General features: G+C 37.7%; 1 protein-coding gene across 1 annotated transcript; it reads left to right on the top strand.

The window, feature by feature from the left end:
* The first annotated feature begins 7,942 nt into the window (after positions 1 to 7,942).
* On the top strand, positions 7,943 to 53,080 carry PPP4R3A (protein phosphatase 4 regulatory subunit 3A). Its single transcript, XM_009689842.2, has 15 exons — positions 7,943 to 8,706; positions 17,309 to 17,364; positions 27,497 to 27,595; positions 29,517 to 30,134; positions 39,039 to 39,116; positions 39,222 to 39,338; positions 39,736 to 39,852; positions 41,633 to 41,764; positions 41,864 to 41,966; positions 42,638 to 42,796; positions 44,147 to 44,316; positions 46,133 to 46,275; positions 48,967 to 49,157; positions 49,617 to 49,843; positions 52,217 to 53,080. Exons 1-15 carry the CDS (start codon positions 8,565 to 8,567, stop codon positions 52,328 to 52,330), a joined length of 2,466 nt encoding a protein of 821 aa, XP_009688137.2. The 5' UTR covers positions 7,943 to 8,564; the 3' UTR covers positions 52,331 to 53,080.
* The last annotated feature ends 4,142 nt before the right edge of the window (positions 53,081 to 57,222 follow it).

Below are 57,222 nucleotides of genomic sequence, written 5' to 3'. Positions count from 1 at the left end.
TGTGCATTTAAATTCCAGTCCTATTGGCATGCCTCAATGATAGCCACATTCTGGATGCCTTAGGGCCCTCTGGCATGTATCACTGTGTTCACACTACACTTCAACGGTAGCTCACTGGGGCGTGAAAGCTGCCATACACCCTTTGTACCTCACCGATACAGACCTTGCTAGCACGCGCACCATTCCCAACCTTCTTCCTCCTGCACATCTGCTGATAATCCCCACATGCCACTAATGCTTTTGCTGGTTAGTCACAGAAGGTCTCTCACTAGGAGATCTGCTTTGAGGCCATCCATATTCTCTACAAGGGAGCCTGGTAGTAGACTAGTACGTTGTTAATCCTTAACATCAGGGAAATTGTAGCTAACCCAGATGGCAGGCTGCCTAATGCCTTTTCTCATGATTATGGATGGGCTATGGCCAGCGCCAGTGAACCCTGCATCATCTTGTTCCCTATCTATAAACCATGTGTGGGCAGAGGCCTGTGACCATATCAACAGCAAGAAATATCGCTTGCTTATTCTGCAACTTTTCAACAACCGCAGAAGCTGCTTCGTGGATACCATGACCAGGTACACTGAGTATATGAGGCATATACGTTTGAAAGTCCACTTTCCTTGAATGGAGATAGGCCACCTGAAGGATTGTATAGGCTTTATGGGAGAACTGGACAAGCTCTCAGAAGAGCAAGAACAATCTAGTACTTTTCAGAGTACCAGAGGGAAATACTGGTAGTAGCAGAGTATCTGCCTATGCTGTAATTGATACTACATATCCATAGCAGAATGAACCATGGGACTCTCCCATGTGAAGCACAGGCTACACAGGAGTTCAGTCAGGTGTTGAAACCTTTCTGGTGACTGTGAGATGGCACATCCTAATGGCTAGGCTCGACTTCAGCATCCATGCCACCTCGCAGCAGAGCTTTCTGTAACTTCTTTCAATGATGTACGAAGAAAGACCTACTTTTGTTTGTTTTGACCATGCCACCACTAGCTGGACCTCTTGCTCCTCAGTTCTTATATTACAAAAGAGAGTAAACAACTAAATCTTGATGACCTGCTTCATGCAATTCAAAATGTTATAGATGTTTACCACATCCTGTCTCAATCATCCCTACTCCAGGCAGAAGAATCCCAGCTCACTTGGTCATCCATTGTATGGAAGTCATTCCCTGGCTTTTAATCAACCTAATTGCCTTTTTCTGAATCTCTTCCGGTTTTACTCTGTTCTTCATCTTCTTGAACTGAAGAAACACTGCTTCTCAGTGCAGTGGAATATGACCTGTGCCATCTCGGTGACTACAGTTTTAAGTCGCTCTTAGGAAATGTTTCTTTTTTTCAGAACTGTGATTCTGGGCAGGCTTCCTGCAAATATTCACCAATATCTGAGTTTTATCTTGTGTAAATAACCTCTGAGTACCCTTAGTGGTGGCAGAATGTGAGGCAAGAGGGTTGTCTCGTAGATAGAGATGGCTTTCCATAAAGTAGAGCATTGGGTGAAGGGTTGGAATGAGGGACCTGAAGAAAGCCAGGATGTGTCTAGAGGGCTATAAGCAAGCATAGAGGAATCAGATCTGGCATCCACGACAAGTAGGGGACAGTCAAGAGAGTGCTAGCCTCTCGCCAGTGCTTGATTTTCCTTAGAAGAGTAGCCATTGGCATGAGCAGTAATGGAGCCAGCTTACAGACAGTATGGAAAATCAGGGTGCCAGGGTGGGAACGAATAGTCAGGAGAATTTCAGTGTGACTATTTAGGCATGCCCATTCTAAAATGGTTGGGAATGGTATTTCTAGGTACAAAGTGATGACAGGAGAAAAAGCTCTTGATTTTGCATTTTGTCTGCTTTAGCTTCACTTTTGGCTAGAGAAGAGATGTGATATGAAGACAGTAGGCATTGCCCTCCCTAAATGCCTAGCCTATGCTATTGCAGAGCTTACCCATAGAGGCAGATATTAGAGAGCCTGGATGTCAAGTTCTCACCTCTGCTTGGGACTATATAAGATATAGTCCCAAAATGTAAGATACTAGAGCAGACTTAGATAATCAGTAATCTCTTGAGTAGTTGGATGTGCCTGCTATTCACATTACCTAGTCACAACTTGTACTACAATTGTTCCTGCTCTGTGCAAGTCTTGAATTACTTGCATTTTTAAGGCCACCATTGTCACGAACACTGAAGTGACTCATAACTTTTAAAACAGAAAAAAACAAGCCCACATTTGAGTTGCTGTCAGTGCAATGGCTGATTCTAAAATGCTTCCTTCAGAAAGCTCATCTAAATTTCTTGTTCTTTTTTTTCTAGAACATTTTTTAAGGTTTCTGGTATTTTGTTACTTTTGCTTACAAAAGTATTGTTAGGTTCACCAGCTTTCATCCAGGAACTTGAGCATTTTTACTTTAAACTTTGGACTCTTCAGGACTCAGAAATTCCTACAAATTCCTACAAATTTTCTCAGATCCAGTACAGTCTCAATTGACTGCTCTAATTGGTATCAACCTGCTAATAGTTTGGGTATATTGATGGGGGGGGGGATTATCTGCATCTATGTGCCTCTGTCTTGACAGTGTCCCTTCTCCTCCCCTTTTGATCTTTCCTCCTTTTGGCTCCAAATCCACCTGTACATTTCATATTAACACAAAATGGAAACAGCTTTTACAGTTCCCAGTCTCATCCCAGGAGGAGCAAGAGGCAATAAGGAAGTTATTATAAATAAGAGACTATGGCATCAGTTACTGATTTTTGGTTTTTAGGTGATTAGGTAGCTACATAATAGGAAATGGGTGATAGCTTTTTCCCTGCTTGATATCTGGTAGACTTTCAAAGCTGTGAGAAAGATTATGATCTGAGTCTTATACTTCCTGCCTCTCTGTCCTCCACTTTCTCAAGGACCACCAACTGCACGGGTCTGAGAGAAGCCTGTTGCAGTCTCAGTTACAGATTAAGTACTGGACATCTTGTACAAGAGGAAAAAAAGGATACATGGGAGCAAAAGTTAGCGATAGGTAGTCTGTCATAAGAAAAGGAATAATGTATGCAATGATATCTTACCAATCAATTTTAGAAACATAGCAGACAAGCACAATAATAAACGTAACAAATACCAATATGCATTGCATAGGGACAGCTAGCATAATTCAGACCTCTAAGAGTTCCTTTCTCAGAAAAAAAAGGGAATTTTTGGTACTGAATGAATAAATGACCCAGACATGCCCTCTACATTCAACAGCTTCAGCAGTGCATTGAAATTCTTCACTCTTGGATGATGATGATGAGGCCTACAAATTTAGATAAAATGAGGCATTTTCAGAGAAGCATGCAGGAATCCAAAACAAATACAGCCTTTGCATGACTATGCAGTTGCGCAGATTTCTCAATAGGAAGACTCTCAATAGGGGTTTTCCAGCACTGTGAGAATAAGATAACAGTATGGGTTGAAAGAAAATAGATGACCTTTCTGTTGAAGGGATTCATACGCACACTACGTAGGAGGAAGAGTCACAGAACTTTAACTGCTGACACAAGTTCAGGTTTGTGGTTCAGGTATAAAAACAGGGCTACTGTTTCTAGGGGGATCTGTGGCAGGATGTGAAAACTGAGCAACAGCATCTGAGACATGATTCATAGGGTATGTGTGCAAAACTGTGCATACAGCAGGAATTTGAGATGCTGAAGTGAGCCAACCCTCGATCTGCAAAATATACAGTCATTAAGGGGAATCCTTTCTGCCCCATTTCAGTTTCTCAAAATCTTTAAACAATGACACCAGAGTTATAAAAACATTGCATTAAAGCTATAGTCCTGATGTTGAATTCTTCCACAGCTTGCTGGCTTACAATGCACCCAAAAGGTATTAGCCCTTTTAGACTCATGTAAGAAGTTAGTATTGAATTGCTTGTTCGCTATGCAGCCCAGCCTCTTCCAGAGGTGCTTTAACTTTTATAGGTGTTGTCTTGTATTGTGCTATATCTCAATGGTCCCACTCAAGAGGTCTAAGTTAGAGCACGACCAGGACATCCCCAGCTGCCCACCCTGCCTTCTTCTCTGGATGTCAGAGCTGCTTATCCATCAGCTCCTCAATCAACCCAGTTTACAGCTCAAAGTTTAAGGAAAAGCGTCACTGTTTGCCTTAAAAACGCTGTCACAATTTGGGAGGTGCTTCGTGAGCTCACAGACATTTGTACAGCCAGAATAGGCCAGAAGCAGCTGCCAGTAACCTTCGCAGCTGTCCCAGGCTAAGCCATCCCTTCTCGTCAGTCAGGGCTTTCAGTAAGTGAACCAAGCTGTTCCTGACCACTCTGTCCTCAGCAATATTTATAACTCTTCCAGTCTCTCTCTGCCATACACAATTTTCATTCAGAGATTTTATATTAACTTTCTAATTATTACTACAAATCCTAAACAGCATCAGTCCCACTCTTGATTTCTGCACGATTATCTGGAGTCACCTCCACTGAATAATGGTTCTGAGCTATGCCTGTCTCTCAGCATCTGACCCATGTGGCGTGGGCTTTCTTGATAGCATACAATGCCGACTTTCCAGAAAAATACCTGAGAACTATCCAAGTATATTATATCTGCACCATTACTCTTACAAGCAACTTTGTAATCTAACAAGAGATTAAACAATTTTGAAAGTCTTTTTTCCATAAAGCCACATCAGCTGCTATCGCTATGTTCTAATCTTATAATTCTTACCGATACTGTGTATCGGTATTTATTGTTGGTCTGTGATTGTTGTCAGATAAATCAGTCCATTATTATCTATCTGTTCCAACATGTCCTATTTGAATTCTTACAAAGTGTCATGTCTTGCAGAATTTCTGCAATACTTGCAGCTTCTTAAAAAATTAGCATGTTTTCATACCTCACATATGCAAACTTCTTTAGGACTCCCAAATTCCAATTTTTTAGGACTTGCATATTTTCAAATGTTTATCTCTAAGATAAGTTATTTAGTGTGCTTCTTAGTAATGAACAGGGAGGCACTTAGTCATCTTCATATGATATAAATACATCAAAATTCTTTCCAAGTATAGAAAAAAATGTTAAACAGTTCTACTTTTTGTATCAATATCAAAAATTTTTTAGTTGTGATATCATAGGCCTGGGATACCGTTAAGATTTGGAAAACTTGAGCTGTTCCTAAAACTACCAGCCATACATATTCTGATGTCCTCATCCATTTTTCTATGCTTTCTAGCTTTATTGCGCAGATTGCTAGAATTGTCATTTTTCTACTTGTTGTTTATGTTTATTTCTAACTGTTGTGTTCACCTCCCCATTGAACTAGAAATGTATTTTTCTGAATTTGCTGTCTGAGTTATGTCCCGCTTAATTTCTTCTGGACAGACACCCCCTACTTTGCTACAATTTTTCTATATAATGTTTCTTCTCAGTCACTCATTTTCCACAGTTTTTTGGATATAAGCCCTCTAGACAGCCAGTTCTCTGTGCTCTATTTAGTATGGATTTTAACCTTGTTTTCACATACAGAATGTAACCATATCAAACTCAGGCAAGCAGAGACTTTGATTTTAATAATTTTTTCATCTTTATCATAATAAAGTCTGAAGTTGTTAATTTCTCTAATATGATTTTTTTTTGTCAGAAAATCATTAGCTATGTTTTTAGGAGCTCTAATCATGCTTTAGTGCATACCTTCAAGATATATGTCTGCAATGGAGTTCCTCCTAACAATGTAATTTTCTTTCCCAAAGCTGTGAGCAGATATTGAAGGAAAAAAGTCATCTTCCTTAGTTCTGACTGCTGTGCAGGAGGCCCTCAGTAGTAAACCCCTTCTAGGCTTTATTCATTAGTATATTGATCCATATGCATTTATATATCTAAGGATATGAAAGGTTTAAAACTGTGTTCAATACTCCATTTCCTTATTTATTACTCAGTTCCAGGTGGGCCAAAACTACTGCCAGGACAAGGTGCTGGGTTATTTACAGGAACTAAGTGAGCCTAAGCTTTTGGTTCAGTTAAGGATGACCTCTCAATATCAGGAGAATCCCTGAAGATATTTCCTTTGGGACACACAATACTTCATACCTCTGGAAATGGAGAAGGAATTGAGATGTCACGTGGCAAATTTTGTCTTCTAAATCATGACTCTGAGAAAAATAAACTGAGTGTTTTCTTCTTTGGCATCTGCTTTCCATCATGGGAGGATGCCGTCAATGCCCAGCCTTTCTTCTGGCATCACTGCGGTGGAAAGTTTCGAAAAAAATGACATCCCCCACCAAATACAATGAGAATTGAGATAAAACCTGACAGCGGGCATACTGTAGGACTGAGCATTGTTCAGATTGATATTAAGATAATACAAAGAAAATTAAGAAAAGCTGAACCCCAAATGTGCACAAAGCTAACTTTCTATGCCAACTAAAATCTGATTGAGCTTTTTTTGAATTCACCAAAAAAAATAAAAAACCAAAAGAATAGTCTATTGTTAATCCCACGGCCACCAGAGGGTACAATTTGTAAATGAGTGCAGCTGTCCCACAGAGGTTTCTGTAGGTGACGTTGGCCTGTTTTGAAGTCACAAAAATCCATCTCCAGAATTGCCCAAGATAAACGCGTGAGCAGCACCTCCCCAGGTATGGCCACCCGGGGGCTTCCTCGGTCACCAAGACGGGGGCGCTGAGCGCCTTTTTGTGCCCGTGCTGCTGGAGGGCCTCCCTTCAACAGGGCCCATAACCTACGGTTCTCAGAAAACCAAGTCCTTCCAAGCCAGTAATTATATCAGCCCCAACATAACTCACTTTCATAAACAAATATGGAATACTTTGAAAAATAAGCCAATCTAAGTATATAAATTGCAGTGAGCTCCCATGTACGTAGCATGTCCAGACCATGTTCTGAAATGGACTCGCTTGCGTGGCGATATGTCTGTGGGCTCCAAAAGGCACTAGTGGTTTTTGCCTGTGGTTTTTTTTTTTGTTATTTAATATTGATCCATCCTTAAAAGGGGAATCTGTCAAACATATGTTCAGATGTTGGCAGCAGCGGCAAAAGCAGAGGCTCAACAGCTTCGGCTTGTTACTGCAATTGTTAGAGGTCGCGCAGACCCAAGAGCCGCTCGACCAGAAGCCGTTTAACTTTTGGATCACTCAGCAGGGGGCGACGGGGGGAAAAAAAACAACCAAAAAAAGATCCGATTCCCCCCCCCGCCCCATGAAACCACTCTTTGGCAAGAGGACGGCTCCAGACGCGCGCAACAAAACAGCCGCGACAACCCCACGGTCTGCTCCCCCTGGCGGCACCCCCGCCCGGCCTCACGGCGCCCACGGCCGCGCGGGGCCACGTGTGTGCTGCCCGGCAGGGACGGCAGAGGCAGCGTGCTGCGTGACGGGGGCTGCGCGGTGCCAGGCGGCGAGGCGTGGGCGCTGCGGCCACGCGTGGGCGCGGAAGGAAGCGCGGGGCCGGCGCCGGACCCCGGCCGCAGCGGGGCGGCTGGCCCTTTAAGCGCTGGCGGGCGGCCCGTGCCGCCGCTGGCTGGGAGACCCCGCGCCTCCAGTGAGAGGTGAAACCAAGATGGCGGCCGCGCAGTGACTGAGGCGGAGACAGAGGCGGTGGGAGCCGGGCTGGACGGGCCGCGCCACGCCGCCGCCGCTCGCCCCTTCGGCTGGGCAGAGCTCCCGCCTGCCGGCTGCGCCGCTGAGTGCCTGGAGTGCGGCCACGCCGCAGGGCGCGCTGAGGAGCCGCGAGTGAGCCGCCGCCGCCGCAGCACCGGCAGGAGGAGGAGGAGGAGGAGGAGGAAGAAGAATATGGCGGCGGAGTCGGGCTGGGAGTGATCCGCCGCCCGCGACGGGAGCCCATGGGGGAGACGGGGCGCTGAGCCCGGCCGCGCGCTCCGCCCCGCCGCGGGACAGGCGGTGCCCGCCGGCCCCACGCGAGCCCCGCCGGGGAAGGAGGGCGGTTCCTGGGAGCCCCGCGCTGACGGACGGCGAGCCAGGGGCTTCGGGCCTGGGCAGCTGCCGCACAATAGAGCCGCGCTCGGGCCGGGGCGAGCGGCCCCGCTCCCGCCTGCCTCCCGCCGCCTGCTTGCTCCTGCCGGCCGCGCCGAGCCCGTCGCCAGGGCCCCGGCCTGCCGGGTCGCCCGCTCCTGTCAGCCCGGGCCGGTCGGTCGGCCGGCCGCCGCCGCCCGTGCCTTCGGCTGGCCCCTCCAGCCCTGTGGAGCCGCTTCTCCTCCGGGACCCCTTCCTGGCCGCCGCTTCTGCCTGCCCTTCGCCCCGCAAGGAGCCTCTCCGCGGCTCTCCCCAGCTTAGGCTTGGTCGCCTCTTGTGCAGCACCTAACTGTCCCTGGAACAGCTCGCCTTTCACCGCCTCGGCCCCCCTTCCTGCCCCCCCCCCCCCAATCCTCTGTTACTGCCGATAATGAAGATCGTGTTGGAGCACTGAAGAGGACTAAGAAGAGCTCTCCTGGCGTGCCCGTGTGGGGCTGCTACCCTCCTTCCCGCTCCCCTCCTTTGAGGGGGGCCGAGCCCCCCGCCAACCTCCCGCTTCTTCAGGTCTTGCAAGCCAGGGTGGTGGCAGTGGTGTGGCAGGCGGCAGGATGACTGACACCCGGCGGAGGGTGAAGGTGTACACGCTAAATGAAGACCGCCAGTGGGACGATCGAGGCACAGGGCATGTGTCCTCTTGCTACGTGGAGAGGCTGAAGGGCATGTCCCTGCTAGTCAGGGCAGAGAGTGATGGTAAGTGTGTATATGTGAAGCTGTTAGAGCCTTTCCTCGTCCTACTCCAAAAAGGAGTAGGAGTTGGCTTTATATGTATGTCTCTTGCCTTAACGTTTTGCTGCATAATTCGAATGTAATTCCTGAAAGCAAGTAGGCATCAGCCATAGTTCATTCTTGTTAGGCCAAGTGAAAGGAATGGACGATTGCCATCAAGTGCAAACATTGTAGTAGGCACTTGGTTCGTAGTGAATACAGTACTGCATGCCAAATACAATGAAGTCTAATTGCAAGTCTTGTGCAAGATTGGGTATCTGATGATACCTAGTCTACTCCAGACCCAAAACTGATCATTGTGAATGCTTCCTTGGATGTTTCTGGAAGCAACCCCCTCATGAAGGGAGTTGCTTAAAACTTAGACCATACTTTTGGAGGGATTTAAAAAAAAAAAAGTCATTGGATGATTAGATGGCTAACATCCTTTATTTTTCTTTCTTTTTTCACCCTGTTTTCTTTGGTAGTAAGATTTTACAGGGCACTAGCAGCTAACAATAATTATCAATGTGCAGTTGTAGTAGTAAAGACAACACAATGGACAGAATAGCATTTTCAGAGATGCTTTATTTTTTTTCTTGAAATAGTATTTTTCAATCCTTCAGCAGTTTTAGATCTGCCTGTAAATAAACTTAAGATGATGCATAATCCTTCACGATTTTTGGCAAAACCTACTACAGTTTAAGTGGTAGTAATATTTACCCCTGTAGCTACATGTTTGGACTAGTCTTGGTTATTGGATGAGTGATTTCCTGACTGCTGCGGTCCGAACAGATTTTAAACAGCGTATCTTGCAATACCTCGTGTGTACTATTTTGCTAGTAAAGTCTGTCAATGCGTGACTGACTTTTTCATTAAATATATAGCCACTCTATCTAGTGACTTAAAGATCTAGTTGTGACTTGTGCCTGGCAATAGGCGTTTTATTTTTATTATTGTTATTTTATCTGGCCTTTTCATTATAGAAACTTGGATGAGAGGCAGCTCCAGAATCATCTCATGTCTGAGAAAGTTCTGACAAACTGTACAGCAGTCTCTACAATAAAGAGATAATACGCAGATATGGAGGAGTCAAATTTGCATCTGAGCAGGATTTTGATCATTAAGTTTCTGATAAGCATGAATCTCAGATTTTTGTAGTTTATTAATTATTCTTTAAAGTCTTGTGTTTAAGACAAGATGTCTTTAAGACTTGTTTGTCTTCAAGACTTGTTTTTTAGTTTTCTTTTACTAAAGAAGCTATGGTCTTTATTTTGGTTTGACCAGCTTCCTAGTGTATGACAAAACATTCAAAATGGAAGTAGACTTAGTTTAGTTTCGACATGAGTGAGGGAGGTTAAAAGAGAAGGAAGGTCATCACTCAACTTTTAAACTAATCCTGTGTTCCAGTATATTTTACTGTAGATATAGTCCTTGCTGTCTACATGGCTGCTGTACTCAGGAGACTCTCTTAGCTAATGTTTAAATACTGTCATGTCCTGTTTTTATACTCTAATGATTAAAGTTTCTGATTTTTTTTTCCTTTTCTTAACAGAAGAAAGCAAAAGTACTGCAGTTGGTAACTTGATTTCAAGTAATTGTCCATTCAAACTAAAATACCATTTTAGCAACTTTAGGTGGGATATGTATGTTTAAAACTGATTTGTACCTGAGTTCAACTGCTGTTGCCAGCTTACTTATTGTAAATGAACTTCTGTAAAAAGGAAAATATAAACTGGTGTGAGTGATCTCAGAGGAAATGTGGAGTCATTACTTTCAGTGCTACACAGTTCAGACACTAAAATAGTTAAAGAAGGAGTTGTTCAAACTTATGCTTCTGTGCATTAGCTGCAGTTATTTAATACACACATTGGACTTTTCTCAAACAGCATATACTTTAACAGTATTGAATAATATACAGAGCTAAAGTTCTTAATTTAGTAGGTAGGATCAGTCCTGGTCAAATGTGCAGTCTATTAATAGGCTTAGTTTTTCTAGCTTGCTTGCGCAAACACCTCCTAAAATTTGATTTATATTTTGTTTACCCTGGTAATTGGTTTGTAAGCTAATTTTGAAGGCAGATGCAGTCACTTATAAATGCAGGCAAATGATTTGAAAAAAGGTGATGCCAGACTTATGTTTTAGATACTATGAAATTTGTTGTATTCCATAGCTCTTGTTTTTCTCCTAACTAGAAAAATCATGGTCAACCACTTCATTTATCAAAAACATAGCAGTACTAGGAACCTGACCTATATATCACTTGCTTCCTTGTTCCCATTTCATTCTGATGTTTTCTTTGTCAAGTTCCTCCTCTTTCCACAACGACACTTCTTCCTTCCTCCTTTTCTAACCAGCTTTTCCTAGAGTTTGAGCTGAGATTCATCCTGTGCTTATTGGCACGTTCTTACTGATTTACTCCAGGAAGCTGAATAAAAACTTTGGGAGCTGACTGGAGTTCAGGCTCTTGTTTCCTGAGTGGGGGAAGTTAAGGGGGATGTTAGTAGTAGTTCCCATCTGCGTATTGGAAATTCTCACTCCTGTTACAGGGCCAGTTCAGCTGTGCACAAAGCAGCAGCAGAACTGCTACAGTTTGTTTGGCTTACTGTGTAGACTAGCATATAGCTAGTCTTTTTTTTTTTTTTTTTTTTTAAATTGCTAAACTGTAACTTGTGGTGCAGTGGCTGCTTTACAAGCAGTTGAGTTTATATGGCAGGGTTGGGGTGCTTAGATAAGGGAGCTGGAATCATTTTTCCAAGTCCAAGGTAAGCTATCATCTTGATTGAGAGCAATAAAATAAAAAAAAATAAACCTCTGATCTTACTCTCTTCTTACCTGTAGGTTGGGGGGAGGGTGGAGGGAAGGTTGTTCATGTGTTTTTAAACACACATTTAAAATGAAAGAATGTATAGCCAATCAGTGATTTATTTGTGTTGCTATCTAGTGTGCCTTTAATGCTCTCTGGCACTAAACTTTGAGTCATTGCAGGGAATTGGGAGTGATCTGTTATCATAGAGAAATACCTTAAAACAGTTTTCAGGTCAGATATATTATGCGTTGAAGCAGAGGGACTTCTACACTTAAAACAGCTTTTTTGTTTCTTTTCAACTCAACTTTAAAAGCCTTCTGTGTGATTTCTAATTGCAGTGTGTTCTACTTGTTGAAGTGCAGCAGTGAAATTTTTCCTTACAAATGACTGACTTCCATGGGAATTTGTATATTATCAGGAGCCTTTGATTTCTTATCTCTTACTCACGTGGTATTTTAGACTGCTATGGCTTGTGCCATTCTTGAAATCACTCTGTGCTTTTATATTTTTGCTGCCTGCTTTCAGATGGTTTTGTTGTTTTTCTTCTGAGACTGAGTGACTGAAGTGACCCCTGAAATGAACCTTTCTGTGCAACTAACTTATTTGTTGAAAGTTTAAGCCTTCAAATAAACGCTTATCAGTCCTTTGACAAAACTTCTTGACAGGCCAAAACTGAACTTTCCTGTTGGAGGCCCTGCTGCCTAGTCACCTTTAGGCAATATCTGGACACCCCTATTGGGAAGTTCTGGTTTGTCACTTCTAACACCTTTATTTTAGTGACTTCTCTGCCACTCCTACAACAGATAACAGGATAGATGTCAGCCTCCTTGCTGTTTCTTCAGGCTTGGTATCAGTAACCCCATAATAATGGCAGAAGGCCTTGCCAGAATTTGGCTGTGATTTGCTTTCCCTCATGCAGACTCAAAGCCTTAATATATATTGTGTGTTTAAGGAAAGCTAAAGATTACACAGAGGTTGTTGACATGTGCCCAGGGATGTCTTATGCTTTTCCTAGAAAGGTGTGGGTTGTTTTTTTTTCATTTTTTCCTTAGCCTACTGCTATCACTGCTAGCACTACTGTTTTAATGCTGTGTACTAAGGCGATAGGTCTAGAGTGTGACAAGGACCTCCTTGGGGAGTTTTTCAGGTAAGCAACTGAATTTGCAAACAGGAGTCTATTGAAACAAGCCTTTCATGGAGATGTATATGACTTTTTGAAAGTTCAGGGCTGATTTAAAAAATAAGAGAAAGGAGACTGCTTCCCTCCCCACCCCTACCCCACTCCTAGTTAAATCCCAGTGGTTAGGGTTTTTAGCTGATGTACTCTGAATAAAGATGATAACTTAAAATCACATTCCAAATGAGTAATGGGCTGCAGCGTTTTCTGGGGGATATGCTTGGATTTTTTTTTTTTTGTCGATAACATTTCTTAAAAGTCAAGATGGTTGATAGAAAAACAAATTTTTGCTCTTCTACATTTTTTTTGTTTTTTTTCTTTTTAGTTTGTTTTCTCTCCAGCGCAGACCTGTTAGTAAGGTCTACTAGGAAAGATGGATAGTATTATTTATTCCTGGAAGGGTGATTAGGGGCAGTTACTAGCTGGTAAAGACATCTTTTGAGAGTCTTTAAGCTTTTAGGAGAGTTGGGGGTGGGGGAAGGGGTTTTTTGTGTGTGGTGGTGGGTTTTTTGTTTTGTTTTTTTTAATCCTAAGGGAATTTCAGTTACTCTGTTACCAGTAAGCTGTTGTGTCCCTTTTTAGTTGGAAGAGTAAAAATCAGAAAATTGTTGTCATGTACCTACCTTAGGTAGGTAACTATCAAAAAGTTTGATAGTTCTCCTCTGGGTTTTATCCTTCCTTCCTTCCTTCTTTCCCCCTCCTTTTTTCTCCTTCTCCCTCTGACACTGGATCTTTGTTTTTGACCCTCCAGAAATCTGTTAAACTAAGGAATAGTCTCTTGAGAATGCAGAGCATCCTTAGACTTCTGAACTATTCCTTAGGTTTCTGTAGATTGGTTAATTGTGATTCAGTAACAGCAGAACTGATTCTAGAATTTAAACCTTTGTCCACTTCTTGCAAAACTCATCTCTTGAGTCGAAGTTTTCATTTAAAAAAGAAATGTTTACTCTGATGAGGAGAAATGAGAGAAATACACTGTATCCTTTCTCCTTTTGAGAAAGGATACACCTAATTCCCAGTGTTCTGGGAGAAGATCAGTATTCAGTGTCAGCAGCTCTCCTCTATAGGCGTATATGTGAACAAGTCTATGGATTTGTTACCTGAGGCTACTGGATTAGGAGATTTTATATTCTCTAAGTATATTTAAAATAGCATTGTAGATCTGTATTCAGTCTTTTTTCTACAAGAATCCCCCCATAAACACAGTTTTCTAGCAGGACAGAATGGTTTTTATTGCACAAAAAAACTCAGATGTGCTAAATCTCGTTAGAGTCACAAATAACAGAATTCTGCAAATCAATAATAATTTCCTCTTTAAAGGTGATTTCAGATGTTACCTTTCAGCACCAGTGTTGTGTAGTTACCTTTACAAATTCGTTCAAGGCTGTAATTAAGAAAACAATTCCATCAGCATAGTTTTGTCTCATTAAAAACGATGTCTATATTTAGGTGAGTTTTGGGATTTTATGTGACTGAATAGAGCCAATGAAGATGAAATTCTATTGTGTATTTTTTTACAAAGTAGGCTACATAATCTTAATCTATTCTAGGACAGTACCAAGAGACATGCATGTACAGAAAGAAGTTTTTTTGTGACACATGGAAGAACAAGCATATTGTTTTGTATTCAGAAATCAATACTGATCTTGACTATGAGTGGAGAAGAACTTTGTTTGTGGTAAATTACATATTTGTAACATTTTTCTAAAGAACATATTTGTGTTAAAGGAATCTGTTACTGTTGCCTGGTTCCCAGAAGCATGTTACAGCAACCTAAGGCTGGTTCCTACCACAAAGGGGCCTGGTCCTGTAAAACCTACCATATGAAAATAAACTCACTAAATTAACTACTAGAATAGTCACTGATTTTTAGTAACAGTCTGAGTTGTTGAACCTTTTGGGGGTAACGGTGTGCACAAATGGAGTATCAGGTCTTCCAAGAGAACAGAAATGGGGTGGTTAGTGGTTACAGAGCACAATTTACACTTTGGTATGTTTCTGTCTCTGATTTCATATTTTCTTGTAGTTACTATCCTGAGTGGTGAGGAGTAAGTTGATTCATGTGGCAATTTGAAGTGACTCAAGCTTTGCGAGATTTGATTAGTCTTTACTGCAGGCATCAGGTTTAGTAGGGAAGCAATGATCTTTTATGTTAAGTCTCGTAAAGAGGTCATCCTCTAGTGTGCACTTTTAGGTTGGAAGAGGAACCATCCATATTCAGTTGTTTTGAAAAATTTTTTGGATACTGTTTTGTCAAACATGGAATTCAAGTTGTATGATATTCTGCTAATTTCTTATTTCAGAATTTCCATATCTGTAGATCTATGTTCAGTAGTTAAGATGCATAATTATCAATAGCTCTTAATAGCTCTTAATTCTTATGAGTTTCTATTTCATACTTTGTGCTATTAAATATTTCTGGACAGTAAAGACTTTATAGAAGTTGGCCAACAAAGTTAATAGCACAATAAGACGTTCTAAAACTTAATGTAGGTGAAACTTTCACTTTCAAAAAGTCAGCAAGATTGTGGTAAATTACTTATTGGTAAGTTATTTAAAAAAAAAAAAAAAAGGTTATTTAAACCTGATGGTTATTTAAAAAAAAAAAAAAAAAAAGGACTGCTATTTCTAGAAGTTCACTAAGCAAACCCAAAATTCCAAACTTGAAACTACAACCTAAGCACCATAGTATATTGGCCTCATCAGCAAAGCTCAGCTTAGAAGTTCTTGTTCCGTGTCCTTATTCAGTCCTGCTCTATAGTTTATTATTCTATTTTAGTTATACTACCACATTGCTCTGTTAGCAAAGCATTAAGTGATGTGGATTAAAAAGTTGAAAAGTTCTGAAAAAGAAATAGGGCTATGTGTTTTCCGTTTTTTGTTTTTTTCTTGAGGGCTGTATAACTCAATTTTATTGTTGAATTATATCTGAGTTTGTAAACAGCTCTGTTTGGAAGAGCAGCATTGAGACAGGGTGGTAGCTTCTCAAGCCAGCTTCATTACTGAAGGCTGCCTCTTGTAGAACAACAATCTTAAGAATTAGAAAGAAGCAGCCATTGCAGGTAAGTTACTATTTAAAAAAAGCATGAATTAGATCTGTTTTTTACAATTGTATGTGCATTATAAGCTATTTAATGTCAGAATCCTGGTTAAAAGTTTTAAGTTCATGAAGTAGTAGCCTTTCTTATCCTGCAAAGAGAGAAATGTATTAATATTTGTGATTCTTCAGTGATGCACTCTTTCAGCGAGTGAAGTACTGTGCTCTGATTCTTCAATCCATCTCCTCCCTTGCCTCACCCAACCTAACATCAGTTAGTCAGTAGAAATTTTTCAGGGGCAGAGTGTACCTTTGGATGTAGAAGTCATGAGATTGAGTATGATGACATTCAATAAACAAACTTTGGTTTGGGGTGTTTTAGGTGTGGATTGTGATCGATATACTCTTTACGATATTGGAAAATTATTATTCCTAATCAGTTCAGGAAGGTGATTCTACTGTAAGATTTGGAATTACAATTTTCAGTTCTAAGTATCCAAGTTTTCAGTTCCATTTTCCATTCCATTTTCAGTTCCAAGTATTTTTAAATCCAAGTAATGTGTTTTGTTTTTTGTTTTGGTTTGTTATATTTGCCTTTGAATTCTCAGGCTTCTCTACTTGAGGTGTTCAAAACATCTTTATTTTTCTTTAATACATATTTTGTCACAGAATTTAAGACTGTGTTGAAGTATAGTTAATTTGGCAAATATTCTGGTAACATAAGTAGAAGACCACCTTAAAACTTAGTTTCCTAGTTTTATAACTATAGTTTGGACTTTTCTTAAATAATAAGTTCAAGCAGGTAAATGAGTGGAAAAGCACCTCCTTAAAGGATGCTTGCAATCTTATGTTTTCAACTGTATAAGTTAATTTATCAGTACTTTCTCATAAATGAGCTAACCAAAAATAAAAACAGTTTTAAGGACTGTTTTCGGCTAGATCAACTCTGAACCATCTTAGTGTGACATATATTAGGATCAATGTTTACGCGAATATAAGGCAAATAAAACAGATATGGGAATGAAACTGATGCAACTCTGTGTTAAATCTTTATAAGCGGCTATGAAACCACAGTTCCTGAGTTTGTCTCATGTCTAAAGTTTCTGGTACTGGCAGTCACAGTGATTGCCACAATAAGCATTAGTTTCTTGATGTGCTTTTCGGGAGACTGAAGTAAGTGTTGTAGCTAAGCTTTAAGAACCAGTACCACATGATCAGCAAATTTTGTGCAAAACGAGTGGATGCCTTACAAAATATATTTATAGAATTAATGGTGATTTTTACTGATTTGATCAATTCTAAACATTTTTCCTGTGAAAAGTCGTCTGCTAAGAATAAGACAGAGGTTAAAAATCCAGGCCCCAAAACGCACTTGAACATTCTTTGATATTTGAGCAATATCATTGAGGAGAAATGAAATACGCAGTTCTGTAGAATAGAACTTAAATCTGTATTTTTGAGAGGAAAGGTGTGTTCATACCTGCTTGAGGAATGAGTTATCAGAAAATTCATGTTGAGATTTGAAACTGTAGTATAACTATAAATAACTGGAACTTGTTTCTTCTAGGGTCTCTTCTTTTGGAGTCCAAAATTAACCCGAACACTGCGTACCAGAAACAACAGGTAAACATACTGTATTTTTCTCATTTTGAAAGGCAGATTCTTCAGGAATATTGTCAATTTTTGTCTCCATTGCAAATTATATTTTATGTTCCCATACCAGAAATAGGAGGCAAGATGGTGTGGGTTTTCTGTTTGTTTTTTGTTTTTTTTTTTTTAATTTCGTGGTACCTGTGTGATTTCATTGCTTTCTTTGTAAAGTGATCTGTCCTGCTGGCACTTCTAGTTTATACAAGCCAAAAAAGGCTGTAGGGGAGACAGGCAAAGCATAGTTATGAAAATCACAAATTAGCTGAGGTTCCTGAGGATTATAGTATCTGAAACTTAATATCGTTTTTCTTCTTTAGATTTCCATTACTACAACTTTCAGTGTATTTAATTTAAAAGAGAAGACTGGAAGGCTTTAAAGCTTTTTATATCTTTGTCTTCATTTGGCTCTTACTTGGTAGGTGGATGTGGGTTGCTACTGCTTTCTACATACATACAGACAGCTTCTCAACTCTAGTCCACACCTCACTTCAGTTGTTAAGTCTGCCATTGTGAGTCCTCAAAGAATGCTACTCTGATGGGAAAAGAGGAGTGGACCGTTGCTGTTCTTGTCTCATGGACAGTAAGAAACGTTCGTAGAAGCTGAGAAATGCTGAACCAGATTGTATTTTGATGCTTGTCTGGTCAGCTCAGACTTGCTAAAATCCTGTCAGATACACTTAATGTGTTTAGACTGTTGAAGCTGAAGGGTGTTTTATTACAAACATAGGCCTACTGTAGTGCTGCTCACAGACAGTCCCAGCAGTTCTGTGGATGCAGCTGTTTGTACGGCTGCATGTTGAACTGAATGGGGAGAATGAGTCTGGGTTTAAAATATCCTTTTTTGGCAATATTTGAATTTAACCTGTATCTGCTCCTTGATATAATTCATTGTGCGCTATATAAACAATTGTACTGAACAACTGGTGAGGGCAGTGCTGACGTGGAGAATCAATTGCAGGGAGTGAGAAAGGAGAATTGTTTAACCTGACTAACAAAAATGCTAAGTCAACTAGCTGTTAGTTGTAATCCTTGCTAGCTTGAGGTCATGGTTGCATAATACAGTAACTCCAGCTTCAAGGCTACTAAAATGATGTCAAATATTTCAGATGTATGGCCTAAAGTGCTAATGTAGTGTAAACTTGCTTTGCTGGTTCAAATGTGTTCATGAAGCTTTATGCCAGATCAAGTATCAAGCAGCCTCAAAATAAGTATAAAATCATAAAGTCAGTGCAAACTATCATACATGCTTGTCAGTGCAACAGCAATTCAGTTGGGTGCTTATGGCTGATCTGGGTCCAGCACGCATTGTAATCCAGCAGAGCACAAATCTGATACTGATGGTTGCAAAAGCATGGTTAGAAACACCTAATGTTAAACATAAATCTGTCCTATTAGAACAGCGCTATATTTGCTTTCTGTGCTGCAGGAGGAAAAATGATGCTGTTAAAGCTTTCAGATGCTGTGTCAACAGAAATTTATATTTGCAGGTGGATAATTCATGTTCTGTAAGCAAAGCAGCCCCTAATATAGGCTGTATGTAGAGCTCTGCTGTGCGCCTTAAATTCAGAATCTTTCCAGTGTGCTGAAAGATATTAATCTTATTATACAGCGCTGTTACCTTTCCGGTGACATCTACTTACCATTTCCCTCAATAAAAGCCAAATTCTTAGTTTAAACTTGGTTCCATATGAGTTAAGGTTGGCGCTTAGCTGCTGAAAGGGTGAGTTCCTTATTTCTCCCTTATCTTGTGTCAGCTCTGCTCATTAGAACTCTGAACTGCCTTAACTCACTAAAAGAAAAGAAAGCTAACCTAGCACTCCAAACCCCTCCTCAAAATCCAGTAATTCTCTACTCAGAAGAAGTATAAAGCCAGCTCCTACAAGATCTACTTGTGGAACTGTGGGATGGAGGAGCAGGTGCGAACTTTCCTTTTTGGCTACAGGATGCCAGTTATTTCACTAGTAGCTAAGGTGCTACTGCAGCCAGAGGTCAGCAAGGACTTCCTTCTGAGTTGGTCTGCAGTTGTCAGTTGCTGTCTTACGAATCTAGAAGATTTTTACTGAAAGTTTAAGGCTTACAACTTAAAAGTGACTTTGCAGTGTGATGTTCTTGCCAGACTTCTATCTCAGGATTGGTGGGGGTGGAGAGGACCTCCATTCCCTTTTAAAGGGGTGCCTAGTGGTGCACTGGAGCTGTTTTTACTGTGACGTACTTTGCATGTGGCTTATGAGCACTGCAAATTTCTCATGGAATAAATGGATGAGTTCTGACATTCATCTAGGTTAATGTGAGGTTTGTAAGGAGAAACAATCTTTTATTGAACCAGCTGATGTGGTTTGGGTCTGGAAGGAAGGAAGAAGTGTGTAACAGATAAGCTCTTGGGGAGCTTGTTATGCTGATTGCCATTTATTCACCAGTGGAGTAAGTTCACTGTTCATCACAAAGGTATTTGTAGGTTTGTTGAAGAACCCAAAGCAATCTGTTGACTGGAATAGGTTCTTTCAAAAAAACAACCAAAAATCTCCTGTTCTGCCTATTCAGCAACACTAGTGCTAGTGTCAAATAGATTATCTCGTTAACTGCTAATACCCCAAATTATGCCATCTCAGGATACGCTTATGTTTTAGCGATGACAATTGCAGCTCAGATCATTGTTTGTCAGTATGATAGTATGCATACCTGAGTACAAGTTTGTCTCGCTTTCTCTGGTCTCTTGTCCTCTGAAACTTCTATGGAGACTACAAAAAACCCTGTGAATCTGAATTTTCTTCTTTAGTGTGGGGTATTTTTTCTTCTGATTGTTTTTAGGACTGAAAGCAAATCTGGCTGTTAATTTTGGATTAATTGGATCTCTCTGTGCACAGATGTTGATCTCATGGGTGGTAGATATAACTGTCCACTCTTGCATTTGCAGAGTACGAATACTTAGCAGATATTGTCATACCTGCTTGGGGGCATATTTTTCATAAATTGAAGCTGTCCTGAGTAACTTCAGCTATGACAATCTATTTCCCCCATTGTCTCAGACTTACCTGCCCTCTAGATGCTTGATATTGTTCTTTAGAGCAAGAAGTGTATAGGCATTTTTTAACTGCCTTTTCGCTAGCCGGATGAAGAAAGTAGTACAATCCTTCTGTCACAATGAAGAGTCACTTCCTGCTGTGCATTCTAAGAGATAGATATGCCTATATATGATGCTGTAACACAAAATAAGTACTTCTTCGAGTAGTAGAGTGCTCTGAGCAGTGTACTTGCTAGCAAACTCATCTTTACTTAATGCTTTAACAAGAAAAAAAGGAATCTGTATGAGGAAAATGTGCTAGTAAGCAAACAACTTGAGAAACTAAGCTCCCCTAAACTCCTGTGGCTCAGAAAAGGGACTAATTTCTTATGTTAAGGTAATATTTATACGCAGAAGATTTCTTCTAATAAAGCAAAATGTGAGTCAGTATGATAACTTGACCCTATCTTGTGTTCTTGTTTAGGTCTATGTGTTAAGTTTTACTGGTGTTTGTATTTTAAAATGTTACAATGATGGTACTGTAATTTAGGTATGGAATATACTCTATTTAAATTATGGGTAAGTAGTGTACAGTTTATAACCAAATTCTATTTAGTAAATGTAATTTAATTATGTGGTGCTGGACCACATGTATAGAAGACTTAATTGTCTGCCATCGTTTATTATTTTCTTAATATACTAATAAATGTAGGAGATAAATTCATTGTAATGTCCCAATGCATATGACACTGAAGAAGTCAATTTACACATTTCAGTCCATGCTCTGATTATTTTTTTAAAGGCATTATTGTCAGACAATTGCAGAATCCTAGTGATAGAGATGTTATTATTAAGAACAGATAATCCTTATTCCAGAAATCAACAAGTGCAGTAGCATTTTAGGACAACACTCCTCCTCTTCTATAACCTTAAAGGATAAAATAACACTATGTATATAGAGTTTATTTAGGGAGAAGGCTGACTGGGGTGTGGACTCTGGAATATGCTTTTCAAATTGTGTTTGGACAATGCTGCAGCAGTAGAACAGTAAACACTTGTATCCTCAACTTTATTTTAGATACATCCGTGTACATCCTGTAGCCAAGTGGTGAAGTATGTACTACATCCCTTTTTGTGCCTGAAACAAGGAAGACTTGAGTTGTTTACAGCTTTCAGCTACAAAATCTTGCCTCTGCACTGAAAACTTCAGTGTTTCATGTCCTCTGCTGCAGCAGTCCTTTTTTTCAGTTCCTGATGAGTACACAATGCTTAAATTGATCCAGAGTGCCACCTACTAGCTAAGTAGCTCAAAGGTATCTATCCTTGAATGGTGAAAAGCAGACTTGTTAACAACGCAGCTAAATTATGAAAAGGTCCAAAGAGACACTGGCAGAACGTTCAGAGAAGATAAGCTTGCTACATTTGCTATCGGGACAAGTGTGCTGCCAACGCTGAAGCGATTTCAATAAAATTTGTGCTTATTGTAGCCAAGACAGTGAGGAGAAGGGGGTATGTGGGGGGACTAAGGGGAGTGACTGCTATTGGTTGTGTGTGTGTCTTTGTGTAGTAGATGGCCAAAGGATTCCTTTTTTTTCTTGACCTGAATTTTCCTGTGGAAATCTGTCTTTTATGCTGCTGCTGGATATGGTCATTGAGCCAGTGAGTTGAAGTTCTATTTTAAAATTAATAAACTGATTTTATTCCCTGTGATCCCCTGAAATGCAGCACTAACTCAGAAGTCAATATGATCATTGAGCTTCCAAGGAAGCTACTAGAATACATTCTACTAAAAGACTGAGTACATCTTTGATGTCACTTAGATTTTTGGGATAACTTAAATAGCACATCTAAATGTCCAGCTTCTAGGTGAGGAGGTGCACAGAACCAAAATCAGAACTGAAACTTTGTATTACACTGTGAGGGCAGCTGTTTTTCAGCAGAATCTTCAGATTAAACCCACAGTAATAACTTTGTATGTTTCACTTAATAAACTATTGGTGCGATCCAGGATCTTTTTGTCAATAGGAACCTAGTGATTTTACTTTCCATTGTAAATAATATGCCAGCAAGATTCTGAAAGGTAGTTTGCCGTATCCAGGGAAGTGTCTGTAAATGTAAGCAACTGAAAGGCTTAGCAGATGAGGAGGGCTGGTAGTTGAGACAGTCCAAGATGGGAAGAGAGAACCTTACTCAGTTAAACTTCCAGTGGCAGGAGGAGGAAGTGTCATGGTCTAAATTACTTGAGGGCTAATAGGAAGGGATAATTTGCTTTGAAGACTGAAATGAATTGAAAGCAGGATTTTGTGAAAGACCTGTCTCTCTTAAGGGATCGTAACTTTGACTTCTTGAGAGTAGCTAAAATCTTATTGGAATGCTGAAAGAATATTTTAGAATTTAGCAAGTTGTCCTACAGTGTATTGATAAGCTATCAAAATACTATATGCTAGCGAATCCTTCAGGTAATGGATGATTATGAATAACATATCAGTTTTGTTTTGGACATTTTTTCTGGTCTGACAATGACTGCAGAGAAGAGTATTCTCTCTGGATGCTAACACCAATAAGAAGAGACTGTCAAACAATATCACTTCTCTTAATTTTATCACATTAGGAAAGAAATCTAAAATTACTGCAAAATCAAATCCTGAGGTACTGGTTGCTCTTGAACTTCTCTTTATGAATTCCCAGGGCTTGCTTTTGAGATCATAGAAAGATTGTGCAACACACCTGCTGCTCAGCTTGCTAATAAGTTAAATAAAACTGGTTTAATATCCAATAAAATGTGTGACTTCTGGTGGGCTTTATGGGGAGAATTTGAGACTGATAGTATACATCCAACAATGCTTCTATTAAGGAAAATAAGCTTTCTGGGAAATTGTTTCTAAAAGTGAGGAGAAATTTTTTGGTAGATACTAAGCCTTGCCTATCTAAGTATAACTGCCACTGCCTGCTGGCTTAATCTGTTGCAGTAGTACCTTTGACAGTTAGCTTCTAAGGAATGAAATCACAGACAAAGCTGTAATACACAGTAGCGGCTCCTTGAAAGTCAGCAGTCTGCTCCTCTAAATAACCAGAACTTGCTCCATGTGGACATGAGACAGCAAACAGTCAAACAAGCAGCAGAGAAAAGGTTGATAGTCCTCTGAAAAAGTTTCAACTCAGTCTGTATCCTTAAAAGGATAAAATCAGGGTGCAAAAAATTAACTTCCAGTGGTAAATATCTATTTATGGTGATACTGAATACATAAATCCTCTAGGAAGAGGCCATGCTCAGAATTCGTGCTAAAATTAAGAACTCCTAATTATTTCTGAGCAGTCATAATGAAAGAAGACAAATTTATATCAGCCACCTCAGGGAGCCAGCAAAATTTCTAGAGGATAAGGTAATGTTAATACATACAGTTGGCACTATTGTCAAAATATTTCTGCAAAGCACCAAATGATTTCCTTACTCTAAGGAAGACAGTGAGTTGTACATTAGTAGTTTTCTGATTATCATCTTCATATTTAAAAAAGATCTTGCCAAGAACTCTAAAGCATCTTGAAAAATATGAGGACCTAGGATGCAAGGATTCCTGTAGAGAATATAAAATAAAAAATACTTTATTAAAAAAACGTAGAAGCCTTGCTGATGAAACATTTGTCCATGTTTTTGACTTAGTTCACACAATGTAGCTATGAGTTAATATATGTTATTGCAGTTTCACACATCAAAAGCAGTCAGCAAACAAAGCAGCATCACAGGTTCATTTTGGAAAAAATCTCCCTTTAGTATAAGATAGAAGTAGGTATGCACACTCTTTTTTTTTTCCCCCCCCTATGAGAATGAAGGGGGCAGTATTAGAAATTTAAATTTTGTTTTTGATGTTACTGTATACAATAATTTGGCATTGGGAAGTAGCAAATAGTCCTAATCCATAGCTGAGAGATCCAGAGTAGTTCCTGTGTTCAAATTAAACTGTTAGTAGATGCTGATCAAACACACAGAAAGATTCCTTTGAATAAAACAAGCAGAAGCCAGACTTTTATTCTTGTGTTTTATCTCTAAGTACATCTAGAAGTTCTTTCAATCACATCTCCCTAAAAGGCACATGTAAGTTTTGTACTGCTTTTCTTTTCAGTGATTATAAAAAGCTTTGTAAGATTAAGAAAATAAAATTACACTAGTAACTGTCGACATTTAACAGTGAATTTAAACTTTAACTGAAGACCATATTATGCAACAGTGTGAAGTATTTTTATCCCCTTCTTTCACTCTCTTTTTAAATGCCCTTTGAAGTCAGAAGGGATATACAAACAAATACTGTCTTTCTAAAGGTCCAGAGAGCAGCAATGGCTAGATTTCTGTTGAGGTACTGACATAATATGAAATCCATCTGTAATTATGCAAAGAGAGACAGATAACTGTCTCTCATGCTTTCAAATTGTTTATATTAGTAGTTGGAACACACTTTTCTAGTACTGATGAAGTGAACTTGAAAATTACTGTTCTGTTATTCAAAATATTTAAAAGTCTTTCAGCAGCTTTTTGCTTTGCTTTCCAAAGTAGGAACAGTTTAAAAAAAATCAGTATTTGTAAAGGTGAAAAAAATAATCTCTTAACTTCCATGTAAGACAGTAGATTATCTTGTTCACAAGAACAGTTGCTATACTGTGGCCAAATGCAGTTTATACCTCTGTGACTATAATTTGCAAAAGCAGCTTTACCTTTGAGTCTTCCCTTTCCTCTCTCCTGTGCCTTTCCTCCTCCCTGCATCACCCTTTTCCCAGAGGAAGAAAGAGACCAACCAACCTGTGTTGGTCAAATGCTAAATTTTATTCAGAGATAGACTGGGGGGGGGGGGGCTGTTTTTTTTAACTTACAGCAGTTAATGTAAATAACACTGTCATTATTTGTGTACCTTTAGTCATTTCCCTACTTGTTAGTTATATTCTTGATACAGTAGAAAATATATTTTGGTCTTCTCTTGGAAATGGCTTGCTCAGAAACCTACCAACTTTCACTCTAGGTAGGAATTTAATAGATAGGAATGTCACAAGTTCTGCTAGAGATCTTACATACTTTAAATTTAGCTTTTTTTTTTTTTTTAAATAACAAAACATGTCTCAGTAGGAAGCTGATCAGACAATGGCTTTGAAAATTACTGTAGTATAAATATTAATGGCAGAGATTCATTACAAATTACATATGATTTTCATCCTGATGCATACAGTGAATATTGCAGTAAAGTGTATTTTGGTTATACAATACTTGCAAAAAAAATTGAAGCTGAAGACACATCAGTATTTAGTGAATGATGCAACTTCAGTTTTATTTTCATTCCTTTAGTAGTCTTTAATTTGTGATTCTTTTTTTCCATTGGGCCTTCCCTTTCACAATTATTGTAAACTGCTATTTTTCTTGTATAGGCATCAGAGTTACTAGGTGCTATCAATCTGTTATTACCAGAGTATTTGCACTGTGATCTGTTTTGTAGCGGATAAACTATTAATTGTGACTTTTTTTCTTCCTTTTGTATTTTGGAGGTGGTCTTCCTAAATCCCTTTCTTCTGTGTACCACCTCTTCCTCAACCCTTTGGAAAAGGAAAAGGTAAACTATTTGCCATTTGCAAGGTAAACCAGTTAGTGCATCCGAAGCAGTATAGCTGCTCTGGTAATGGCAAATTGATGATATTGTATTGCTTGACTGACTCCTAATGGAGCTAGGTGGATCATACTTTTTAGATTACAGTTTAGTTTAAGATATTTTCTGGTAAGTGCATATTGAAATCTAAATATTAGATTTCTCTTTATTGTTAACATGTTCATTTTAATATTTGAAGTAAATTCAGCCTAATTGATATTAACTGTCTTAAATTTGATAAAGATCTAGCAACTTACAGTGCTTTTGCAATTATTTAAAATGAACTCCTTTAAGAATAAACACTATAAGCAAAATCTATACTTAATGAAGCACAGATATTCTATTTTATGATTTTCAGTGAAATATAACTAGAAAAATTTTCTTTTTTTTTTTTGTACTAGTGATTAAATGCATGTTTTAGCATTTTACTGAAATGATACGCTTTCACTAGGCTGTGTATATTTAGTGTGGCTCATATTTCCACTAGCTCTTACAGGAGGAGAAAAGACTAAAATAGTTGATTCACTATTTAAGTAATGCAGATTATGCTTTCCTCTCTAGGTCGTTTTGTGATTCTTTTTTTCATTCTATCAGTAATTATGATTTAGTAACCTGTTTGTAAACTACTGCATGAAATACCTTCCCAGTGTGCTATACTGGCCTTTACAGTATCAGCTTCTGCTTCTATATATCATTTTTGGATGCAATGTTAGGGCTCTGATAAACTCTTGAAATATTTTAATAAGTAGATGAGAGGTTACGTTTCTGGGTAGTAAACATAACTAAGCACTATTTTAACTAGCTTCTCTACATCTAGAGTGAAAATTATATCCTTTCAGAATTGCACTTTGCAATGAGTAAAAATGGTGTACATGGGTCAGTATAAAAGGTATGCATTATTCTGAGGCAGTTAACTGTATGCATATTGAAGGATCTGTTCTTAAAAGTTTGTAGGCATCAAGGTGCATCTTTCTAAGTAGCTGTTCTGTGCGTTAGCACAGTGTTTTTAGGACTATAAAAAGTCGAGAAAGTGATTATAACTTTGATTCTGCAAAAGATTTGTAGTTATATGTGCTCCATATGAAACAGATTAAAACAAAAAAAAAAAACCTGTTGCTTTTGTTACTGTGTTTTATCAGAGGATGCAGTGAGGTAAAAGTAGGTGTTGTAAACACACCTTTTGACATTTACAAATTTATGGTCACGTAAATTGAGACTGAAAACACTTTCAGTATTTTTCTTTAACTTGTTTATTCTGATTTATTTAGAACTGTGGGTTTTTTTCACTCCTAAGGATCCCAGAGCTTATAGAATCTTTCAGAGTATGATGATTAAATTTGAATTGTAGCACTATCCTGTCACAATTAGGTGTTAGAGCCTGTCTTTATTTTAAAATAACTCATGTACCAGTCTTTAAACACTATTCAACTTTGTAAAGTCTAAAATACATTGCCTGAAAATACTTTTCCTTTCTTTAAAGGATACCTTGATTGTGTGGTCTGAAGCTGAAAATTATGATTTGGCACTTAGCTTTCAAGAAAAAGCAGGATGTGATGAAATATGGGAAAAAATATGTCAGGTAAGTTTGATGCGTGGAAGATCAAGACAGCTAGATAATCTTTGTGTTAAACGAGTTTTAGACTGTTTTAAGTAGTGAGTTCGAGCACAGTAGAGGAAGTAAAAACAAAACAAAGTGCTTACCCCCTCCCCCAGATTTTGCATGTTTGGATTTGAAAACTTTTCCCCCAAAAATCTAGTATGAAGTTCTGCTATGATTTTCACAGAGCATTATCAGGAGTTTTTTTTTACTTACCTTTTTAGATACATTTCTCCCAAGGAAATTTAGCTCTATACCAAGTGCTCAAAAATTTTTGTAATTAATCAGCAGTCGTAAATGACTTTTTCTTGGTTGACCAGAAGGGTAAAGTTTATCTTTCCAAAGTTTTGTTGTAGAGAGAAAAATATGTACGAACTTTCTTAACTGATATCTGTAAGGTGTTAACTAATGCTCAGAAGAGTTTAATCAGTATACTCACTGGTTTAAGTTCAACCTGTTAATTTTTCATTCCAAGCATTACAACTTTTCTTACTTTCTTTGCTAAATTATGTGAGGTTTCGCTTTAGATTTGTCTAACAATTCTTTGCCTATAAGCGCTCTCTTCCTGCCTTTAACGAAGATGTATTTCTCTCCACTGCCTTCTGTATTTTATTCTCACTGATTTCAGAAGTGAAGCAAAAAAAAAAGTGGTTTCGTTCCTCTGACTCTGCTTAAAGAGATAGTATTTTTGCACGACTATAGTATTTTTATCTCCTGTTTTGAGACCATACTATTGTATTTTTGTCTAGTGTACTTTAAACATCCTGAGCTTTCTCAGACATTATAGCTTTCTTTCAAAAGGAAATCTTTGATACCACTTAATTGTATAAGTGGTTGCTGACAGGAAATAGTAAATGGATTTAACAGCATTCTGGATTTTAATCTAAATGCATATAGAGTTTCTGTTGTCCGTGAAGAAGTATTTCTCCCAGATTTTAATCTTGAAAATTAATTAAAAAAAAAAAAAAAAAAAGAGCTGTGCCTTCTGCCCTTCTACACAGCAGTGCCTTTCTGCATTTGATGCATCGGACTCTGAGCAAATACTACAATTAAGATGTAATCAAGCCTGCAACGCCAGTCCCCAAACGTCTTTCTTTGTTTTTTCACTAGTTGTTACTTTCTGTAGTTTCCTGGTTGTATCTCTAAAAAGATCACTACAGATCCTGTGCCTTGTTTTTTCTGACAGTTTCAGGTTTCCTTTACTCTTTGTTAACGTTTAGTTTGGGGTTGTCTGTTCTTAAGAGCTGTGTAGACTTTGCTGTGGATTCTGTGCCTCTTTTGAGTGTTTAGAAAGTACACCGTTAAGGCATTTAGACTTGTAGCTCTCCAGAGTTGAAAAACAATAAAATCAACAATACTAGCATCTTTATTCTGTTTAAGCTTGCACAGAAGGTTTGAGGAGCATCAGAAGCTGTTAAAGAGCCTATATAAAAATGTTAAAAGCTATCACTGCGATAATATAATACTAGTTTGCATTTGGAAATTTAGGTACAGATAATAAGGGCTAGAAACAAATAGCTTAGCTCAGTACTGTTTTAAAGCCTTTTGGTTACTGCTAGTAATTGTAAATTTTCCTTTTTTTGTAAAGTTTTTCAAAAATTTCCCTTTTACTTCATTCTTTTTTATTCTTTGTTGCAAGTTTTCCTTTTTATAGAGAATAAGTACAATTAAATATCTAATTTAGAAATAATTCTTTATTTTAAAAGTCATCTTTCTGAAGAAATGGTTCGAGTATCTCATATCTTCTAAACCAGCAAATCTCAATGTCAAACTTATATTTGCACTTCTGTTTTGGGCTTACAAAACAAAAAACATTTGACGGTTGAAATGATATTTTAATAAAAATATTAAAAGATCAGTAAACATTAAAACTCTACTTTTTTGAAAACATCTTGTTTTATAGGTTCAAGGCAAAGACCCTTCTGTCGATATTACTCAGGACCTTGTGGATGAATCTGAGGAAGAACGTTTTGATGATATGTCATCACCAGGTCTAGAGTTGCCATCTTGTGAATTAAGTCGACTAGAAGAAATTGCAGAACTTGTGGCATCTTCACTGCCTTCGCCATTACGTCGTGAAAAACTCGCGCTAGCACTGGAAAATGAGGGCTATATTAAGAAGCTCTTAGAAATTTTTCATGTGTGTGAGGACTTGGAGAATGTTGAAGGACTACACCACTTATATGAAATTATTAAGGGAATCTTCCTTTTGAACAGAACTGCACTTTTTGAAGTCATGTTTTCTGAGGAATGTATAATGGACGTAATTGGATGCCTAGAATATGATCCATCTTTATCACAGTCACGGAAACACAGGGAATTTCTGACTAAAACAGCAAAATTTAAAGAGGTGATTCCTATATCTGACCCAGAGCTGAAGCAAAAAATACATCAGACATACAGAGTACAGTATATTCAAGATATGGTCCTTCCCACTCCCTCAGTATTTGAGGAAAATATGCTATCAACACTTCATTCTTTCATCTTTTTTAATAAAGTGGAAATAGTTGGTATGTTGCAGGTAAGTTCGAGAATTTCCGTCTTTTAATTTGCATTTGGGCAAAGAATGTTGGATAATATTTCTTGGAAAGATTGAGGTGCTTCCTTGGAGCCGACACTTCAGAATGACTTCCAGCTTCCTAGAAGTAATATGTAAAAAAGAGGTATGAAATTTGACTACTGAGCTGTTAAACTGATGTTCATAAATTCCAGATTTTGGACTAGTTTCTCTATAACTGATTATTTAAAGTGAGCGAACATATGTAAAATCTTCAGCAGAGCAAGGTTAGTTAAAGTAAGTGGCACTCTTTGCATTTTGAAGGCTTGTTTCTGTAAGAATTTTCCTCTATTCTGGGACTTTCTAGGTGCTACAATTAAGGACGAATTTATCATGACAAAACAAAGTCAAATCTTTTCATCTGAATTGTATATATGTGATCTTATACCAGCATATGAGTGTTTCTGAGTTTAATATAAATTAGGAAAATTTGGAAAGTACAGATTCAGAACATAATATTACCTTAGGTGCTTGAACATTTTCTTTGTTTTCTTGTCTTTTAAGTCCCTAAATAATACTGTTTGGATTTGTCAGTTTTCCCTGATGTATGTCATACTGCAAACGTAAGGAGATTATATGTAACTGATGCTTTAGGTTTCTTATCTGCGTGTCTTAAGTACTACTCTACACCAACCCCATGAATTTCCTGAACTATGTAGAAATAAGTGGCGCATCTCTGTAGTGAAAGCTTCTTAAAGCTTTTGGCAGACTCTGCAAATTGGAAAAGCACATCTATTTTAGTTTGTAGAAATCAATTACCATTATCTTAACTCTTCTAACTTTTAAGAAATGACTAGCCACTGGCCTGCTAGGGTTTCTCTGCTCTGGAGAAGTGGACGAAGTGCTAGATGCTGCTGATTAAGTTCATCATTTTAATCCTCAGTTGAACCTCAGAGTCCACCATTTTTAATGTCGTGGAAAATACGGCAGAGAAGGATGTAAATTCCTTGCACAAGCTCGTATGGCAAATTGTTGTTTTTTAAAAAAAAAAAAAAAAAGGCCACCTGATTTTTCATCCACCACACTCGGTTCATCAGAATACTGATATAAGCGAGCCCTGTGACTCAGGACTTGAATCTGTTGCCCATAGTTGGAGCATTTGATAAGCAGTAGGGTACACTAGACATCCACCTGGGCCAGGCAGCAGGGACACGACTCATGGAAAGACCATCACTTATTGAAGCAGCTACTGGAGGCCAGGTGGAGCACCTTGGTGGGCCTCTTGAATGGTACTAATGCCAATGTATAGTCAACTGACTCAAACCTTTCTTACCTGTATGCATGTCCTTGGTAAACAAGGTCACAACATGTGTATCCTAAACAGTCAGAAGGCCTTAATCATTGTGAGGTAACCAGTTTGAGAAACCTTGCAAGCCTGACTTTGAGAGGAACATTCAAGTAAGGTATCTCGAATTGAGTATTGGGATGACTAGTCTCTCTAAAATATCTTGGCCTCTTTGCAAGCGTTGCTACAAGTAGAATTGTGAGGATGATAGATGTTGTCTTGAAAGGCAAAGGGAAGAGTTACTCAGTAATCTTGATGTCAGCGGTTGATACTGGGAGGGATCTCGAACTTGGGTAGCTTTGAAAAGGAAACTGAGCAGGTAGAAAGAGGAGCTAATACCGCAAAATCATTAACAGCACGTTTGCCAGAAACCATGAGGGTAATTTGATAAAGGACTACTGGTTGATGAGCTTCTGTTTGTTTTTTGTATCTTATAAACTGTGATACATTGGTACACATAGGGTAAGTTGAATGAGAATATCATTGCATAGTATAGTTGCAAAACTTGCTAGTTGCAGTTTACAGGTGAGCCTAAGTCTCTGAACCTTCTCTTCTCTTCTGCTGCTATTGTCTGTGACTGATTGGGAATAGTAAAATATAGTCCTGCTGCAGTGGAGCCAGAAGAGTTAGCATTGCCTAACTTTCAAAGTAAGGTAAATATTTCAAATTGCTGAAGTGCTTTCTGCAGCTTTGAGGACTGAAGAGCAGTACCGCAGAAGCAAGACTGTGCATTCAGTGCTATACTGTAATTGCTAGGCCTTTCACAGGGTGGCTCTATGGCATGGAGGGAGAAATCCCTGAGTTTCTAAGTAAGATTCTGTTGGGAATTATTTGACAGAAGGGTTGATGATCAGTTCTTGTCTTTGAGGGAGTTAAAGGAAGATCTGGCAAATTATATGCTCATTGCATTTATGGGAATAAAAGATTTGATTAATTTGTTTATTTTTCCGATTCTCATAGTGTAGCTCAAAGCGAAGGTTTTAACCTGCTTATCTGAAATGTATTCATTTATTTATACAGCAATGTTTCAGATTACGGGGTAGAGAATATAGACAAATGCAAAGTCACATTCTCCCCTTTCCTTTCTTCTCCCATTCTTGCTATCCATAAATAAAATACATGATAATGTTCTTGGCATTTCTTTATGCAGAATAAATAATACTCTGAGATCAAAATTGAAAGACTGCTTTTTTTTATTTTTCTTCTATGGCAAGTTCTTAATGTAGTTCTTCCTTTAGTGTGATTTGACATTACTTTTGTAGTTGGTCATATCACAGTACTTTCTTCTGGAATTATTTCATGAAAGATTTAAAATTGACCGTAACTACACTCTAGCCAGTGGAGTTACTGGCATTCATTATTTTTAACCTTACTAGATCCTGGTGCTCACTAACCTTACTTGTATATTTACAAAACTGTTTCTTTTTTAAGTTGTTATTAACTGAAAAGTTTCTGGGATGCTTCGTAGTAGTTTCTTGGGAGCCACACAAGGGTCTCGAGTCCTGTGTTTCTGCAGTGAATGTGTAATACAGGCTGTTGTGCTTTTGCGATTGACTTTAGATTGTCTCTCCCAGACCAGTTAGGCTATAGTAGAGGAGTGTAGGTTTTCAATAAGTTTTAATCTCAGAAAGATTAAAGTAAACTCCTCTCTGAGAGCAGCTGGTATCCTGTGATGTGCTGCAACTGTTGTGCCCACAATTCTGTTGTTTGGTATGACTCTGGCTCTGAGGAGGAAGAGAAGAAATTCTGTTCGCTGCGCAATAAAAAGATGAGCTCTTAAAGAACCCTTTTCATGTCAGACTAAAGTGAAGCCCTGCAATAGCCTCACCTCAGGTTAACTCAGCCATACCTTAGTCAGAGAAAAGGGACTAGAAATCTGTGCAAGAATAGTTGTTAACAGCTGCCTAGTTGTGCTGTGCAGCTTTTACCCTATGCTTTTTGACAGGCCAGTTGACTCTACCTGAAATTACCACTATATTCCATTTAAGGCATTTTGTGTCCAGATAGTACTCCATTTAAAGTCAACTTTTCAATTATCGCTAGTTAATTCTGTAAATTGGACAAACCTCTGCATGGAGGCAAGACTAGGGAGTTGAAGTGTATGCTGATTCTAAGGAATTCTGGCTTTTAAAAAGGTTGTTAGGCAAGATGTTGGATCTTTAAAAAAAAAAAAAAAAAGAGAAAAAAATCTGTAGGCATGGAAGATACCTGCTTCCCTGATTTTGCTTTGTTTAATAGGTGAGTAGCTTTTGCCTGTTCTGTGGTAAAAGCAAGAATAGAAAGTGGGTCACCTTTAGCACTTTAGTTATATGAACTGTATTCACCCCTCCTACTTCGTTAAGTTTAGATTTCCCATAGTCTTTTTAAAAATGCTTAACACTGTTTTTTTTTTTCTGTGAAATGGAGGTGAATTTATTTGTGATATAATTGTCTAAGGTCTGTCACGTTACGTGAATTCATCAAGCTCTCGCTGTACTAGGTATTGTTGGTCACGACAGGTAATAAGCCCATGATAGCAACGTTTCCGTTCTTCAGAATTAACTACTGTAGAAACCTGCTCAGTTACAGGTTTTATTGTTGGCTTGTACAGAAGGTACAAAAGAGATATATAATGGTTTTTTGCAATTTCAGCCCTTCCTAATATGCTCTCAGTGCTTGAGGTCCAGCCCGTTCTAGTCTTGTGATGTCATAGCCACCAAGGAGCCTTGCTGAGACGCGTGGAGCTCGCCAAAATTTGAGAGTGGGGGTGGGACAGGTAAGTGGTGTTTCCTTACTTTATATGACGCTCTTTTGCAATTTAAAAAAATACATACTAATGTTCACACTGGAGGCCACCAGTTCTTTCCCTTTGTATTACAAAGTAGTTCTTTAAAAAAAAAAAAAAAAAAAAAACTTGCAAAACTGCGCCATAGAGTGAGCAAACACCATTTCCCTCGATTCTCTACCCCCTTTCTCATTGGCGTGTTCTTTTTGCCAGCAAGGTCCTGTGGTGTTTATAACTTCCAGAATACAGATTATTGTTAGGATTACTTCAGAGTTTGTTATCTTGTGTTTTCAGGAAACTGGAGAGTGGAAAGGAGAGTGCAAAGGGATGGATGTATATATATATATACAAGTAATTAATGGAACAGTGACCACATAGCATTTACTATAGTTGTAAATCAACTTTTTTAAATACAGAAGCTATTTTCCTGATAGTCCCTCTCACCTTTTTTAATAACTGCAAACATGTAGGCATTTAGGTACATCTGTACATTTTACTGGATTTAGGTATAACAGTAAGCTATTTTTCATTTTAAGATGAGATTTATTTTACAGCATAATTTACCTTGCAGTGGAGTGCAGAAGAACACTCTCTGTGGGGAAGTGCTTGATGAAAGCCGTTTACAAGTGTTGCATGCTGATGATTTCTGAATTAAGTTCTTCATTGTAAAAAGTGATTTTGTTGTGCTGCTGCTATTTCAGCGTGTTGTCTGAAGTGGAAATAGCTCATTGGTAGCGAATGAAAGGCATGTGTAGGAAGACAGTCAGAGATGAAGGAGATCAAAGCCTTTTAAACTATGAGGCCTTTTATTGTGGTTGTGGGAAGGAATGTATGTTTGAAACTGTAATTCTGTATTTGCTGGTAACGTTTTATAAAACATTCACTTTCTAGGCTGAAGTATCCATAAATGATAGCCTAAAATGAATATGCAGGTGGAAAATAGGATGGAAACTATTCTCTTTTTTCCATTTTGGTTTTCATTGAGTTTCTTGGATTTTTTGGGGGAAAGGGATTTTTTTTCCTAATTTATTTACAATCACAGATGTGTAGTGTCCAATAGCTGAAAGTTACGATATTCAGGGGAGAGAGGCCTACTTTTGAAGAGTGCTTTTAAGTACCTTTTGGGAGGAGGAGTGCTTTGAAAGTTGATTCACAAGTGTAAAAAGTAAATTTGTATGTGATCCTGCTATGTCTGTGGGTTTTCTTGTTTTTTTAACTTAGAAATGATTGAGCGAGAGGAGAGCCTCGCTTAATTCCATCTTCATGAACTTTGAAGGATGTTCAAATCATAGGAACATCTACTTAGAACTTGCAGAACCGTAAATGTTGCCGTAAATACTTAGTGTTTGGCATATGCATAGTTTGAGTATTGCACATTTAATAATTTCTAGCATGGAGAGCACATATAGCTTAATTCTGTGATTTTTCAGTAAGCTATCTTTAGCAGTTTTGTTCTCTCTTGGAAAACCTTAATAACCTTCACAGCTTCTAGGGTATATCCAAATGGTTTTAGACATCTGTCTGCATTGACAGGCCAGATATTACAAAGAATTATGCACTTACTCCGTATCTGTTTCACAGGCATATATTTTTTAGATTTTTCCAAGTTGCAGAAAAACAGAGAACGTTTAAGTTTGTATAATTCTAGTGTTCAGCATTGGTGCTTTGTAACTTCCAAAATACATGAGCTCTGCTCTCGTGCTGTGCATTTCCATAGATTCTCATAGTGTAGTTCAAGAATGTATCTTTAAATACAATATCCTATCAGTAATTTTACAGCCTTGTATATATAGCTACAGATAAATACATGGAATCTTGTATTTAGACTTCTCATTGCATTCACGGGTTTTCTGTAGATGAGAGAGACCTTTTCACATCAGTAACAACCTGTCTGCTTTTTGTTAAGCCTCTGGAACCAGGCTGTCCCTAGACATGTTTCAGGGCTAAGAGAGGACGGTGAAATTAGTAATAGGGAACTTATATTTCCCCGTTGCTTTTATTTTATTGAAATAACTGCCATTTACGGCGTATTTTCCATGAAAGGAATTTGTTATGTGGGATATTTTGGATCAGTTGTTTTCATCTTTAACTCTACTGATTTTAAATGGGATCAGAGTTGTGCTCTGGACTAGAGATTTCAGAAAATGCTGTTAATTTAAAAATACAATATATTTCATGGAATTTGGGGGAAGAGATGATAGTGGCATGGAAAATCTTTCAGTATTATATTTAGAGTAATGTTATAGAATCCTGTATTGTAGTACACACTTGGAGGGTCGAAAAACAGTTACATACACAACTTTTGCAAATTCTTCCTGAAACCTTAAGTGTCAGCATTGAATTCTTATCCCTTAGCATCAATTTCCAGTGTAATGAGTCCCCTGCAGCAGTTCTGAACGTTGGCGAGCCTAGTAACAGGGTGAGTGGGTTGGCCTCTGCTGCTGATGGCCGGGTCCTGAACCAGGGCGCGGGGGCTGAGGGAGCCTGGCCAGAGCACAGAGGTGGGCCTGCCCAGCAGGACGCTGCCCCGCTGTGCTCTTCGGTGGCGTCCTGCAAGCTGTCGCTTCCCAGGGCACCTTTGTCCCTAGGGTCTCCAGTGGGTCATAAATGAGTCCCACACATCACCAGCAGCAAATGTTGTGTGCAGGGTGGGGAAAGGGGGATATTAAGGGCTTTTTTTTGCTTTCTTCCTCCTCCTCCTGTCCTTCTACATCTTAACTTAAAAAAATGTGTTTTGATACTTTGGGTAATACTGTGTACCTTTTTATGCAGAAGCACGCTAGTCACGGCTCTGACATGTTTCAGCGCTGAACCTTCCATTATTTTTCCAGATGATCCTTCTGTGATATTGACTTGAACTTATGTTCAGGCCTTATAAAAGAGATGAAAACCCTCTTTCACGCGGTAGGAAGGGAAATGAGAATTACGCTACCCAGTGGGGAATAAGTATGCAGTTTGTCGCCAGTTTTGATAAATTAGATTGCTTTCACTTCTCTTTTTCCTGGTTTCATCTAGATTAAAAAAAAAAACAAACATTTTAGTCTATTCTTAAATGTACTGTTAATCATGGAGAATAACTTGCATGTTCTTTGGAAGAACTGTTTTTATGTTTAGAGGTTGCCATCTGTAATTTTTTGTATTTGAGTAAATGAATATGTTGGTATCTCTGCTGTATGTTAGTTATGGTACCTGTAATGTCTAATGAGCTAAATACTAGAATTGAAAACTTATCCGTATTAACAGCTGGATAGCAGGTAGTCATACATCCTTATATTCTTTCATCACAGCTTAAGTATCCTAAGTCAAAATCTTTAATACTTGATAGTTTTGAATGTAGACTCTGTTGAAATCTGAAAGTCAAACTTTGGGTTTCCAGCGCTTGATCCTCCAGAGTGAATTTTTGTAAGCTTCAAATGAGGCCTCTGCTATCACTTTTTGTTTTTGCAGAAGCTGTCACACAAAATAGCATCTGAAACTGTGTCCAGGAATAAGTCTTTGTCCATTGTAACTGAATTGTTGGGTGGTTAGGAGTAAAGCACAACATGAAAACAAGAGGAAGCATGTGGTATTCGCTAAATACAGGATTTACCAGATGGTGTGGCGAAATACTTTGTAGGGTTACTGACTCATGCCAACCCCGTTTTGGGTTTATGTTGTGCGGTGCCATCCGGAGAACCTGGATTGGGTGGTGAAAGCCTTATAGCTGCGTTAGCCCAGTGTGCCTTCTGGGCTGAGGTACTCGTTCTCTCAGCAAGGCTGAAAGGTGAGCCTGGGTAACGTGCCTAGATGACTTGCAGTATAAGAAAGTTTTTTTGGATGGAGCTGTAGCGTTTGCATGATTCTGCATTATACTGTGTAAACATAAGCAAGGCAACTTGGGATTTTAGCACTGCGATTTTTGGAGGGGGGAGACGTTGCTTGTGGTGTTACTGACTTCACAAGAAATGCATTGCAGCTTAACATTGAGGCACCTTTTTGAAAAATCTGTTCATCTTTAGCATACAGGTATCTTTAAAGCAAGTGCTGTCTATCAGTATATGATATTTGGGAGAGGATGGGGGAAGGTTTGTTTCTGTTTTTTAATCTTTTAGCTGTTAGGATAATAAAGATTAGGGGGGGTTAAGTATTGTTTTTTTGTTCAAGTCTGAAGATACGTATCTGTAATGTTCTGACCACTGTTTGTAGTTTATCTAAGCTACAGCAGCACGAAAAATAACTAAATGCTTTTCAATTGCTGCCAGCCAGAGTGCTCAATGAACACTGTACCTGGTAGGAAGAGTTATTTTAATTTGGTTTCCAGAGCCCCCCGCTTTTCACGACAGGGGGAGATGGAATCTCCCTTCACAGTGCCCTTGTTTTCCTCCTGTTGCTAAGCTCTCATAACATTACAAAGATGAATACGTGTGGATAGGGTGAGTGGGGGAACATGTTTTTCAAAATGCAGCAATGTCTGAAGCAAAGGTATTGTAGTGTGAGTTCAGGGGAAGGACATGTGATAAAGAAGAGACATAGGCAAAAAGATGAGGCTAGCAATAGAAGGAGGACAACCGAAAGATAATACAAGATACATCGTAACTGAGAATGAAACTTGAGCGGGGAGGGGGGGGAGCAAGCAGATCATCATAAAAGCTCCAAAAAAAGATTCATATTAATTTGTTTGAAAATGGAATTAGAAAGCTGATGCTCATATGATTAAATGCAGTACACAACAGTGTTCTCTCTCTTAATTGCAGGAGGCATGGCTTAGAAGAGCTTTAGATTGTACTTGGATGCCTTTTGGTATTGTCAAATAAAAAATGGTATTGTTTTGCCTTTGTAGGAAGATGAAAAATTTCTGACAGACTTGTTTGCACAACTAACAGATGAAGCCACAGATGAGGAGAAAAGACAGGAATTGGTAAGAAATCTGTAAAATATGCATGAAAGGGACGGTTACTACAAGGTGATTCTTGCATCCTTTTTTTTTTCATTATTAACTAGTATGTTATTCTTTGTATTTCAGGTTAATTTTCTTAAAGAGTTTTGTGCATTCTCTCAAACATTGCAACCTCAAAACAGAGATGCATTTTTCAAAACTTTGTCAAATATGGGCATCCTGCCAGCACTAGAAGTCATATTGGTAAGTCAGCTCACTTTTGTTTGTGGTAACAATTTTATTTTTCTCTAGAGAAATTTTTTTAAAAAGTAAGCAAGCCAAAGGTCAGTCACGTGACTTTCAGAGGTATTTACTTCATTTGTCTTGTCTTAACTTTCCTGTCTTTGTTTACTCTTTGGTGGACAATTGAGTAAGAAAAGAGGGAAACAGACCAAAGGACAGGGAAACTATAAAATTTGTTTTAACCAACAGCTTTCAAATATACAAAAACAAATCAGAGTCAATTCAGTTTTAGAATTTAATTTTAGTAGTATTTAGGTATGACTTGTAAATAAGAATTAAAAGGTATATGAGTTCTGTTTTTCATTCCTTTTCAATCCTTCAGTTTTAGGAAACAAATTATTTTATTTGACTTTTCTAGGGTATGGATGATGCACAAGTACGAAGTGCAGCCACTGACATATTCTCATATTTGGTTGAATACAACCCATCCATGGTACGAGAGTTTGTCATGCAGGAAGCGCAGCAGAATGATGATGTAAGTGGTACCTAAATAATGCATATGCTGTTGTTTTTTTTGTTACTATTTCATCTTTACAACTCTATTAATGTTGAATAAATCTTATTTTCACGTGCTGTATTTGAAGTTTTATATTGGAATGGTCTTTTTAGACTTTTCAAATGTATCGTTTGGGAGTATTTTTAGTATCTGCTACAAAAATAAATAATATTGGCAAAACAGTTTTGTCATGTGATAGCTGAAATAAGACTGGCTTTGATCTTGCAAGAGTAAAAGTATGAACATAACCATGTTGACAACTGCAATTTTCTGGAAGCAGAATTATAATTCAAGCTGGAATAAAATTATAAGGGGATAAAAAGAAGAGGAATTTTGATTTAAAAGTGAACAATACTCTGTTTTTTCAAAAAAAAATTTATTTGATTTTTGTGTCTTTCGCCTTTATTTCTACAAACATGCGTTTTTTAAAAATGCACTGACATTAAAAAGCATTGCAGTTCCTATGTCTATGGACATTTTATGTAGTTTTCAGAATAGCTTTGTTTTGTTTGATCCTAATACATTAAGATCTTGGTAGGAAAATATATATCTTTAGCAGTCTTTAAAATGGCAAATGTTTAGGTTCGTTTTAAAAGTCCACATCTGCTGTTTAGTTGTAAGAAAGTGAAACCAAAGATTTTGAGTGATGGCCTCCTTACAATGTGATATGCAAAATATAAATGTTGACGTTAGCATGGATGTGTGCTTTTAGTTTACTGGAATCTACTGTGTTCAGTTTACTACCACCTGTGTAGAAAGTGGTCCTAAGTATCTGAAGAACTGGGTGTCTCTGTCTCATTGGCAAAGGTTCACGTTTCCCAGAGATTCTGTAACTGATTAATAAAGAACACTAACAGTAAGGCGAGGGTTACCAGAAAGTACATATACCACTAGTACTAAGAAAGGTATTTCCAAGTAGTAGTCAGTAGAAAAAAAAAGTTGAGATGCCTTTTCCTTAGATAAGTGATAGTTAGTGTTTTCTCTTGTATCTGCCAAAAGTATGACAGAGACCAGGAGGCTACTGGTGCTGCTGTGTCTGTACTGGAAGTAGAAGAAAGGGGCAGCTGGGACTTGACCTGCTGCACATAGAGCTGGTACGGGGAATATGGCTCTTGGTTCCCGCCACCTGCATCAGATGACCGTTCTCTTTTACTGGGGACACTGATAACTGAGCAAGTTCAGTATAGAGGCTCCTAAATGCAAATACTATTTTCTATTTTTACATCGTATTCTTTATTTTTACAAATACATGTTAGAGTAGTTCTTAGGTGAGGATAATGTCATTAAGTTCAATAGCATTACTCAGGCCTGTAAAATTTGCTGTTGTATGTTTGCAGAAATACGACGCTGGTATGTATTCTAAAGGAGGATGCAGATTAGAACTTGTCTACTCTGAAAAGACTTCCACAGACTAGGTCAATTATGAGACTGTTAAGCATCTTGTCCGTACTGCTGTGTCATATTTTTGATGTTCAGTTCAGACTAACGTCTAAAGACTCTAAATTTAAGAACCATTTTTAGTTACTTTGAAAGAGTCTTGGTGACTGCTTGCTTTCTTACTGTTGAACCACTGGCTGCAAAATTTGTCATTGACGTGCAAAATTAGTTTGTTAGGACTTCTTTTTTTTTTTTTTTTTTTAATTTTGATATAGCACCATTTTTGACCAGGTAGCATCTCTTTTCTTGGAAGAGATTTTCAGATTTTGGGCAAGGGGGTGCCATTAGAATTGATTTCTGCTTCTTTTCTTTTTCCTGTTAGGATATACTACTTATTAACCTCATTATAGAACACATGATTTGTGACACAGACCCAGAACTTGGAGGGGCAGTGCTACTTATGGGTTTGCTTCGTACTCTAGTTGATCCAGAAAATATGCTTGCCACTGCCAATGTAAGTAAATATCTTCAAATGACATTACAGTTGGGTTTCTGGAGTGCTTGATCTATGTTACATGTATAATATTAAAACTGACCTTTTTTAATTCTTTAGAAAACCGAAAAGACAGAGTTCTTGGGTTTCTTCTACAAACATTGTATGCACGTTCTCACAGCCCCATTATTGGCCAATACTACAGAGGACAAACCTAGCAAAGGTAATACTGCTCTGGATGTTAGGCACATCAGAGACTATTGAATGTCAACGTTTAAAACGGAATAACTGTCAAAGGATTTTTAAAAAGATTAAATCTGACCTATTTTTAATTTTTCATTTCTCTATTTAAAAGGAGGGTTAGAGTAACGTTTTTGTATATATTGATATAATTATATCCTAGAAATATTAAAAGAGCCTGAGCCTTTTGGTTTCTTGTACAGTGCTTTTGTTAAAAGGCATAATGGATAATGTTAGTGGTGCAAACTTAGTGAGGATATTGCATATCGGGCCATATTTTGTGATGCATATAGACGGGCAGGCTTCATAATGAGATTTGGTCAAGGAAGCCTGACAGCTTGTGTTAGCGTAAGCTCTTTGCTCTCTGAACCTTTAGGCACTGATTTAACAAAGACAGAACGTTTTTCAAGTATAACTGTTTCTGTATTTTAAGTGTTTCCTGGCATATGTGTATGAATAGAAAATATCCAATCCCTAACAGGCTAATTCGGTTTCTATTTTAAACTTTAACCTTCTAGCGTATTTCCTCAACTAGCTGTGGGAACGCGCAAGAGCTTGAAAGTGTTCCTCAGACTGCACTTGCATATTTGAAGTTAGTTTCTGAAGGTCATGTCCTAAAATATATTAATTGTTTTGGTTTTGTTTTTATTACAGATGATTTTCAGACAGCCCAGCTCTTGGCATTAATACTGGAATTGCTAACTTTCTGCGTAGAGCATCATACTTATCATATAAAGAACTACATTATTAACAAAGATATCCTACGAAGGGTACTTGTTCTCATGGCTTCAAAGCACGCTTTCCTGGCATTGTGTAAGTTTGAAAGCTAAGGACTAAACTGGTATTTTGTGAAAGTGAATTTTTATGTATCTTCATTCTCTTGGAAGAAGAAAACTGTTCACAAACCATGGCAATTTTTGACTAATTACAAAAATCCTACCACTATGCTGTATCTTTTGTTTTTCTTACCATTTTACAGATGTCAGCTAGAATTAGCAAATAATTTAGCATTTGCAAATGACTTTTCTAAAATGCGCAAGGATTTTTTTTGTAGTATAGAGATGAATTGAAAAGATGATATCTCGATATTAAATATGCTAAGAGAACCCTCGTAAGTTTTTAATGTTTTTTTGAATAGAAATCATCAGAGATGTTTAATTGGAGATACAGTCATCTAACTACATTAAACATAGCGCAGAGATGTTCAGTGTGCTGCTCTTCAAACTCCGATAGTTTCTTTGCCGTTGTTAGGACAGTATTAGCAAAGCAGTGTGACTTAACTCTGGAGGTAAATGTCAGTTAGTTGTAAATTTCAAGTAAAAATAAACATTGTTTTATTCTTGGAAGCTTAAAGCCCTTGAAAACCAATTTCTCTAAATAGAGTTTGCCCAAGATCCACTTCTGCACATAGAATAAAACAAAGGTTAAAGTTGTCTGAGAGGTACCATGCAATAAGAGGTACCTTTTTAAATTTTTCTACTGAGTTACCTGAGATTTTGGGATTGGAGCCCTTCAGTAATCACGTTTCATGTATACGCTAGCTGCTAACCAAAGTGTACTTACCTTTAGAGAGATGATGCCCTGCCTTCTCTAGGTGCGTGGACATTCACAAACGTGGATGTGCTTTAGAGTTTTAGAAAGAGCTGTATCATGGATGTAAATCAAGTCTTTGCTTTACTGTGTGTGTGAAGAAAATGCCATTTACAAGTTTTAAAATGAGATAGTTTGCATCCTAATCAAGCAGGACTTAATTAAATGTAATCAAACATACTTAAATAAGCCAATTTCCCAGGTTTCCCACTGAGAAAAAATTTTTCCTTTATCATAGATCATTTCCAAAATTAAAAAAAAATGAATCACACACCTCTGGGTTAGTAATATAGTTAAACAGTAGTTTGTTCTTTAGTGATCAAAGGCTGCCTGACTTGTTGAATTATGAAGGAGGATTTTTTTGTGATAAAATGGACAATTAAACTTCAGTAGTATAGTCCAGACCTTTTTGAAGCAGAGAATATCTGAACATATTACCTATTCTTAATAATGTAGTTTTCTATAAAAACTGAGTTTGCAAATTTCCCTAAATGATACTGTGTCATTTCTGAGGTTTTTTTTCTTTTACATTTGAAAAACATACCCTTTAACGCCATTTTAAAATTGTTTCAGGTGCCCTTCGCTTCAAGAGAAAGATTATTGGACTAAAGGATGAATTTTACAACCGCTATATAATGAAAAGTTTTTTGTTTGAACCTGTGGTCAAAGCATTTCTAAATAATGGTTCCCGTTATAATCTGATGAACTCTGCCATAATAGAGATGTTTGAATTTATCAGAGTGGTGAGTGCTGTTATATGTCGAAGATAATTACCGTATTGTTTAAACTTGCAGTTCAAACAGACTTTTGTTTTAGTTTGTGCCCTCCATTCAGCTGTAATCAAGATGTGATCTTATGATATCTGTATTTAAATGAGCTTTCTTTTGTACCACTGTTACTTCTCTCTTATGTTCAAACTGTACCATGATTTGAAAATTAAATTCAGTTAATACTCAGTGTTGCAACAGTACTCGTTGTACCAATATTTGAAAAGCAGTCCTAATCAATGCAGTCCTATTAAGATAAGAATGTCATTTGAAACTACTGCTATGAACACATCAAATTTAATTTTGCCCTGTGATGATTTCCATTCCACAGAATACGGAAACATACAGGAGAGAGATCATCTTTTCTGATGTTACATTAATGAAGTGCTACAAAATTCCCGCCGTGGAGTCTCTCTTAAAATAAGGAGACCAGTTTGGTTGTCTGTATAGTGCTGTTTCCTCACTGTCATCTTCATCCAGGTCTTGACAAGATGCTGTACAGACTGTGTATGTGATAAGGAGAGGGCCATGCTAGGGTGCGGGCAGGTTGTGGAGGAATAGGTGAATGGGGAAAATTATCACCTGTTGAAATCATATATGCTAAGCTTCTCCTTCCTCTTTAAGCTGAGGCTCCTTAGGTGAATCAAGGCTGAGATAAACTGATCATACTGGAAGAGTTGGTGAGAAAATATTTTGAAGCTAAAAAAAAGTTGATCCATATAGGTGGCCGTGACTTGTGCTGTGGTCTTTCAATAAACTGCAGAATTGGGAGCTGACTCTACGTTTTGTTTTGCTGTGAAAACAAATCATGTTTTATTTTCTTGTCGTCTTTTTCATTTACAGACGCAGGTTGCATTTCCAGAATACTTTTGGGTATCTGTAAATAATTTTTGTCGATTTTTAAGGAGAGAAAATTTAAAAAAAATCTGCCCTTTTATTGTTACTGATGTATTACCATTCGCAAGAGGTGACCTTTGAGCAAGCAACCAAAAAAGAAAGCAGTCAGTACGTTGATTCATGTTGCTCTGCTTGTCTGTAGTAGAGGGCAAGTCCCATGTTTAGTCTGCAGGGCATTCCAGGGAGTGTGCTGTGCTAAGGAAGCCAAACCATGCCCAAGAGCAGTTCTTCTGCCCCGGTATGCAGACCTGTGCCACGCTCGGCTGTCTAGCGGTGGCTTTGGGCAGCCACGACACTCTGCTCAGACAGCAAAAGACTTGGGAGCTTTTCGTAGAGGACCTTGACTGTATGCGACCTGTGTGGTCACAAAGGAAAAGCTTGATATTGGTTTCTCGTGAAAAGTACTTTTCTTGTTCTCATCCTAACATTGAATAATCATTTCCTTGTTCATAAGAAATGTATCTATAGTGAGAAAAGAAAGAATATGAATGCTAAGTCTATCTCCTAAACCTGTTTTTTAATTTACCTTTTACAACACACAAAAACAAATCTCTCAAGATAAAAATATTTATAATCTACAGTGGGAAATACCTTGTAGAATTGGTTTTGGTATCATTTTCTTTGGCATTTTTGATTTTATTTATGTATGCTGAAGGATATATGACTAGAAGACTACTACTGTTATGCCTGTTTCTCTCGCCGTGTATTTGAAGCTCTCGATTTTTAACTACACCTGTATGTATAATAGTAGTTTTTCCTTGAGATAATTACCTATGCGACATTTTAAAAATAATCCATCATTTCAGTTACAACATGATATAACTTTTTATATTGTTTTAGCAAATAAGTTCACTTGAACTAAAATAAATCACTTGATGGTTGTTTCTTCCTATAGGAAGATATAAAATCGTTAACCGCTCATGTAATTGAAAATTACTGGAAAGCACTGGAAGATGTAGATTATGTGCAAACATTCAAAGGACTGAAACTACGATTTGAGCAACAAAGGGAAAGACAAGATAATCCAAAACTTGACAGGTAAAATGCCTTTACGTGCTCTCATTAGTATTTTAGTGCTCAAATTCTGCTTTGGGAGTATTGGTGGATTTTTGTGTGATAGCAGAAAGTGTAAATAATGCTGACTCCTGCCTGCATCTCAGGCATTGTTGAATTTGTTTGATTAATAGTGTGATTTTTTTGCTTCAAACTCTTGATCAGCTTTCAGCTAACATTCATTGAAGAATGTTGTTCCTCCTCTCCCTACCTTCCCAGTAGTAATATCAAGTTCTACTATCCTAAACTTATGTGCGTTACTGTAACGAGGGTGGAAGCCTGACAGTATCTGAAGTTCGTTTGCTGACTATTAGATTCCCACCATTTGATTTTAAAGATTATTCTTTCATAAATTATTGTGTGGATTTTTCCTTCAAAAACCCATGTGACAAGTCTCTTTTCATTTTAGTTAGTAATAGGAGTAGATATGCAGATATTTAGCTAACCTCTGCTTAAGGTCACTGAGAAATAAAATTTGCAAAGAAATTTCCAGCGATACTTTTTTTGTCACCGTTACACTTGCTGACAGAATACAACATAATGTGCTATCACGCTTAAATCATTCCTTCTGTTGTGCCAGATCAAAAATTCCCTTCCGTAGTACGCAGTTACCCAAAGCTAAAAGGGTAGGGTGTATAAAAGTAAAAAGTTTAGGACTGTATAACAGCTTTTTTTTTTTTTTTTGGCGCAAATGGTTTTACTTTGTGCATAACTCCATTTAAACAAAATACACTACTTGTGTGAGTAAATGTATTACTCTTCATAATTGTTAACATGATTAATCTTACTCTGTTATTTTGAATTGCTTTGCAAACGCATTTAAAAAATTAATTCTGATTAGCAGTGCTAGGACATTATGAAATTTCAAACTTCTAAATTATTATATTTCATGCTACAAGTGTTGTGAAGCAATATTTAAAAATGAGATCTGCAGAATTAAAATGAGAGCATAATCAGAAATTTGGTTTAAGGTATTGAAGCACTTCTAAGAGTATGTGCCAGATTTACAGTTTTGAGAACTAATATGTTACAGGTTAGATATCATTATTGTGGCTTGTGTCAGCTCAGCTTATCGCTGAAACAGCTGTGAAATTCAAGCCCTGTGATTCTGATATTAGTGCATGTGTTGGAATCCAGCCACTTTCTTGAGTAATTTCAGTCTAACACGAGAAGTAAAATGTTAAGATCTTTTCTTGGTATAAGCTGAGCTGAGTGGTTGGGTATGGTTTTACCACCTGAGGGTACTAAAAAAATTATAGCTTCAAGAGGTTTATATCTGGCCTGGCTTTTTTCTTCTTCCCGCGTGTTACAAAGCAGCTATGCAAGCCATGTCACGATCTGGGTCCTAAGTGAAGAAACAGGAATAAGAAAAATGCAAAAATAACAAGAATCTGCTCACCCATTTTAATGAAGAATACTTCAGTCAAGAAAGAGGCCAACAATTCTGGTGACATGGGCCAAAAGAGTATCCGAAAGAATGCTGCTTTTAAGTAGTGGTTTTGTACTGTTACCAGAACTTCAATTTAAATCTAATTTAAAATGATGCAGAATATATAGATCTAGATGATGGTACTGGCAACCAAATTTATGGATAATTAGATTTATTTTTAAAAATCTGTTTAGTGTTTGTTTTTTGTTTTTTTTTTTTACTTTATAGATTCTTAATTTTTGCCTTCTGGCTTTTTTCTGCGGTCAGTAGTGCAAGACCCTTTCCTTAAATAGAATGACCTCAGATTGTCATATTACTATTCCAATAGCAGGGGTTTTATGGAAAACATTGAATTTGGGATTTACACTGTTTCCAGTAAATTTTTAACAAATGTTACAAAAAATTTATCAAGAGTTTTCATGTCTTTATGCAAAACTGTTTGAATCAGCATTTAGCAACCAAGAGAGTTTTTTCAGCTCCTCTTCCACTTCTACTCTCCTGTTTCTCTGGATGCACATCGCTATCTCTCTCTTCCCAGACCGTAATGCTGCCTCTCTGAGGAAATAGAAAAGGAAGGTAGAGCTGAGGTAGACCAAAAGTAGTAATAACAAATAGATCTGATGGGGAACAAGAGGTAGCACTTGGTGTCCATTGCCCAGAAGAATGGAAAATACCATTCCGAAAAAACTGAGCAAAAATTGTAGCTGGTGGGTGTGGGAGAAAGAGAGAGCTCTCTTTTTAACATATCAATTTTAAACCAGAGTCCTATATAAGTTAGATTTTTTTCTTATTTTTTAAACACATTGGACCCCAAATAGTGATGGCCTATGAAGCATAATTAGGAAAAAAATGTATAGTTTCTAAACTTTTTTTTTACAATATTTTATTTACCTGTGCAAACCTCTTGTTCCAAACCTGAATCAGACACACAGATGACATTTATGAAAGTGACATTTAATACTGCTGTAAGTAATGTACAGAAATTTTGGACAGATATAATAGTATGAATGTGCTTCTGCAGAGATGCACTTTATTTTATGCTTTAAAAAGAAAAAAGGTGTTAGTCATTTGCACTGAAAAGATAAAGATGCAAATTTCATAATGATTTACTGTATTAAAGATGCTGATACTTTTGTATTATTTTACAATATTTGTATCTGTAACCTGTCAGTGTTAAATGTCAAGTAGGAATGTTACTAGTATGAGGGAGCTGTTGGATTAAAAGTTTTTAAATCTATTGTTTGCAGTATGCGCTCAATTTTGAGAAACCACAGATACCGAAGGGATGCTAGAACCCTGGAGGATGAGGAGGAAATGTGGTTTAATACTGATGAAGATGATATGGAAGATGGAGAGGCAGTGGTGCCCCCTTCTGACAAAACTAAAAATGATGAGGATATTATGGACCCTATCAGTAAATTCATGGAGAGGAAAAAACGTAAGTAATGAGAAGAAGAATGCTATATGGCTTAGCAGAAAACACAAGTTACACTTTTTCGTCCTACTGAATTAAAGATTGATATTTAAAGTCTTAGATCCTGAAACTGTGACACTGTGCTGGTGGAGAGTTTGTTCAAAGTAAGTTTTGTTGTCTGTAAAACACAGTAGAACAAAATAAGGGTGTTTATTTCTTAAAGCATTTAAATGACAATCTTAGCTGGCAGTCAAGTTTTCTTGCATTTTATTCAAGTTTATAATTCATCATTTTATACATAAATGTTCAGGTCATACCGTTGATAGCGTGGTATGGTTGGTAGCATGATAAAAATTCTATGACCGCTCACTTTATCGAGTTTTAAATAAAGTATTAGGCATTTTGTCACAAAGCAGTATGATTTGTAATTAAATATTTTGCTCACTAATGTTGCTTTGGTTTTTGCTTTTCCCCCTACCGCAGTAAAAGAAAGTGAAGAAAAGGAAGTTCTTCTGAAAACTAATCTGTCAGGTCGTCAGAGCCCAAGTTTCAAGCTTTCCTTTTCCAGCGGTACAAAATCCAACCTTACCAGCCAGTCATCTGCAAGTAATTTGCCTGGATCCCCAGGTTCTCCCGGATCCCCAGGGTCACCTGGGTCTCCAGGATCTGTTTCTAAAAGCACATCTCAGATGGCAGCTATTACAACGAAGGTAATTTTGAACAGACATAGGGTGGCTTCATTGTTACGGTTTGGCATTTTGCTTTAGCATTTCAAATTTGCATGAATTCTGATGTGTTAAGCAGTTCACTGTTTGTTAGATTTGTGCATACTTTCTGTTTGTTTTAGAATTTTTAAGGAGATCTGACATTTACATAAATAGTGTAAAAATATAAGCTCTTTTTATGCCCAAACTCTTAAATAATTTTTTCAAAAGCAAGGCACGTTTAACTAGTGTGTACTAGCTACTGTTTGCAAAGATTCTTGCTATGAAATATAGACAGCACTTTACTTTTGTTAAGTTGCATAGGGATGTTTGGCAGGTAGAAATACTGTGGAAACATTGCTGAATTTTGGCACACTCCACCGTGTTACCTCACCCCCATAGAGAGTTTTTACTGTTACCATCTTGAACATTGTCCAGAATTATACAACTGATGCATATGAAATAAATTAGTTGTGTTATGGAGTTGTATTAGGGTTGCGGTAAGCGATAACATAAATAATTTATATTATCTCAGTTTTTTTTTTTTAGCCTTTTGAACTAACACATATTACACAATGATGTAGAATAAAAAAGCACATTTGAAAGAGTCAGTATTAGTTGCATTGACTATCCAAAGCCAGCATTTTAAAATTCAGCAGCATCCTAAAATGTATTTAACGAGATTTTTGGCTGCAACTATATCTGAACCAAACCAGAGTTTAGTCTCAATAGAGTGTTGTCTTCACAGCAGTGGGGTCAGATACTGTAGTAGCAGTACAGCACAGTTAGGATAATGAGATGCTACTTTCGTAGTGAGCGTTTTTATTTCTGAAAGGTCAGGTTCATATCTCAGTTCTCAGGTATTCTTTTGGAACCTTGGAATAACTCTGATTCATCCTTATTTTTTAATGCCACCTTACTGCTTGTTCACCTAACTTCTAGCCAAGGCAATTGTAATTTCAGTTCTTTTTCTCTAACAGTCACAGATGGTTTAAGGGTTTGTGCTGGCGTTGCCACCTTTTGAGAGCACCTGAATGAGGAGACCTTGGCTGACAGCAGAATTAAGGGATACTTCCTCTAAATTTTTCTGTGGAAGAAGGGGAAGCAGATTTGTTTCATCTATGAAAAAAATGCAGTAGTTAGTTAAGCACTACAAGCCATACAGTTGGCTCGGAATTTAGTTGAGTCTATTCTGTATTCAAACTGGAGACTTTTCTCTCTCAGACAGTATAATTCCCTGAATCGGAAATGGAGTCTTTACATACGGAGCGTATGCAAAGCATAAATAAAGCGTATTGTGTACAGCATTAGCTTCAAATTGTCAAGTGTTTGGTTTTACAATAAAAATATTCGAGTAACATTTAATGTGCAGTGCACTGAAAAATAATTAATGGATTAATTATCCAGCAGCATAAGCTGCCTTCTTTCAGCGTAGCATATCCAGCGTTTATAAAACGTGCAGCATTCACAAACTAAAAACAGTGTTGGAAATGGATTTCTCAGTAGTTATTTGATCACATTACATGTATTATACCCAGTGTTATGCTGTATGTGACTATACACAATGTGTGTACTTGTTTAGAATTGCATCTTGGTATACAGTTGACTGAAAACTTCTATTTTAATGTCTCTCATTAGATACATAAGGAATACAATCCTTGAGTAAAGTGTCAGCAACTGCCATTGCAGTCGCACGCTGGTTAAATCTCATCAATTGCAATGTCCTATAGTTGGAGGAAGTTTTTGAAAATCACACTGCTTCCTCATGGGTCTAGAGCTGCCTAATCTTAAATGTTGTTGCTGTTGGCAATACAGGGGAGTTTTTAGTGTTACTAGAGATCCTTTTATTTTTGCTTTGCCAAATCATTTAACTTTTGTAACCCTTACACCTCAGTCATGAATTACTTACATTTCTGAACATTTAAACTAAGTTTTTTGATGAGAGACCATGTTATAAAAGTATTGTAATTGAAAATTCAATTGGAAGGGTGTTCCGTGTCTGTTTCTGAAATGCTGCCAGATTCCTCTTTGCTGCAGTCATCTGTGCTGGATGAGAGAAATATATATCTTTGAACAGATAGAGCTGCAATGACACTTAGCAAAACTAGGTAGTTTTTTGATTTTCTTTTAATTTCAATTGGAAGTATTCTCTCTAGTAGGTCTGTTGGACAGGTAAAGCTCCATTTTGGATTTATTCATTTCAAGTAATGTCGTTTTTATTCATACTGAAGGATTTTTGTTCCGTATTCATTATTTTCGAAACTTCATATAACGATATCCTTGTGGCAAAAAGCTGTGCAAGCAATGTTTTCCAATACCTTAGAAAAAGCAATGTACAATACATTTTCTTAATTATAGTAATTGTGTCTTTCTTTTTAGGGAGGCCTTGTGGGACTCGTAGATTATCCTGATGATGATGAAGAGGATGATGAAGATGAAGATAAGGAGGAAACTTTACCTTTGTCAAAGAAAGCAAAGCTTGAATCATCATAATGGCAACTGCTGAAGAACATTACTAGTTGGGGGAAGAATATTTTGTCCAAAAAACAAAACCACAACAAAGCAGCAATCTTTTGTGAATTACTGTGTGAGACACAGATCAACATATACAAATGGATTTCTGCCAATCAAGTGCCAATTCAAAGGAGCAGAAGAAGAGGAAATATTTCGTTTAGGGGAAAGACTTACGCCTTTGAGCTCTCCAGCTTGGACCACATGTTGCCCTTTTCTCAGGGAAGGAAATGGAAAAAAAAAAAAAAAAAAAAGCCAACAGGGCAGGAGTTTTGTTAGTGGAACTCTGGATTGGCTGGTCAGTTGCTACAATCGGAATATGCTTTCTTGGACCATGTATGAGACTTCTGAAGAAAAGGCGTTTTTTGCCATAATTCTTCACTAGTTAAGAATGCCAGCAGTTTCTTTGTATAAAAGAGACCTGCCTTTCAAATCGTACATTCTGAACATTTTAGTCAAGCTACAACAGGTTTTAAAAACCTCTATGGGGGAGGGCCGAATATAAAGTTTCCTCTTTTTTTTTTTTTTTTAAATCTGTTCCCTTTGCCCTTTAAACTGCAGAATTTTTTTTTTTTTTGGAGGTGGGGGATTTGTCTGTCCCTTCTTGATTAAAGATTGAGTGGAATTCTAGATGTGGTCACTTTTGTGTCATAATTTTTTTTGCCCCCCTGAGTGTATGCTTAGTTGTTGAGTATATATTTGGGACCATTAAAATTTTTTGATGTAATATAATCTCACTGTTGTGCTGGTACCTGTTTCACCCTGTGTAATTTTGTTTTGCATCACAGTTCTTAATATGTTTAGGATTTTATGGAAGATGGTATAGTTTTTATTGGAAAAAAATAATCTTGCCACAATGTGCATAAAAAGCAATACTATTTTGTGACTAAATATTTTATATTAAATTTTACAGCAACTGTCTTGAGCAACAATTCAGGGAAATAGGACGGAATCAAAAAAAAATGAAACCTGCAAATATGAAATTAGTATTCCAAAGAGACTTTGAAATTTCGTAACTGAGTACAATGGTGGTAGACTAACTCATCAAAATGCAAGATGGATGATATAGGAATACCAGTATATTGACTCATTTGACTTACAAAAATAAAAAAGAAATAATTAATGCTGAAGGACAATGGCATTAGTGGTATTTTTTTAAAACCTCTGATTCCCTTTGGAATACCAGTTTTAGTGATTCAAAGATGGTTGCAGACTAACTTCTTTACAAGGATACCATCTTTCAAAATTCATTCTAATATTCGATTGAGAAACAGCAATTAAACTTTGGGCCTAACTCAATGACTATATTCTTTCCACTTTTTCCAAAATCTAAATAATATTAGTTATTAATTGAAACTAAATGTTACATGCTACTTCCTATTGTACTATTTTTACAGATGACTTTGGAGGGCAGTGCTTCCCAAGAACAGAAATTTCCTTGGTTCCTTTGCAAACAAGAAATCCCTCCTTACATACATTTTCAAGAGTAGACTCCCTTTTGGACATTCAGACCACTACAGTTACCAAACCAGTAGTTACAAGCAGTAATGCACCACTTAACAGTAGAAATAATGTACGTGAGAATCTTGGACTGGATCATCGGTGACCACACATAAGCGGAGACTGTCATTTTGTTTCTGAAGATTGTGCTGCTTGGCAGATTTTATGCTAACTACAAATATCAAAGCCTTTGTGCTCAAACTTTATTAATACATATATTAATAATTCCATATTTAAATAAGAATACATATTAGGGAAAAATAATTATCCATGTTCTCCTTTAAAAGTTTATTTGAGGTCACTTTTTAAAGTCGAGTTTTTGCAATGTATTTATTAAGAGTGTCTGTGACAGGACAATTCTAGGCAAGAAACATTTAGAGTTCAGCAACTGGTCACTGAAAGATTGGATACAGCCTTCTGTTGCAGTGTGAGTGTCCCCGTGCTGTCTCAAAGACCTGCCTGAAACTTGATTTTTGCAACTCTGGTGTCAGAACAGTAGCCATGATAGGGAAATCTATAATTTTGCAGGGTTTTTTTTTTATTAGCTTCAATTTGAATCCTTTCCATCTGTCAGACTTTGAGCATAAAGCCCTAAAATTTTTCTTCATGACCTCTAAGTTATATCACGTAAAGTTCTTCCGAGTAGTAGTTGACAGAAGGAATTTTTTTTGATGATATTATGTGTTCCTTTAGCTATCGTGGAATGATTGATGCTTCAGTCTTTTAAGCTCTCAGGTACTTTCATAATGTTTGTAGGGATCTTGGATGGTTGCATTTAACAGAGGAAATATCATCCTTAAACCATCAAATTTTGTCTAAATAATAATGGGAGTAGAAATATTTTCAAATTGTTATGAGGCTCTAAAAGACTAGTAAAATATTAAGCTGCACATCTGTTAAGGTTGTCTAACCTGTAGTTAGACAGTAAGTTGACTTTCCCCATTATCTAACACTTGTAGCCTGACAGGACATGGCTACGCTTAAATTCAGTTGGGCATAGTGGGGAAGTAGGTGATTTGGGGACAGTGGTGGTATGGTGTTGTCCATGATTTTTACTTCAATATTCATGGAAGTCTTGAAAATTAAATACTTTTCAGAAGAAAGAAATAATGGGATTGTGAGAAGTGATGGGTATGTAAAACAGTGGACATGAATTAACAGGTGGTCAAAAATGATGTTAAGAAACAATATTCTTCTGTTCTAAATCTCTCTTTAGGATTTTTGTTATTCTTAGTTTTAAAACAATTTGCCCATGTTCCCAAGAGAGCTGCTTATATATTCTGTTAAACATGGCTCAGTTGTAATTGCTCAGTCATATTCTAACTATATCCTTAAATACAATTTACAGGGTAAACTCCTAAAGTATCTCACAGGCTATTTTGCAAGTATTTTACAGGGTAAACCATTAGATATTTTGGCTGAACACAAATGAGATCCAAAGGAGAGTGTAATGGTATATTTAACAGTTATTCAAGGAGTATTGTCTGAAGTAGAAGTGACTGATGTCTTTTGTGAGATACCTAGAAAGCTAAGTGTATTTGCTGTTTTGGAGAGAGTGCACATACCTGTTCCTGAACGATAAAAGGGTGGAAAATAACTTTTCTTCAAGTACATACACAATTACCTTTATATTGCAGATGCACTTGTGACACAGTACTTGATCCTGGAAACTTGCTTTAAGGTACCTGTAGGGGCTGTTCATGCCTCACCTTCCCTCATGCATCCTTGGGGATACACATGGCAGTGGATCCCCTGTGTTTTTGCAGTCCTTCCTTAGCTGTCCTATGCTGAAGACAAAGGAGACCTGTCCTCTTTACATGGTTTGCCTTTCCTGTTTGGAATTCTTGTGTTGAGAATATTTTAAGATACTTTTAAGCCCCGTAGGTGGAAAGCTCGTTGCAAGACCCAGAACGTGCCTGAATCATTGGTATATGTCCCTTTGTTCCGTCAGCAGTTGAAGGACTGGATGCCAGTTACTGTGAGGTACACCTCCTAGCTTTGAGCCTAGATTTTGTCAGGGATGCCCCTGACAAAAGAAACTTTCTGCTTTGTGACTTCAGAGGCTTTGTCCTTCCCTCTGATCTAAATTAATGATTATCTTTTCACCATGAGGTTTTTCCAGCTCCTTCAGTTCCCTAGTGGAAACATCTGTGGATGAAACACTACCTGCTGTTGGTAGTACGCTACCTGCTATGAAACCACGCTACTAAATAATAGATGACTCCCACTGTTTAGTAAGAAGCTTTGCTCAATCTCTTCAAATTCCCCAGAAATTTGTGAAGGATCAGATCCTGATAAATAGGCTTATAGTGCATTCAGCATCCCTAAACTCCCTGGTTCAGAAAACAAAAATGCTGGGGATCCTCACTGTAGTGGCCATCTCCGCCACTTATGGGCACTCTACGTGTCTCTAGATGTGTGTCTCTTTCCTTTTCCCTAACCAATTCATCCAATCAGTATAAGCCTCTCTTACTCCAAACGACACTGATACTCAGACCATTGCAGACAAGAGAGGGCTAGGTATGCTGAAACACTGATGTATTGTCCAGTTTAGCCTCCTCTTGACCGCTGTACCCTGTCCCTTTACAGGAATCATTCCCAAGATGGTTTGGAAGGAAATTGCTAATTTGCTGACTATAAAATGGTAGAACTGAATTCATGGCTACTATTTATTTTATAACAAGTTTTCCCTAATACCAAAGAGGATGACAACTATTGAGAGAATATGAATTTACTCAAGTTTAAGTTTAGGATAGCAACACTAGGCATAATCCACTTCAGTGATTTACGTTTCTTGACCTTCCAGACATTATTTTCACATTGCCATTAAATATTTGCTCAGAAATACCTCAGTTTAGTGTCGAAGGGAATCCTCACCCCAATACCCCTGTTCAGTTGCTCAATGGCATACTGTTTCTCCAAGATTTTAGCAGTAGCTACTAGCTTTAATAAAAATGACGGTTGTCCTTTAGCTCAATTTGGACAAACTAGTTTCTGTCACTTACTTACTTGGACAGCTGTTCGGTTGATCTTTAGCTGATGCTGAGTCTTGGTTCTTGTGGAATTTCAGAAGTTCTTCATGACGCCAGAGACTGAACTTCACTGGTGTAACCCAGGATTCTCCCTGCCAGCATGCATATCCTGCAGGATTGCCTCTAGATAATGAAGTGAGCTCTTGGTATAGTTGGAAGCCATCCTGCCATAACTGCTGCCACTTTGGGGATTTGTGGCCGTATATAAATAAATAATATATATATATATATATATATATATGATATAAAATATATATATAAATAAAATAATATATAAAATAATATAAAAATATTTGAGAAGTTGTAGTGACTGTGAATACCTTGTCTGCTCTGTCTATATGC

This window comes from Struthio camelus, chromosome 5, assembly GCF_040807025.1.
Source record: "Struthio camelus isolate bStrCam1 chromosome 5, bStrCam1.hap1, whole genome shotgun sequence".
Taxonomy (NCBI): domain Eukaryota; kingdom Metazoa; phylum Chordata; class Aves; order Struthioniformes; family Struthionidae; genus Struthio; species Struthio camelus.
The sequence above is the reverse complement of the archived record's forward strand: the minus strand, read 5'-3'. Positions and strand labels throughout refer to the sequence as shown.

Coding starts and splice junctions, on each gene's coding strand:
- PPP4R3A (XM_009689842.2), top strand. CDS start 8,565: ATGACTGACACCCGGCGGAGGGTGAAGGTGTACACGCTAAATGAAGAC. Junction 27,596..29,516: donor TATGGGAAAAAATATGTCAG/GTAAGTTTGATG, acceptor CTTGTTTTATAG/GTTCAAGGCAAAGACCCTTC. Junction 49,158..49,616: donor ATTCATGGAGAGGAAAAAAC/GTAAGTAATGAG, acceptor CCCCTACCGCAG/TAAAAGAAAGTGAAGAAAAG.